The sequence below is a fragment of the Furipterus horrens genome, unplaced genomic scaffold, assembly GCF_987537825.1.
Source record: "Furipterus horrens unplaced genomic scaffold, mFurHor1.1.pri manual_scaffold_6, whole genome shotgun sequence".
In the NCBI taxonomy this organism is placed as follows: Eukaryota; Metazoa; Chordata; class Mammalia; order Chiroptera; family Furipteridae; genus Furipterus; species Furipterus horrens.
In genome coordinates, this window is record NW_028327176.1 from 87,177,767 (window position 1) to 87,249,435 (window position 71,669).

Below are 71,669 nucleotides of genomic sequence, written 5' to 3' on the forward strand. Positions count from 1 at the left end.
GGAAGCGATAGGCCAGATGGGATATGATAGGGGTTATGAAAACCAAGGATTCAAGGTACATACTTGGAAATGGATTTGGTGATAGATTGGACATATGGAAAAAAGAGTCAAGGGTGGTGTTTAGGTTTCTGACTAGAGTACTGTTTGGTTATTTACCGAGCTGGAGAAGACTGAGGAAGGAAGTGACACCTGTTGAACATTTTAAGTGTGAGCTCCTGTGTTGGTGAGGGTCCAAGCAAGAAGAGAGAACTCTGGCCAGGTAGTCAGTGGAGGAAATACAGTGTGCAGAAGCAGTTGCAGAAGTGCTGGAAGAGCTAAATCTTGAGATGGGGGAACAACCCAGAGATTGCCAAAGGCAGGAATCTGCCCCACCCTATGATGAAGATCCAATGAAAAGAGGTGCCAGTACCAGCCCAGGGTCTGGTGCTGCCCAGTGGGAACTGGGGTGTGGAGAAGGAACTGGAACTGGGGAGGAGACAAACTGGGGAAGCTGCAGATAAGCAGCCACTGCCAGAGACCCCACAAATCAGAGAGAGAGAAGAAATACTGTGGCTTCTGCTCCCTTCCCTCCCACCAGTCTCCAGCTAGTGGCATCTATTGGCCAAACCTGACAGGAAGCCAGAAAGCAAGGAGCCTGGGACATGTAGTTTTCTGGGGGCCTCCACTGCAACAGGGACGGAGCAGGAGGGCAGGCAACTCAGGCAGGGGTCAGCACAGATGTCTACTGGAAATCACTGTGATAGTTTAGTTTCCCACCAGAAATATTTGTATTTTTAACAGGCAAATATTACAAAGGAATAAATGTTGAATGAGGAGGTTCAGGCTCCAGGGACAGGTGAGTTAGAGGGGCTCATGAGGGTGTTTTTTAGTTTTTCTGCAGAAGGACTGGACACGACCTTTTTTCCAACTAGGACAGGCCCATCTTGGAAGTCAGAACTGGCCTTGTTCATATTCTAAAAAGCCACCCTGCTCCCTTGTCAGTTTCAGCCTCCTCTCCAACATCCCTCTGCCTTTTCCTTGGAAACAGCGGACACGTCAGAAGCCTGCCTCCAGGATAAAGAGAAGGAGGGGAATGTGATTAGGAGAGCCGTGAAGTGGTGATGACAGCGGCTGCTGAATGTGGAAAAAGGGATCCTAATTATTGCTCAGACGGGAGGGGGAGCAAAAAGTCAGTCAGAGCTGAGCCAAGGGAGAGGGCAGGCACACTGTCAGGACTGCCCCTGGTCCTGAACACCAGCTGGGAACTCCATCCCTTCCCAAGGCATAGGAGCCTCTGATTGAGAGAAAGGAGATAGTGACCAGAGGCAGAGGTGGATTAAGGTCAGCTGAGGCCCCAGGCGCAGAAGAAAATATTGGGCCCCTTAAAAAAAGAGAGAGACAGGGAAAATAAAAATACATGTTAACCATATTTTATGCAGCGTATTAATGAAACCAAACTTGGTGTCATTAGAAAAAAGTGTAAAGTTGGGGTTTTGCGGGGCCCTTCAGAAGTTGGGGCCCAGGGCACGCACCCGGTTTGCCCACCGTTAAATCCACCTCTGACCAGAGGGGAACCCAGGTTCCCGTGAGGACCAGGGAAGGCTGAGGCTGGAGAGCTGTGTTTTTGTTCCAGCTGGGAGCAGGGGGTTTGGGAAAGCTTGGGCAACTCCACCTCTCAAGGCCTCAGCTTTCCCCTCTGTGATAAACAGATGTCTCCTGGGACTGGGCTTCCTTCCAGGCTCAGGGCCCCTCCCCTCTCTGCAGGAAGCCCAGTCTTGCCCAGGTTCCCCTCTGAAGTAGTTCTGGGGATCCCTGAGGAATTCTTGCACAGTCCCCAAATCTGTGGTGGTGACTCCATCATCTTCTCAGACCACATGAAGGCTGGTTCTGGGCTCTGTCTGCCACCTCCTTGCTGTGGACATTTTCAGGCCAGTTTCTCCCTCCTCAAACCCCTTCCTTTCCAGCTGGGAGACAGGCCTAATTCTCATAATTCACAAACCCTGGCTGAGTCCTGGCTCTGGAGTTAAGCAAGCTTACTTGGGGCTTAGTCAGTGGTCAAGTAAAATGGGTTAGCAGGTGCCCTGATCTGGGGGGTCTGAAGGGCCCGTGCCTCCATGGCACCTCCCCAACCCCTCCCTGTCAGGGTGGCTCTCTTCTTAGCTTGGACCTCATGCCATGGCCTGCTCATACTCTCAACGACAGTGCCTTTGGCCATGGCCCTGTGACCCAGAGCCCCGGACCCCCACTCTGCTGGGCAGAGGTGGGGGGAACACACTGCCTCCAAAATCACGTGCTTCTCATCAGATGCATCCTCCCTAGTCAAGAAGAGGAGCTTGGCTGTGCTTTCATACACAGAAACCTAACAAACAAAACACAAAAAACCAAAACGTATTAAACTATTTTTCCGAGAACAAAAGAGCTCTCTCTACAACATGAGTCAGGGAATTACTGACAACTTTGATATAGAAGTTTGTTCCCACATCTGGCCCTTAAGGTTGCAGAAATATTGGGGCTCAGCTTGGTTAGAGCCACTTTTCATGTGAATAATGGGAATCATGTCTGCCTTGCTGGACATTTGAGCATTAAATAGATAATGAATTAAGAAGTATGTTGTGTGTGGCAGGTTCTCAGTAAATGCTGAGGCATTTTCCCCATCTTGGCTCAGTTGCTTCAATTGTAATATGAAGAGTTGGGGAAAAGAAGGCCATACTGGGGTGTCGGGGAGTTGGCACCTCTCTTGACTCTCTGAATAGAGACAGTTTGGAGGGAGACTTTTCCAGGTGGTGACATGGTGGCACGGGAGGGGCCAGACCAAGCATGGTGGGTGTGGGGCAGGTCTGGGCTCAGTGTGGTCCCTAGGCGTAGGAAGCTGGGTTTGTGTCCAGGCTCTCTCCCTGCCTGCCTTGCTGTGTGCCCTTCGGGCAAGGCAAAACCTCTCTGTATCACTTTCATCCCAGATAACTGGGCTTGTTAATCCCATCAGACCCTGCTCCACTCCTGGTTGACCTGAGATTTAATAACTATAGACGTCAAACTGTTTTCTCACTTGTGTCATCTCTGCCAGGGACAGGCCCAAGTGTGTGATTCAGGTTTGAGTTGGCAACACCTGATGTGGGACAGAGCCAGGCCTCGTGGGTTGTGTGAGCCAAGGGCTCATAGGGCCCAATCTGTGTGTGGAGGGTTTGCAGGAACTGCCTGCAGTCATGCCACAGATGCAGGACATGTGTCCTTGTCACACTACCCCCTGCTGACCTTACCATGGGTGCTGTGCCATTGCCTTCCCTCTCTGCTCCCTGAGTGCTTAGCCCTGCACCCGGCACACAGTGGTATTTAAAACTTTGTGAAATAAGTGGATTCGTGGGTAAGAAGCCCCAGTTTAAAAATGGAGAAAACAGACAAAGAGTGGAAGAATTCTTTGAAAAAAAGATTTTATTTATTTATTTTTAGAGAGGGGGAGGGAGGGAGAAAGAGGGGGAGAGAAACATTAATTGGCTGCCTCATGCATGCACCCCAACAGGGGACCAAACCCACAACCCAGACATATGCCCTGACCAGGAATTGAACTGATGACCCTTGGAGGCAAGATGTCCAACCACTGAGCCACACCAGTCAGGGCTGAAAGGAATGCCTAAGGGTGGGAGGGAAAAGGAATATCTCAGGGTGGAAGATGGTCTCTGTTTTTGTTCAGCTGTGAGCAGTTATTAAGAGCCTACAGTCCAGGATATGGAGGTGGACAGGCATGGTCCTTGCCCTCAGGAGCTCACAGCAAATGATCCACAGTGAAGGGTAGGCCAGGCAAAGTCTAGAGGACAGAGAGGACAAAGGTTGTGGGCTTTCTGTGGTAGCTGGGCTCCAGGAGGGCTCCCTGGAGGAGGGTCATTTAAAAAGAGTGGAGAGTACAGTGCTTAGGGATAGTTTCTCACAGGTCCTGATGGAGTTGGGGAGACATTAGGTGGTCAAGGCCCTTCAGGACAGTGGCTGGGAATTGGAACCCCCCAATTTCATACCCCCTAAACAGAGTCTGAACCTGGATCGTCTCCTGGTGGGTCTGCTCCTGCTGGGGCAGGGAGTGCCCACTGCTTTTAACTGCCCTCCAGGCTTTGAGGTCTTAGGTCTGTAACTGCAACTGGACAAATATTTATGGAGCACCCACCTTGGAGCCCTCAAGTATTGGCCCCAACCCTATTTCCTCCTGGGGACTAGGAGAGAGAGAAGGTCTGTGGCCTGAGATTGCTCCCATGTGCTGCATTGGAGGCAGACAGGGGTGGTGAACTAGAGGTGCACAGATACAATCACATGAGAGGCCGACAAGAGGACCAAAGGTTCCCTGCCTTATCAATAGAAGGATCCACGTTTGGCATAAAAAGTTCCAACAGCTTTGAACACTGAGTGAATATGAAAGAATTACAATGAAGTGTAATAGCGGAATTTTAGTTCTGTTTAAAAATGAAGTATCCTTATCTTTTAGAGATATATAATGAAATATTGATGGGTGAAATGATATTGTGTCTAAGGGTTGATGCTGAGTGATGGAGAGATGGGGCTTCGTTAGACTATTCTCTGTATTTTTGAAATTTTCCATCGTAAAAAGTTTATTTTTTTAAAGCATAAAAACCAACACCACTTTGTTTGAAAACAACAATTTCCATCTGTTGCTGTGTAGGAAATTCAAAATAACAAAAATCCACTATGGATTCAGGGACACTTTGGATGAATTTGTTTAGTTAATCACAATAGCATCTGTAGACATGTGGGAATGGCAGAGCAAGCGTATGGGACAGCGTGCCCTCTCGGGGACTGCGTTTGCCTGGCGTGCAGTGATGTGGGAAATCTGACATAGCTAGAGAGCTGCCTGGGACTGGGGTGTTCAGGTTGAAGAGAGCCCTTGGTGACTGACCTGATGTTTCCCAGGAGGGGACGGGTCCACAGGGGACTCAGAGCCCTCCCTGGAGAGGTGCAGAAGGGGCGTTGGGCCAGTCCTTGCAGAGGACTTGCCACATCTGGGTACTGTGTGTGGTGTGCTGTGGGAAATGGTCTTTTTTGCACCTTGTGATCTCATTTCACCTTTTGCATCATGGTAGGCAGGCAAGGAGATTCTTCCAGACCCCATGAGCCTGCGGTGGGTAGGGGGCCCTGGGCTCTTATGGGGTAGAAATTTGGGGTCGGGTGCTGACACTCTGATTCCCAGACTTCTCCTCTGTTGCTGCCATTCGCAAAGTAGGGTGTAAGGAGGCTACGTGGGGTGCTGCTGAGGGCGGGAAGGGGGTCTTCGCTGAACCACCCTTTGGAGTTCTGACTTTCCTCTGTTCAGGGCCGCCAGGACTAGGTCTGTCTGCTCTCAAGCGAGTGCTGATATTCCCTGAGAACTCCCCCAGGGGTGTTTAAAAAGAGGAGCCAGGAGGAGGAAGGAAGGGAGAGACAGGAGGGATGGGGAAAAAATGCAAAGATGGTAGGGGTGGGGGTGGGATTGGTGAGAGAAAGAAGGGCTGGGGCGAGAACAGTTTGGTACAGAGGGAGGCAGAAGACAAAGGAGCTGGCAGTGCTTCCTGCCACCACCCAGGCCTAGAACGGTCACAGGGTGAGGTTAATCCTGATTTGGGAGCTCTCCAGTGGTAGAAGCATTGCACCCTACTTCTGGTGCCTGTCCTTGTGGGTTGCAGGTCTGGGCAGCTGGTGCCTGTCACTGCTATCACTTCAATTGGATTCTTGCCACTGAGGAGAGGTCTCTGGGCACATGGTCTGGCACCAGCAGGACCTCTTTTCACTCTCTCCCCCTCACTCACTAGCATGGGGGGCAGGGAGGTATGGGGCTGAGGTTCCTGAAGTCACAGCAGATTAGCCTCCTGCGTCCCCACTCCTGGGCCCAGCTTCCTTTCCCCTCCTCAGGGGCCTTGAGGCTAGATGGAGAGTGTCTGGGTGGGCTTGCAGCAGCCTGAGTCTGCATTTCAGGGCCAGTCCTCGGTGTCCCTCACAGACTGGGAGATTTCATTCTGTGGAGGTCTGGCCAGCCCTGACAACCTCCCCAGAGGACAAAGGCCTGGATTTGGGTCCTACAGGGCCATTAACTGGCTGTTTGACCTCAGCTGAATTGCTGCTCTTTCTGAATTCATTTCCTCTGCTGCTGGGAGGCCACGCTCCTGCCAAAGCTGCTTTCAGAGACCCCAAGCAGAGGAGCAAAGCGGGCAGGGAAGTTGGAGCTCCTTCCAAGGCGAAGGGTTCCTACACTAAGAGGGTTGGAGAGGGAGAGATGACCTTTCAGGACCTGCCTGGTCCTGGTCCTATGCTCTTGCCTTGTCTTCTGCCCTTCCTTTTGTCCATTCAAATCCAACTCCTCTAGGAAGCCCTCCATGATTGCACAAGCTCTTTCTGCTTTCCTTTTCAATGAATACCAGCTCTGACTTACCCACCCCCTTTAGCCCAGTCCTGTGCTGCAGGAGTGTGGGAGGTATCAAGATTGAGCCCTTAATTGTACGTATTTTACAAAGGAATCCTCTAGAGCAGGTTTCCAGCAGAATCTCAACCCCATCCATTTGGATTGATGCCTGGATGTGGACCAGTCAGCTTTGGCTGGGGAGATAGGGCAGGGTCACATGATAAGTTGGTGACAACACAGCCTGTGGCCAAGCCAGGAACCTCTGAGCATATCCAGCAACCCCCACAAACCGCCCACTGCCCCCTCCCGCCTCCTGCCCCCACTTCTTCCTTTCCCTTCCTGAGGCCAGGCATCAACAAGGGGCGTTCTCTGTGCTCACTTCCCCACTGTCTCCCAACCCAGGACCCATCATCCCTCTCTGGGAGATCTGCCCCACCTCCTACCTGGGCTCCATCCTCTCTTCTCTGCCTGGTCTCATCCAGTCCACCTGTAGGGCCACCAAGGTATCCTTCTTAAACACACAGCAGAGCATCTCATTTTTCTCCTTCAGAATTTGGAGGGCTCTCTGTGAAGTCACAGGCACTTAGCTCCATAGACAGGGATTTTACCACCTGCTTTTTCTGGCCTGCCTCCAGTGCCTTCCATCCCTTCCATCCTCCCCTCCCAGAGGCCTCCTGGTGCCCTGGGCTTTTTTAGTCCTGTTCCTTAAAAATGCAGTCACTGCATTTCTTCAGGTTTTGCTCACGCTGTTCCCCTTGGCTGGGGTCCTTCAAGGCTGAGCAAAAATGCCACCTTCTCTCTGGCAGTTTTCCCCGACTCCTCAGGTAAAATTAATTGCCACCTGTGCTCCCATTGTACCTGTAAACACCTCGATGTGGTCCCTCCTCTTTTCTATTAGTGTTATTTTATCTAACTCACTCCCCATCACGACTCAGTGTCCAGACCATGGGGACTAGGTCTTATTCATTTAAGATTTTCCCTGCACACAGTAGGCACATAATAATACTTGTTAGTTTGAATAGATAATTGCCATTCACATCATGCATGAATTGCTGATTTCCCTTTAAAACTTTAAAAATTGTTACAAAAATGACCCTTATGAGATTTTAAACATTCATAACCATACCTAAGTGGATAAATAAAAAAGCAAAAGTCCCTACACTTCTCTCCCTCCCAACCTAGTTCCCCAACGTGAGCCTGTGAAAAGCAGAGAAAGTTCTCTCTCAGCCAGTGGTTCCTGAAGCTGGTGCCCCCCTCCCAGCAGCATCAGCCTTGGTCAGGAACATGGATTCTGATGCCACAGCAGACCTGCTGATCTGCACCCCAGAGTCCCAGCCTGAGAACTAGTGCTAGTGATGCTGAAGACCTGGGCCGAGGGCTGCCCCCAAAGCCGCTGGCCCAGCCAGGAGTGGAGATGCAGCAGGTGCAGCCTCCATCACAGGTCAGCTTGACTTCTTTGTCTTTTGCCTCCTTCAGCCTCGGTGGGTACAGGAGAGAGCCAGTGTGGGCTGGTGACCAGGGCCCTCCTCTGGGGTTCGGATGGGGTGGTGAGGTGGGCCTCTGGCTGGGCCACTAACTTCTGTGTGACATAATGCAAGTTGCTGTACTCAGAAGGGCGGTTGCTCTCTAGAGAGTCTCCAATGTGTCTAAGCAAAATACATAAACAAAGAAAAATCTGTGTTTTGAGCTCTCCAAGGGTCTGCAGTCCAGATTAAGAATTTTATGAGGTATATGCCTCCAGTTTCCAGATTTTTAAGAGGGGGCAAGATCCTGGAATGGTGTCAGAGGACTCACTTCTCTCCTGCACTTACTCAGTTTAGAAAACACCACTGCCATCAGCTGCCTGAGCTGTGGATCAAGGCAAAGAAAAACTCCACTGCTTAAATTCACTCTTTGTAACAAACATTTATTCAGAACCTACTATGGGCCAGACACTAGTCCAGATCTCAGAGTACAGCAGTGAAGAAAACAGGCAAAACTAGTCACCCTCATGAAATTTACATTCTAGTCAAGAGAATAAACAATAAACAAAGAAGTGTCAGATGGGGAGGAGGGCAATGCAGAGGAATAAAGAGGGGGGTGGGGGACGGGTAGGAGGGTTCCCAGAGCACAGAGACAGGAGGCCAGGGCCTGGAATCACCATTTGGTCGAGCCCCTCAACAGGAAGAGGGAATTTTCAAATATTCTTCACATGAATCAGGGCTGCTGCCAGACTGCCACTAAGGGGCTTCTGGTGTGTTTAGAAAAAGAGACAAGACTGGCTGCAGGCCCTGTGTGATTCTTCCACTGACAGAATTCCATTTATTAGCTGGTCTCAGGCAGGTCAGGGAAGACAGGAGTTGGTGGGCTGGAGGGCTTCGTAGAGGAGGTGGCACCCAGCTCAGCCTTGAAGGATATGTAACTCACAACTGCATAGGAAGGAGCGGGCACTCCAGGCCAGGGTACAGTGGGAGCCAAGATGTGGCAGCGACTGCCAACCCCAGTGCAGAGGGGATGGGCTACTCAAGGCCCTCATTCCACTCATAGGCCAGCCCTCACCTGAGCTTGGCAGGTGCTGCAAGCACAGAACCCTTGCTAATTATACCGCATACAAATGCTGAGCCCTCACTGCCCTGGCGCCTGGTAGAAGCCTGTGATGCCAACCTCTTCTCTGGGCAGTGCAGTAACGTCCTTCCTTTGATTCCTCCAAGGCCTCCTCTTCTCCTCCCCACTTTCGGTCTCACCCAACAAAGAACTCTTTCTGGCAAAAATCCAGAGAAAGTTTTTATTTATGGGGTAGGCTACAGGAAGGCACAGATCTCTCTCTCTCTTCCTTTAAGGAGGCCTCCAAAGTCTCATTCCACGAGCCCAGGGACAACTCTGGTCCTCTGCAGGCCCCTGAGTGGGCTGGGAAAGCCAGTGTAATACGTAGGCCTTCTGGTCCCGGAAGGGGCTGGGGACAGGCCTGGACTTCAGTCCCCCTGCTTGCACTTGTGCTATGGAACTGGGATGGCACAGCCCAGGCCTTGCGTATTCTGGACCCTGTGTCAGAAGGGCCTGGCTTACCAGTGAGGTGACCAATGGTGGGTAAGGGATTACGGGCGAGTCTGGCCTCAGCACCCTGAGCTGAAATGTGGCCCAGGGAACAGGAGGCTGTGGGTGGCCCAGACTGATCCGAAGGCAGCTAGGCCATTACTTCACCACCCTGATGGACTTTATGCTCCCAGTGGTGATATTTTTTGCTGCAATTGCTTTAAAAAAGTAGACACCTCCCCCGGTCATTCTTCTACTTTTTCCTTCTAAATGAAAAGGCAGATGTTTCCCAGAAGGGGTGCATCTCTCACTAGTGCCTGGGAGACTGGGATGGGGTGAGAGGTCGTGCCCCCCTCGAGCCCACCCTCCCCTGCCCACTGTCCTGCTCCCCTGCCCCACCCCTCCCAGGCCCTCAGCCCCTCCACATTCTGGCTTTCTCACTGCCACCTTCCAGCTATGACTTCTGCTCGGTTCATTTCCTACACTGCTCGGCAGTCCTCCAGCCTCCTCAGCCTGCAGCCTGTCCCTCAGCCTCGCTCACCCCTGCCCCTGTGCCTGGAATGGCTTCCCCTGGGCTCTGCTGCTGGATGAAATCGCCCTGGTGGCCGAGGTTCTGATCTCAATGTCATCCTCCTGGCAGGCCTCCCCCAGGAGTCCGCTCAGATGGGTATGTGGAAGCTCACCAAGGCTGTGGGGACCAGCAAGTGTGAGTGCCTGGGTGCAGAGTGGGGCTGGGCTCTGTCATACCCCACAGAGCCCTACTCCGCAGGGTCCTGGCCGGCTGTGGTCAGACAGGTCCAGGGGTACGGCTCCTTCACTCTGAGCTCAGCAGCCCCTCCCCATCTTTGCCTCTCCAGGCTCCAGTGAGCACCTTCTTAATTCCCAAGTGGCTTATGTCTGCCCCGCCCCCTTCCCACTCAGGGCTGGTCCTCTCAGCTGGAGACAGTGCCAGGCCCACTTAACACCTGGCAGGCCTCACTCGGGACTGCAGCCCAGCCTCTTCCCCAGCATCTCTGACATCCTACCTCTAACAGCTCCTTCCCCCCAGTTTTACTGAGAAGTAATTGACATACATCACTGATAAGTTGAAGGCATACAGCATGTGGTTTAATTTACATATATTGTAAACACATTGGGTTCAGCTGACATCCATCTTCTCATCTAGATACAATGAAAATAAAAGAAAGGAAAAGAAAAGAAGGAAAAAGAGACAGAATTTACTCCTTGCAATGACAAAGCTTAGGACTTACTCTCCTAACAGCTTTGCTACTTATCCTGCAGCGGTGTTGGCTACAGTCATCGTGTTGCACGTTACCTCCCTGGTGCTCTTCGTCTTGTACCTGGAAGTTTGTACCTCTGACCACCTTCCTCTAACTCCCCCTCCTCCCACCCTGCGCCTCTGGTAACCACAAGTCTGATCTCTTTTTCCATTAATTAAGTGAGATCCTACAGAATTTGTCTTTCTCTGACTTATTTCACTTCACAACAAGGTCCATCAATGTTGTTGCAAATGGTAGGACTTTCTCATTTTTCACGGCTGAATCATATCAGTTACTTTTAATATTTAGGCTTCAGAGGGAGGCATGCGGCTGCGGTAAATGAGGTCTGCAGGGCACTGGAAGCAAACCTCAGCCCTGAGTTTCTGGTTCTGTTTCATTTGCCTGCAGAGGCCTTGGGGGGACCTTGATTCTGAAGTTGAGCAGCAAAAACCTGCTGCAGGAGGTGCTGAAAGGTTGTCCAGCTTCAGTGCCCTGCATTCCCTGACCTCCAGCGGAGAGGGGGTGTCACTTCTCAGGTGGGTGCCAAGAGCTGACCTCATCCGACCTAAGATACCTTTCAAGAGTAATCATCATTTTAGGTTCCATGAAGGGCAAAAGTGCTGCTGATTAAATCGGGATAAACCATCAATTTTTAGACATACCCCAATTTTAGGGATGTTAAAATGTGCAGACAAATGTGCATCTCCGGTGAAGTGCAGCCGGGGTCTAGGTGGGGCAGTGCGCTCACCTAGGAGCCAGTGGCTCTCTGGCTGAGACCCTCCCTGGGAAGGAAGGAGAGGAGGTTTGCCTGGACCCCCAGGCTTTCTCACACTCTGCAGGGCTGTCTGTGGGAGGAGAGGAGACAGCGGTGCTAGCACCAGAGGACTGAGGGAAGTGGGGAAGGGGATTCTGTCGGTACAACATGGAAAGCAACTGCCTCCCACAGGGCGTGCAGATAATGAAGTCTCAAGCCCACGCCACTGCCTCGTCAGCCAGAGAAAATGGACGGGCTCAGCCTCTGTCCCACTGCTCTAGGTCACGGAGGACTAGCAAACCGTTCCGGAGGGGACTGTTCCAGCCCCTCCCCCAACACTCAGCGGCTCTGTGTTCGGAGGAACCAAGCTGGAGAGGGTGCTGGAGGGGGTCTTGTCCTCTGCTTCTTGAGAAGCAAACAGAAGCCTGATGCAGGGAGATGGGGTGACGTGAGAGGGACAGGCAAGGGAGCAGCCCCAACAAAGGACAAACTCGAGAGAGGAGCATCCACTGCCGCTGGAGGGACTCGGTGAGACCTGCGGGGTATGGGAGCTGGGCATCTGGTCCTGTGCAGACGGCAGGGGACAACATGGGCTGCCCAGCAGCGGGGAGTGCTGGCCGCTGGCAGCTCCAAGGTTAGCCCCTCTTCCTTGTGAGGCTCTTGGCTGGAGGAAGCCTTCTCTCTCAAGGTTACCCCATTTGGGGGGGACAGTCTGAGCCTGGTAAATGCACAGTGTGAAGGACAGTCCCTGTTGCCCCATGCAGGACCGCCTGCAGGGCCATCCCCAACGAGGCTACTGCCCAGCTCCTCACTCGCCCAGTCCTGCCTCTTTCATACTCCTGTGCGTGCTGTTCCCAGGAAACCTGCACACAAGTCCTGTCTCCAAGTCTGCTTCATGAGAACCTGATAGGACTCAGAGACCTGGGGTAAGCAACAGGGAGGCAGCTGGTGTCTGTCTCGGGGACCAGAGAGTCCTGCTCTGAGGCTGGCAGGTGGCCCTGACAACCCCTGGAGACTCCAGCTAGCCTGTGGGTCCTCTGGGCACGAGGGAGCTCCAGGAGGCTCTCCTGCGAGTGTCCTTCAGGTCAGAGTAGGAGGAGGCAGCAGATACATGGACCATGGCAGGGGCAGGGGATGCAGATGGAGCTCAGACAATGGGGCTCAGGGACATTTCATAGGTAATACAGCTACTGGGGGACCCCAAGTGTGACTAGGGGCAGTGCAGGCCCCCTCCCTATGTGCAGAGGAAAGCATATTTGAACTACATGAAAGGCTGAGTGGGCCACTGTGTAGGTCTTATATAATTGCATGTATATATACATGAATGCACATCCATGTGTATGCATGGAAATATAAGAAACTTATGTGTGCTTATACCTGGCACGTAGCATGTGGTTATGAGTGTGCATGGCTGAGTATGCTCATGTAGGTGTGTGTGTGCAAACAGGCCTGTATGTTTACCAGTGTGCCCGTGTGTGGGTACAGACAGCTCCTGGAGGCCACTCACCCTGTGTCCTCTCCTTCACCAACCCACCCTTTCTCCTGCCTCTGATCCTCTGCCCAGGCGGTGTTAAGACCAGCCCCTTCTGCTTTGTCTCAGCCAACTCCAGGAAGCCTTCCTCAGTGAAGCCAACACAAATTCCAAGCCATTCTTTCTTGCTGTGATGTGTTTTCACCAAAACAATTTACTTGTAGGCTTGACTGTGTTTGCCTGTGTTCTCATCAGACTGGGAGCTTCCCGAGGGTGGGGTTGTATCTCCATCGTTAGACTTGGGGGTTCCCAAGCATGGAAACTGCCTCTCCCATCAGGCCAAGATCTCCCCAAAGATGGGCTTGGACTCCTCCTAACTCTGTCTACCAGACTGAGCTCAATAAGCCCTGAGAAAAGGTGGGGAGCCAGGGACCACACTCCTTGCAACAATCCCCTTCCTGGATGACCTGCGTGGATGGTCCAACAGAAAGAGCTGTGGCCCAGGTGCCTCATGACTCAGTGTGACTTGGGAAAATTTTTGCTTTGTGGGCTCCAGGAGCCTCATCTGTGATGTGAGGGGTTAGATAGGGGGCTAGGGCACCTCACATCTCTCCCCTTTGCCCGCACAGCTCTGATGACATCCAGTCTCCAAGGCCCTGTGCAATCCCTTGTCATCCCCCTGACCTTGCTCATCTGCCCACCCCCGCTTTAAGCTTGTCAGTTGACCTGGCTGCCAGCAGTACCCTCCCCCTTAGCCATGCAGAGGGAATGAGGGGGTCAGTGGGCACCGTGTCCTGGGCTGTTACATTGAATAAGCTGACAAAAGTCATCAGAAGATAGATCATTTTACAGGAGATTAAAAACCAATGGTAACGGCTGGGGTTCTGACCCAGAGTCTGTGTGTTTTTAATTTAATTTCTTCTGCTTAAATCACAACATTCTAAAATGATAAAAGTAGCTGTGTTTGCTTGAGGGTTTTATTATTAATTGATTTGGCTGAAGTTTTCCTATAAGCTAAGTCTTTGGGAACGTGCTTCTCATTTTAAGCCTTTAGACTCGGTGAGCAGGGGAGATATGAGACAGTGGGGACAGGACGAGGGACGCCAAGGCAAGCAGCCCCCTCCACGGTGCAGAAGGCCGGGTGGGAACTTGTCAGCTTTGCTGCCCCAGCCCCAGGAGCAGGCTTCTCCACAGCTTCTGTTGAAAGGCCAGAGCCTGTGCCGTCTCCCCTGACCCTGGGCCTGCCAGAGCCTGGTAGGCGGCCTGCAGAAGCCTAGCACCCCTTGGCTAGAGGGGAGGTTTCTGGCCTTATCCCCCAGGTTTGAGCAATTCAGTGGAGTCCAGAGCTCTACTTGGGCCCCCTTCGCTTGCCCTGCCCTCCGACTTTCCATCTCCTTGGGGACCCTGTCCTGGGGAGGAGCACATCACTGACCTGTTTCCCACAACACTCCGTCCAGGCCTCAGCTCTGCCAGCAGCTGGGCAGGGTGATTAGAACAAGTCTTCATGGAAGAGAGGTGCTTGTATCTAACACTGAAAGATGAATAAGATTTAAATATATTAGCATGCCCCAGCTCAAAGGTCAACACCTCAGCCGGAGGTTAGCTGGCCCTTTCAGAAGAGGAATCTGAACGGGACACATATGGGACTATGACAACCAGCACCTTCAACAGGGAAGTTGGTGCAAAGCCACAAGAACAACTTACCCCCTGGATTGACAAAAACGAAACTGTGTTTCTGTCAAGGATACGGGCAACGGGAACTCTCCGCTCACTCGGTACCATGACATGGGAGCACGCTGCAGCAGCACCTGACAGTGAGCTGCCCTGTGACCCAGCACTGTACGGGTGTAACCCCTCAGAGGTGCCCTCTCTTGTGTGCACAAGGAAGCAGAAGAGCTGCGGCATTTTACGGGAAAAAAATATTGTCACTAATCTCAGCGTATTTTAACCAGGAGAAGGATCAATAAAGTCTGGGATACTTAGATTTAGAATTTGTGACAGCAGTTAAAATGAATGTTACATGTTATCAAGATGGATAAAGTGTACATATTGTTGGTTGAAAAAAATCAAGTTGCAGCAAGTCTCATACTATTAAAATGTGAAAATGTACAAATATAAATATGTTACTTATGCACATATATGTAGGTAAAAATATTTAAATTCATGTGTAGGAATGATATCAATTTAGAGTGGCTACCTTTGGAGAGGGGAGGGGCCACATGAGGAAGTGGGGAGAAGTACCAAAGGATTTAACAAGGACCTAAAGCAAGATTAAATAAAATGGGGATATCCTGTACACACACACACACACACACACACATATAATGTATGTATTCGTGTGTTTTTGTGTATGTGTATACATATTTTATTGAGGTATAACTGACATATAACATATTAGTTTTAGGTGTACAACGTATAATTCAATATTTTTATATATTATGAAATGATCACCACAATAAGTCTAGTTAACATCCATCACCACACGGAGTGACAATTTTTTCTTGTGATGAGGATTTTTAAGATCTACTCTCTTAACAACTTTCAAATATACAATACAGTAGTTAGTATTAACTGTAGTTACCATTCTGTACATTACATCCCTAGGACTTATTTATCTTATACCTGGAAGTTTGGACTTTTTGATGCCTTTCACCCATTTTTCCCCCAACCCCCAGCATTCACCTCTGACAACTACCAATCTGTTCTCTGTATCAATGAGCTTGGTTTTTTTGTTTTTGTTTATTTGTTTTAGATTCCATATATAAGTCAGATCATATGGTATTTGCCTTTCTTTGTCTGACTTATTTTACTTAGCATCATGTCTTCAAAGTGCATCCATGTTTTTACAAATGGCAAGATTTCATTCTTTCTTATGGCTGAATATACATATTTAGTGTTTTCTTTAGTCATTCATTGGTGGACATTTAGGTCATTTCCATCATATGTATATATTTTGAATGTCCTGCTGTTCACTTAACACTTGTTAATGAGCATGAAAATATGGTTTTTAATGGCTGCATAACAGTCCCCCATAAGGATGTACATAATTTATGAACCCAATGTCCAGTGATTACATATATAGGTTTCTATTTTTTTTTTTACATTGTACTGACTGTCCTCATACAAGTTATTTCCTTGGGGCAGAAAACTGGGGTTACCGGGTTAAAGATTGGAGCTATTTTTAAGGCTCTTGATAATTATTGAGTGAAAGTGTTAGTCAGAACTCTTTGGGCTGCAAGCAACAGAAAACCAGTTCAAACTGGCTTGAGTAAGAAGAGACATGTGTTGGCTTATGTTGCTGAAAAGGCCAAGGAAGGAAGGCTGCCTTCAGGGGTGACCTGATGTCCTCAGGGCTCTGCCCAGCCCTAAGGTCCCCTTCTCTCCATCCCTCACCTCTGCTTTCCTCCAAATCAGCTTCATCACAGGCAGGCCCTCTCCACATGGCACTGGGCGGCTACCTGGCAGCTCTAGGCTTCCGTTGTCTATATTATTTTCTAGGGCTGCTGTAGCAAACTTGGTGGCTTCAAACAACAGTGCATTCTTTCACAGTATGGGAGGTCAGAAGTCTGAAACCCAGCTGTTGACAGGCCATGCTCCCCCCCTCCTGAGGCTCTACAAAAAAATAAATTTCTTGTCTCTCAGCTTCTGGGGACTGTCAGCATTTCTTGGCTTGGGGTTGTATCTCTTTCTGCCTGGTTTTCACTTTGCCTCCCATGTGTGTCTAATCTCTCTTATAAGGACACTTGTGATGACATTTAGGGTCTACCCAGATTATCCAGGATAAGCTTGTCTTCTCAAGATTCTTAATTTAATCACATCTTTTTTGGCATAAAGAATAATATTCGCTATTTTTTTAAGAGTTTCAAATTCAATAGTCACACACTCTCCAGATTCAAAAAGCAATTATAATTAAACTCAACACAGAAGCTCATATGCAGAGTTATGAAAAACTGGGACATCGTATAAAAAGTTAGGTTAAAGATGTTTCTGTGGTTCTGTTTTTTTGTGTTTTGTCATGAGGGTGTGGCTCTTCTCTGGTTGCCTGAATTCAGCAAAGAAATGGTTATCCTGATGAAATATTAACAGCTGGCCCACAATAAAAATGGACAAATTCTAGAATAAAAAAAAAAACACCTAAAAACCACAATTACCAAAAAATATCTGTCATTGCTTCCTCCCTCCATATTTCATTTCTTAAACTTTTTTTTAATGTTTTTTATTTATTTATTTATTTTAATCCTAAAAGGTAGACAGTAAAACAGCTCCTGGAAGAATTTACAACCAAATGCATGAGGGTGGGGGAAGCTAAGGGACTGAAGCAGGGCTGGGACAGTGGGCAGGAAGGGGTCTCCCCTTAGCCACTGTATCGTCACTATATGACCAAGGAGATGGGGTCTTTAGTCAAGAAGGAGGGAGAGAAGAAGAGTAGAAAGAGGGAGGGGTGGGGGATGAAAGAGAAAATAAAAGGTCATTGCTGCCTGTCTGAAGCTAGAGAAAAATGCCCAGCCATGTGGGGGAAGAAGCCCCTGAGAGGGGAGGCAGTGGCCTGGAGGGAAGCAGCCCTGGGATGGCCCGTTCCCAGAGCCTCAGGGCCCCGTGGGGGCGGGTGAGGGCCAGGTGGGCGCTGCAGGAGGAAGCTGGCAGGGACCTCAGGGGCACCCTGGCTCCTGAGTGCTCATACCCGTGTGTTCCCGGTGTAGCTCCTCTAGTGGTACTTCCTGTGGTATGGTGGCCACTGGCCCTGGTCCAACAGTACTGGTTCCACTGCTGGGCATCCTGCTGATACTGGTTGCAGCCAGGCGGAGGGCAGGTCCGTGTGCTGGGGGCTGTGGTGGGATGTAGGGGCCAGGGTGCAGTCCCTGTAGCTGCCACAGCTGTGGGCAGGTGGTGGAGGCGGTGGTGGAGGGGCTGTACAGCCCTGGCTGTAACTTGGCTATGGCGGCCTGTAGTTGGCTGTAGCTGCCGAGGGTGAGGGTGCTGTTCTGGAAGTGCAGCCAGGGATGCTGCTGAGCTTGCTGTGACTGCTGGCCCCTGGTGGGTTCCTGGCAGGACCGTAGCTGGGTGGTGGTGGCTGTGGCGGTGGTGGCTGCTGCTGGGAAGCCCGGTTGTAGCTGCCTTGGTTGTCGAAGTTGTTATACCAGCTATTGTTACTCCAGGGGTTCTAGTCGTAGTCCCCCTCACGCTGTGGTTGAAACCTCCTCAGTAGTTGCCTCCTCTACCACTGCCTGCACCTCAGTTCCGGAAGCCTCCTGGGTCAGGGGGGCTCAGCTGTCTTAGCACTGGAAACCGTCAACACCCCACGTCCCTGAAGCCGCTGCCACCTCAGTTGTTAAAGCCCTTCTCCGGGGGTAGCCCAGCCTTGCAGCCTTCCTCGTTACACTGCCTCACCAGCTTGTCTGCCTCCTCCCACTGCAGCTCAGTGAACAGCGCCTCGTCCAGGAAGTCTCCAACATCTGCAACGTGAAGTTGCTCTCATTTCCAGGACCTTGATATCTGCGTGGGACATCCTTTCCTTCCTCGTCAGTTCACTTTATTGTTCAGTCTTTTTGTCCCTCATTGCTGGGACAAATGACAATAGCTTTGGCTGGAAGCCTTCCAAGGGTCTCATTTTTCATCTCTTGGCTGACAATATAGTTGCATTTCTTGTGGGTGGTGATCTGCAGGATGCGGTTGAGGCACTGGGTAGCCCGATGGATCAGGACATCCTGGTGCTGGTGCAGGCCTGGCACCTGCGTTTATTCATGGTGGCACAGGTACCCATGATGTTGAATTTCATGGAGAGGTTTCAGGCTGCATGTTTGATGGCCCACATGGTCAGAGTCTCACTCTACCTTGGTCTTTTGTCCATTGGTGCCTCAGAACTGCTCACTCAGAGGGAGGTGCTGGATGAAGGTAAAGCCAGGAAGGACAGACAGCAGGACTCTGCCCTCTGCCCTCTGCCCAAAGTTGAATGTCACTTGCACAGTTCTTCACCTGGACATGAGGGTAGAAGGCCTGGCCCCCCAAGGTTTCCTTTTGAGTTTGGAAAGCAATGCCCATTTACTTCCCATTCTTGGTGAAGGAAAGTTCCATGTCATTTCCACATTTGAAGTCCGCAAAGCAGCCAGTCACATCAACCAGCTATTGGGAGACTTCTTTCCGGTGCCTCTATAGCCTTAGAGAAAGGCTCTTGGCCTAGCTGGGTGCTATGGGGGTCAAGGAACCAGCTGACAAAGACAGCACGTGGGTCAGGCTCTGAGGGTGGAAGGTGCTGCATGGAGATTTTCTCATTACCTTCACTAAAAGCACACACCCCCCTCTGACCCCATAGCTGGCATGGACTCCAAAGCCCTCAATGGTAAGTGAGTGGCCACAACTCTGGCCTTAGGTCACTTTTGAAGTATATGTAGGTCGCAGTTATTTGTGGCAATGGCAACAAAGGGGTTGTCAAGTCATCTTCAGGTGGGAGGAAGCTGGTGGGTGCTTTTGTTCATCTCTGTTTTCACTCCCACTGGGTGATAGGCCTGCTGCTGCTGCATCTCCAGTGGTCTCCAGACTCGTTCCTTTGTTTAATGACCTGCATCCCATAGCATTGGTTCTGCATGGTAATATTGTCCATGACCTCTCCTTGCCGGGGTTCATCGTCATCCTCCAGTGCAGCTGCAGCCACTCAGCAAGCTCAGCCTTGAGGTCATGATTGTCCAGGCTGCAGCACTGCATCTGCCCCAAAGTCCCTGCACCTTCAGACAGTGCACATCCCTGGCCCGGCCTCCTGGGGCTCTGTACCCCTTAAGCCTTTTATACCTGGAGGCGAGGGGAAAGGGGGGATGTCCCCCATCCAATGGCACTGGTCATTCACTCTTTTTGTCTTTTACTTAAACATTAAAAACAAGGACATGCTTATTGATTTTAGAGAGAGGGGAAGGGAGAGAGAAAGAGAGGGAGAGAAACATGGACGTGAGAAAGAAACATTGATCAGTTGCCTCTCATATATGCACAAACAAGGGACTGAACCCTGACATGTGCCCTGACCAGGAATTGAACCTACAACCTTTTGGTTTATAGGATGAAGCTCCTACCAGCTGAGCCATATTGACCAGGTCTCTTTTTTTCTATCACCTTTTATCCCCCCTATCCCCCCTACTTCCTCTACCCACCCCCCTCCCACCCTGTAATCGCCACACTGTTGTCCTTGTCCATGACTTCATTCTTTTTTTCTTTTTTTACTTAATCCCTCCACCCCTGACCACTGACCCCTGACAGCTGTCAGCCTGCTCTCTATCAGTCGGTCTCTATTTTGCTTGTTAGTTCATTTTGTTCATTAGATTCCACATATGATTGAAATCATATGGTACTTGTCTTTCTCTGACTGGTTTATTGCACTTAACATAATGTTCTCCAGATCCAACCATTCGGTTGAAAAGGGTAAAATTTCCTTCTTTTTTATAGCTGCGTAGTATTCCATTGTGTAACTGTGCCACAGCTGTTATATCAGCTCATCTACTGATGGGCACTTGGGCTGCTTCCAAATCTTGGCTATATTGTAAATAACACTGCAGTGAACATAAGGGTGCATACAGTCTTTCAAATTAGTGTTTTGGGTTTCTGCAGATAAATTCCCAGAATTGGAATTAAAGTGGGATTCAGCTGCCTGTTGCTGAACACAGGCATAAGACAAAGGTTGGTGGGGAAGGAAATAGGTTTTTTCTTTATTAAAATGTTGCACAAACATTTCGGCAAACAGGGGACTCCCTGGCTCCAAGTACCTGCCTTCCACTAAACACAGAAAGAACCCGTTTGTTCCCCCAAAAGACTGAAACCCAAAACTATGCCCAGAAATCCTATTCCATCCTTACCTGTCCTTTGGAGCCCAAGGCTGCTAGGTGGATGGCTCTCTGTCTTCAGCCTCCCTGGAGTCCGAGTGCTTGGCCCGTGCTGCCATTTCCACACTGCAGCTTCCTGCACAAGGGGCCCAGTGCTTCTGCCAGTGACAGCTGTGCAGGGGCTGTGTCTGTGGCGCCCAGTGCCTGTCACCTGGCCATGTGGCTTCCAGGGCCTGCTGGGTCCTGTGAGCACTCTGGCCTGCATGTCTGTGCATGGATTCCAGAGGAAGAGAAGGGCAAGTCTCTGCCTTCCCTCTGTTTAAATCTCCTGGCCCAATCTTCCTTGTGCTCCAGAAGGGTTTGACTTCCCAGGCTAGACTGGGAAGTCAGCACCTCCCGCTTCCACCATATTAACCTCTGTGGTACACGTGCTGCTGTGACCTCTGGTTTTCCCTTCAATCAGGAACTGGAAGAAGTTAGGAGGGGTTTTTCTTTGGCCCATCACTCTCTAGCCTTGCACAGACTCTGTGCAAGGCCTCCCTCCGTGGAGTCTCTGCCCAAAGCAGGGAATCTGTTGTCATGCACCATGCTAGCTTGGTTACCTGGGGAACACAGCCTCTCCCTTGCTGCCTCGGGAATTTCCCGAGGCCCTGCTCTCACCCCAGACACCACACCGGTATCAGAATTGCTGGGTCATAAGGAGGTTACATTTTTAATTTTTTGAGGTAACTCTCTACTGCTTTCCACAGCGGCTGCACCAGTCTGCATTCCCACCAACAGTGCACTAGGGTTCCCTTTTCTCTACATCCTCGCCAGCAATTGTTGCTTGTTGATTTGTTGATGATGGCCATTCTGACAGGTGTGAGGTGATATCTCATTATGCTTTTAACTTGCATTTCTCTGATGATTAGTGATGTTGAGCATCTTTTCATATGTCTACTGGCCATCTGTATGTTCTTTTTGGAGAAGTGTCTGTTTGGGCCTTTTGCTTATATTTTAATTGGATTGTTTGTGTTTTAGGTTTTGAGTTTTATAAGTTCTTTTTAAAAAAGATTTTATTATTTATTATTAGAGAGAGGGGAAGGGAGGGTGAAAGAGAGGGAGAAAATCATCAATGTGAGAAAGAAACACTGCCCATTTGATGATCGAACCTACACCCCAGGCATGTGCCTTGACAGGGATTCGAACCAGTGACCTTTCGCTCTGTGGGATGACCAATTGAGCCACACTGGTCAGAGCTATAAGTTCTTTATAAATTTTGGATATTATGCTCTTATCACATGTATCAACAAATATGTTCTCCCATTCAGTGGATTGTTGGTAATTTCCTTTGCTGTGCAAAAACTTTTTAGTTTGATGTAGTCCCATTTACTTATTTTTTTCTTTTGTTTTCCTTGACCGAGGAGATATATAAGAAAAAATATTGCTACAAGAAATGTTTGAGATTTTACTCCCTATGGTTTATTGTAGGATTTTTATGGTTTCAAGTCTAACATTTAAGTTTTTAATCCATTTTGAGTTTATTCTTGTGTCTGGTGTAAAAATGTGGTCTAGTTTCATTTTTTGATATGTATCTGTTCATTTTCCCCAACAACATTTATTTGATAGACTAACTTTAGCCCATTGTTTGTTTTGCCCCCCCTTGTCAGATATTAATTGACTGTAAAGACGTGGATTTACTTCTGGGCTCTATTCTGTTCTGTTGATCTATATGTCTGCTTTCATGCCAGTATGATGATGTTTTGGTTACTATGGCCTTGTAGTATAGTTTGATATCATCAGCTAATATGATTCCTCCAACTTTGTTCTTCTTTCTCAAGATTGCTGAGGCTATTTGGGGTGTTTGTGATTTCATATAAATTTTTGGAATATTTGTTATAGTTCTGTGAAATACACCACTGGTATTTTGATATGAATTGCATTGAATTTATACATTGCTTGGGTAGTATGGACATTTTAATGATGTTAATTCTTCCTATCCATGAATGTAGTATATTCTTCCACTTATTTGTATTTTCTTCAGTTTCTTTCTTTAGTGTCTTTTGAAGTACAAGTCTTTTACAACCTTGGATAAGTTTATTACTAGGTATTTTATTCTTTCTGAAGCAATTGTAAAAGATGTTTTCTTAGTTTCCTTTTAATTTTTTTCCTCGTCCAATGACATGCTTATTGATTTTAGAGAGAGAAGAAAGGAAGGAGAGAAACATCCATGTGATAAAGAAGCATGGATTGGTTGCCTCTCAGACACACCCCAATCAGGAACCTCTTAGACACACCCCTACTGAGGACCAAACCTGCAACCTAGGCATGTGCTTTTCAGTTTACAGCAACCAAGTGAGCCACACCTGTCAGGGCAATTTCCCTTTCTAATAGTTCATTATTGGTGTTGGCCCATTTGTGCATTGTATCAACCCTCAGGCTGGCTGACTGTGAGGCTCAATCCCCACCACAGTATGCAAGCTGCTATGCAGGTGCTAATTACACAAAGCAGAATTTGCCTCAGTAGGGTTGGTGCCTGCTGAGACCTTCTTTTGCATACGCTATTTGTGAAGCTTATTGGCTTCTGCTTTGTTGTTGTCTGAACCTGGCCACTGGATGTGTTCTGGGCCTCTTGGGAGGGACTCTAGTGCAGGTCAATGTCAGATGCTGCCTCTGACTATCAGTGATCCACAGTCAGGGCACATCAGAGAAGGAAAACTCTGACTCCAAAAAACCTCCGCTGCCTTGCGGCATACCTCTTCAGGGGAAAGGCTAAGGGAGTAAACCCCGACAGAAAATCCGGAGCCGGAGTCCCTAAGGCGGTTTGACGTTGTAGTCAACACCGGCAACTCCTGCGGCGCACCTGAAACCAAGCTGTATTGACTCCGTCTTTCCCTTGGACCCTTCAGCTGTGAAGAGAGGGGGGGTCTGCTGCATGGGCAACAGCAGACCCTCCATATTACCCTGCCCAGGCTCTGTAGCTTCAGCTTCACTGGAGAGGACACTCCAGCGTCATCGCAAGATGTCGATTCAACACGGGAGGAGACAGATACCGTGTCACTCCCGAGTTGGACTACACAACCATTCTCGGCGGTGCAGATAGACTCTTAAGAAGCTACACCATCGTCTCTCGAGACGGACGGGCATGGGCAACAGCAGACCCTCCATATCACCCTGCCCAGGCTCTGTAGCTTCAGCTTCACTGGAGAGGACACTCCAGCGTCATCGCAAGATGTCGATTCAACACGGGAGGAGACAGATACCGTGTCACTCCCGAGTCGGACTGCACAGCCATTCTCGGCGGTGCAGATAGACTCTTAAGAAGCTACACCATTGTCTCTCGAGATGGAAGGCTGCCAACGACTAATCCCAGCAGGGCATAAATTCCACAGGGCGGGGCAAGAGGGATTCCAGAGGATGGGGCTATTGCTCTCCCCAAGGTTGATGCTTTAAGGAAAGGAGTGCTTTACCCAAGAAAGATGGCTTCTGTAGTTTGGAAGAATTACTCAGCACAGGGATCTAGGAAGCTTACTTTAGCTCTCTCCCCAGAGCTAGAAACCCCAGACTCCCCTCATGAAGTTCTAGTTCACTCTGCCCTCCCTCTACTAGAGCCCAGGATGAGTTGTTGCGAAGGAAATTTTATGTGTTGGCCCTTTAAGAGGGTGACTGTGTCTCTAGCAGTCTCTTCCTGGGAGACAGAAACCCCACTGCTTTTCACAGCCAGATGTTATGTGGGAGCCTCATCCCAGCTTTGATGCACTGGGCTGGGGAGCCCAGCTTGTGATTTAGGCCAGGCAACTGGGATACTCCTCCAGAACTTCAGCCACCACCCATGAGAGCAGGGCCAACTCTCTCGTGCGTGCCTCCTCACTGCCTACCAGTCTCAATGTGGCTTCTTCTGTAGGTTCTTGGTTATAAGGCTTCTCTTCTGCTAGTCTTCAGTTGGTTATTCAGGATGCTTCTATAATTTAGCTGTAATTCCAGTTTGGACACAGGAGGAGGTTAGTGCAGCTTCCACCTACTCTGCCATCAAATGGGATCTCTCCTAAACATTTTCTTATGTCAGCAAGACTCCCCATTCTCACTGAATCCTTGCACGTATGGGATGCTTGGCTCAGATCCTGCTTCCATTCACTCTTTTAAAAAAGAGTATAATTGGGGCAGCTATTTTATTTTAAAGTTTAATTATTTTTAATTATAATTGACATATGGTATTATATTGTGTTAGTTTCAGGTATACAGTATAATGATTCAACATATATACTTTACAAAGTGATCACTACAGTAAGTCTAATAATTATCTGTCACTGTACATAGATTTACAATGTTATTGACTCTATTCCCTATGTTGTACTTTATATCCCCATGACTTATTTAATTTATTTTTTTAATTTAACTTTTTTTTAAGAGACAGGGGAGGAGAAGAAGAAGGAGAGGGAGAGAAACAACAATGTGAGAGAGAAACATCAACTGGCTGCCTTCTGTAGGGACTGAACCAGCAACCCAGGCATGTACCCTGACTGGGAATTGAACCAGTGACCTTTCAGTTTGCAGGACGATGCTCAACCAACTGAGCTGCACTAGCTGGAGACCCATGACTTATTTTATAACTGAAAGTTTGTACTTAACCCCCTTCTTCTTTTCCATCCCTTCCCTACCTCTTCTTTCTGGAGACCATTAATTTGTTCTCTATATCTATAAGTTTGTTTCATTTCGTTTGTTTTGATTTTTAGATTTTATATATAAGTGCAATCATATGATATTTGCCTTTCTTTTTCTGATTTCTTTCACTTAATAATCTTCATCTGTTGTCTCAGTGGCAAGATTTAATTTTTTATGTATGAGTAATATTCCATTGTATATATGTATCATAGTTTCTTTGCCCACTCGTCTATTGATGGACACCTAAGTTGACTGCCTATATTGGCTACTGTAAATAATGTTGCAATGAACATGTTGATGTATATATCTTTTCAAATCAGTGTTTTCATTTTCTTTTTTTTTTTTTATCCTTATCCAAGGACATTTTTTTCATTTCTCTTAAAGAAAGGGGGAGGAAGAGAAACATCTATGCAAGAGAAAAGCATTGATTGGTTCACTCCCTTTGGGCCTGGATGGGGGATTGTACACACTGGACCAGGAATAGGATCTGCAACCCAGGTATGTGTCCTGACTGGGAATCGAACCTGCATCCTTTCAGTTATGAGATGATGATCTGACCAACTGAGCCATGCTGGCCAGGGCCAGTGTTTTCATTTTTTTGGATAAATACCCAGAAGTGAAATTGCTAGATCTTATGGTAGTTTCATTTTTAATTTTCTGAGGAATCCTCATACTGTTTTCCATAGTGGCTGCACCAATTTACATTCCCACCAACAGTGCACAAGGGTTCCCTTTTCTTATATTTTTTCATCCTCATGAAGACAATTCTTCATTGCTTTTAGAGAAAGAGGAAGGGAGACACACACACACACACACATTGAATGGTTGCCTTCTCATATGTGTCCTGACAGGGAATCAAACCCATGAACCCATGACCTTTTTTTTTTTTAGTATATTTTATTAATTATGCTGTTACAGTAGTCCCAATTTTTTTCCCTTCGCTCCCCTCCACCCAGTACTCCCCTTCCCTCCAGCAACCCCACCCCCCTTAGTACATGTCCGTGGGTTGTGCATATAAGTTCTTTGGCTTTACCCCTTACTGTATTATTCTCAACTTCCCCCTGTCTGTTTTGAACCAACCAATTATGCTTCTTAGTCCCTGCACCATTTCCCCATCTCTCCCTCTTCCCCTCCCAGCTGATAACCCTGCAAATGATCCCCATATTATGATTCTGTTTCTATTCTGGTTTGCTTAGTTGGATTTTGTTTTTATTTTTTAGATTCAGTTGTTGATAGTTGTGAGTTTGTTGTCATTTTAATGTTCATAATTTTGATCTTCTTTTTCTTAAGTAAGTCCCTTTGATATTTCATATAATAATAGCTTGGTGTTGATGAGCTCCTTTAGCTTTACCTTGTCTGGGAAGAACTTCATCTGCCCTTCCATTCTAAATGATAGTTTTTCTGGATAGACTAATCTTGGTTGTAGGGCCTTGCTTTTCATCACTTTGAATACTTCTTGCCAGTCCTTTCTTGCCTGCAAAGTTTCTTTTGAGACATCAGCTGATAGTCTTATAGGGACCTCTTTGTAGGTACCTCTCTGCTTTTCTCTTGCTGGTTTTAAGATTCTCTCTTTATCTTGAACCTTCGGCATTTTAATTATGATGTGTCTTGGTGTGCTCCTTTTTGGGTCTAGCTTTTTTGGAACTCTCTGTGCTTCCTGGATTTGTATGTCTATTACATTTGCCAAATTTGGGGAGTTTTCCTTCATTATTTTCTCACATAAGTTTTCAATTTCTTGCTCTTTCTCTTCTCCTTCTGGCACCCCTACGGTTTGGATGTTGACATGTTTAACGCTGTCCCAGAGGTTCCTAAGCCTCACCTCATTTTTTTCAATTCTTGTTTCCTCATTCTGTATTGGCTCACTGTTTTCTTCTTACTTATGTTCCAAATCATTGATTTGAACCTCAGTTTCCTTCCCCTCACCATTGGTTTTGTGTGGATTTTCCTTCATTTCATTTAGCATAGCCTTCACTTTTTCCCTTATGATTTGAATTACTTAAGCATATCTGTCAAGCCTGTGAGCATCTTTATCACCAATGTTTGGAACTCTGCATTTGTTAGGTTGGCTGTCTCCTCGTTGCTTAGTTCTCCCACAGGAACCTTGATCCGTTCCACCTTTTGGCCCATACTTCTCTGTCTCCTCATCTTGAGAGGCTCCTGTGTTTGTTTGCCTCTGTGTCTTAGATAGAGCTGTCGCTCCTGTTGCATTGTAAGGGGTGGAGCCTAAGAGATTTGTCAGTGTAGGATGACCTGTTTCACCACATTGTGGTGCTGTATGTGGGGGAGGTGTCTGAGAGGGAACAATGCCGCTTGCTCAGCAACCACCCCTGTTCCAGGCACTCCTCCCACTTTCGTATGGGACTGGCACCTCTCTAGCTGTTGCCCTGGCCATCGTTCCCAGAGTGGGTGGGTCTGCGGACATTCTAGGACTGTGGGGGACCTTTCAACAAGTGGACTCTGCTGAGAGACCAGCAGTTTTTTTCCTTCGCCCCACCCCCCACTGGTTTGCACAGTCAAAAGCAATGAGGCTTTATTTCTCTGGTGCTCGGACTGTGAGCTGCGTGGTCTGGTCTGATGCTGGGAGTGCTCCCCAGGTGTCCCTTTCCACTTTTTAAAACATGTGACTGCACTTCTTGCTTGTCTGCTGCTGCTGCCTATGCTGCTGCCACCACACCACGTACTCTGCACCCCGGCTCCACCTGTCCTACCTGTCTGGATGAGTATTTCTTCTTTATATCTTTGTTAGTTGGATTTCCATGCAGCTCCATTTTCTGGAACTTCTGGTTTTATCTAGTTTTGAGGTAGTCGTATTCCTTCTTAGTTGTGGAGAGAGATGCAGTGTGTCTGTTTAGGCCTCCATCTTGGCTGGAAGTCTAAACCCATGACCTTTTGATCTATGGGACAACACCCCAACCAACTGAGCCACACCAGCCAGGGTGAGGTTTCCTTTTCTCCACAACTTCTCCAATACTTGTTATTGCCTTTTGATAATACCCATTCTGACAGGTGTTGGGTGATATCTCATTGTGGCTTTGATTTGTATTTCCCTGGTGATAGTGATGTTGAGGATATTTTCATGTATCTATTGGTTATCTGTATACCTTCTTTGGAAAAATATTTACTCAGTTCCTCTGCCCATTTTTAAATTAAATCATTTTTTTTTAATAATTGTGAGTTGTATGAATTCTTTTTATATTTTGGATATTAACCCCTTAATGGAGGCTCATTGGGAAGTATATTTTCCCATTCAATAGCTTGCTTTTTCATCTTGTTGACTGTTTTCTTTGTTGTGCACAAGTTTTTAGTTTGATCAAGTCTTATCTTTTGTTGTTTTTGTTGTTGCTGCTGTTTTTGTTGCCTCTGCCCAAGGAGACATATCCAAAAAAACTATTGCTATGACTGATATAAAAGAATTTACTGCCTATGGTTTTTCCTAGGAATTTTTGTGGTGTCAGGTCTTACATTTAGGTCTTTAACTCATTTTGAGTTTATGTTTGTATATGGTGTAAGAAAGTGGTCTAGTTTCATTTTTTGCATGTATCTGTCCAGTTTTCTAAACACTACTTATTGAAGACAGAGAAGGAAAACTCTGACTCCAAAAAACCTCTGCTGCCTTGCGGCATACCTCTTCAGGGGAAAGGCTAAGGGAGTAAACCCCGACAGAAAATCCGGAGCCGGAGTCCCTAAGGCGGTTTGACGTTGTAGTCAACACCGGCAACTCCTGCGGCGCACCTGAAGCCAAGCTGTATTGACTCCGTCTTTCCCTTGGACCCTTCAGCTGCGAAGAGAGGGAGGGGTCTGCTGCATGGGCAACAGCAGACCCTCCATATCACCCTGCCCAGGCTCTGTAGCTTCAGCTTCACTGGAGAGGACACTCCAGCGTCATCACAAGATGTCGATTCAACACGGGAGGAGACAGATACCGTGTCACTCCCGAGTTGGACTGCACAGCCATTCTCGGCGGTACAGATAGACTCTTAAGAAGCTACACCATCGTCTCTCGAGACGGACGGCTGCCGACCGACCGACCGACTTATTGAAGAGACTGTATTTTCTACATTATATTTTCTTGCCTTCTTTTATGTAGATTAATTGACCTTATAAGTGTGGGTTTATTTCTTGGCTCGCTATTCTGTTCTATTGGTTTGTGTCTGTTTTTGTGCCAGGACCATATTGTTTTGATAAGTATAGTTTTGTAGTATAGTTTAAAATCAGGGCATAGGATACCTCCCACTTTGTTCACCTTTCTCAAGATTTCTTTGGCTATTTGGGATCTTTTGTGGTTCCAAAAAAATCTTAGGATTGTTTGTTCTGCTTCTACAAAAAATGCCATTGGTATTTTATTTAATACGGATTGCATTGAATCTGTATATTGCTTTGTATAGTAAGGACACTTTAATGGTGATTATTCTTCCTATTTATGAGCATGGTATATCCTGCCATTTACTTATGTTTCGTTCAATTTTTTTTTTTTTATCAATGTGTCATAGTTTTCTGAGTATAGGTCTTTTACTTCCTTTGTTAAGTTCATTCCTAGGTATTTTATTCTTTTTGATGCAGTTGTAGATAGGATTGTTTGCTTAATTTTTCTTTCTGATAGTTTGTTACTTGTGTAGAGCAACACAACAGATTTCTGAATATTTTTTGTATGTTTTTATTGATTATACTGTTATAGTTGTCGCAATTTCTTTTCCCTTCGCTCCCCTCCACCCAGCAACCCCCTTTCCTCCAGCAGCCCCCCCCCCCAACCGCCCTTAGTCCATGTCCATGGGTCATGCATAAAGCTCTTCTCAACATCTCCCTGTCCATGCCACATCCTTCTACATTGCTTCTTAATTCCTGCACCATTTTTCTCCCTCTCCTTCCTTCCCCCTCCCAGCTAACCTCTCCTCACATGCTCCCCATACCTATGATTCTGTTCGCACTCTAGTTGCCTGCTTAGTTTGCCTTTGTTTCCATTCCCTTGCTTCTGTTGTTGATAGTTTTCATTTTATGTTCATAGTTTTTATCTTCTTTTTCTTAAATAATTTCCTTTAACATTGCATATAATAATGGCTTGGTGATGATGAACTCCTTCAGCTTTACCTTGTCTGGGAAGCACTTTCTCTGCCTTTCCATTCTAAATGATAGCTTTGCTGGATAGAGTAATCTTGGTTGTAGGTCCTTGTTTTTCATCACATTGAATATTTCCTGCCAGTCCCTTCTTGCCTGAAAAGTTTCTTTTGAGAAATCAGCTGACAGTCTTATAAGTACCCCTTTGTAGGTAATTCTCTTTTCTCTTGCTACTTTTAAGATTCTCTCTTTATCTTGAACCTTTGGCATTTTGATTATGATGTATCTTGGTGTGGTCCTATTGGGGTCTATCTTGTTTGGGACTCTCTATGCTTCCTAGACCTGTATGTCCATTTCCTTCGCAAAATTAGGGAAGTTTTCCTTCATTATTTTTTCACATAATTTTTTCAGTTTCTTGCTCTCCCTCTTCACCTCTGGCAACCCTATGATTTAGATGTTGGCATGTTTATAGCTGTCCCAGAGATTTCTAAGCCTCTCACTTTTAAAAATTCTAATTTCCTCCTTCTGTACTGGTTGACTGTTTCTTCCTTATGTTCCAATTTGTTGATCTGAACCCTGGTTTTTTTTTCCTTCACCACTTATTTTGTATGGATTTTCCTTCATTTCAGGCAGGATAGCCTTCATTCTTTCCCTGTACTGTTTAATGTTTGCTGTCAAGTCTGTGAGCATTTTTATCACCAATGCTTTAAACTGTGCAGCTGTTAAGCTCTCTATCTCATTTGTTATGTATGCTATCTGCCCCTTGCTTAGTTGTGTCACTGGGACCTTGGTCTGCCCCCCTTCTGGGCCATACTTCTTTGTTTCCTCATCATAACAGCTTTCTGTGATTGCCTCTGTGATCTCGTGGGGCTGTCACGCCTTTTATAGGAGGTGGAGCTTTAGGTATTCAGTAGTACTGGAGACCATTTCACTACATTTTGGCACTGTATGTGGGGGAAGGGTCTGAGAGGGAAAAGTGCTGGTTGCTGCCGCTTTCCCAGGCACTTCTCCCACTTCCCATACTAAGCAAGCTTCCTCCTTTTTGAGACAAGTAGCTTCTTCCTCTGTCCCAGAACCCACTTACTTTCACAGTCAGAAAAAATACGGCTCTATTTCCCCCAGCATGGGAACCATGAGCTATGCGGTCTGGCTTGGGGCTGGGATCGCTTCTCGGGTTTAAACTGTATGATTGTGTTTTTCACCACAGCTACTGCTAGCCGCACCCGCCCGCCACACTCCCGCCAGCCTCTCTGCTTCTAGCCGTGCTGCCACCACGCACTGTTCCTGCAGCTGTTGCTCCGCTCTTCTTTCTCTCCATCCTGGCTCCACCCCTCCTACCTTTCTGGCTGATTATTTCTTCTTTATTTCTTTGCTGAACTTCCCTGTAGTTTTGATTTTCTGGATTTTCTGATTTTTTCTTTTTTAAGTTTTGAAGTGGTTGTAAATTTCTTCTTAGTAGTGAGGAGACACAGCATGTGTATTTATGCCTCCATCTTGGCCAGAAGTCCAGATTTCTGAATATTAATTTTGTATCTGAAACTTTACTAAACTCACTTATTAGTTCTAATAGTTTTCTTGTGGAGTATTTAGGATCTTCTTATATATAGTATTATGTCATCTGCAAAGAGTGACAATTTTACTTCTTTCTATCTTATTTGGATACCTCTTATTTCTTTTTCTTGTCTGATTACTGTGGCTAAGACTTCCAATACTATGTTAATAACAGTAGTGAGAGTGGGCATTCTTGTCTTATTACTGATTTTAGAGAAAAAGCTTTCAGATTTTCACCATTGAGTATGTTTTACCTGTGGGTTTTCCATATATGACCTTTATTAGGTTGAGGTATGTTCACTCTATGCCCACTTTGCTGAGAGTTATTATTTTTTTTTTAAATCAGCAATGGATGCTGGATTTTGCCAAATGCTTTTCCTACCTCTATTGATATGATCTTATGATTTTTATCCTTCATTTTGTTTATATGGTGTAGCATATTAATTGATTTGCAGATATTGAACTGAACTTGCATTCCAGGAATAAATCCCACCTGATCATGGTGTTTTTAATGTATTGCTGACTTTAGTTTGCTAGTATTTTGTTAAGGATTTTTGCATCTATGTTTACCTGGAATATGGGCCTGTAATTTCCTCCTTTGCTTTCTCCTTTTCCTTTCTCTTCCCCATCTCCCTCTCTTTCTCTTTCTTCTTCTCCTCCTTCTCTTTTCTTCTGATAATGTCTTTGTCTGGTTTTGATAATGCTGGACTCATAAGATGAGTTTAGCCCTGAATGGTATGGCTTAGTGGACTGAGTGCTGGTCTGTGAACCAAAGGGTAGCCAGTTTGATTACCAGTCAGGGCACATGCTTGGGTTGCAGGCCAGGTCCCCAATTGGGGGCATGTGAGAGGTAGCCACACATTGATGTTTCTCTCCCTCTCTTTCTCCCTCAATTCCCCTTTCTCTAAAAAATAAATAAAATCTTTAAAAAAAGAGTTTAAAAGCTTTCACTTGTCTTCAGTTTTTTGGAATAGCTTGAGAAGTATACGTACCAATTCTTCTTTGAATGCTTGGTAGAATTTACTTGTGAAGCCCTCTGGTCCTGGACATTTTTTTGTTGTTGTTGTGAGGTTTTTTTTTTTTTTTTTTTTTTCTGATTCAGTTTTGTTTATAGTAATCAGTCTGTTCAGATTTTCTGTTTCTCCATCATTCAGTCTTGGTATTATATGTTTCTAGGAACTTATCCATTTCTCCTGGTTGTCCAATTTATTGGCATATAATTGTTCATAATATTTTCTTATAATCTTTTATTTCTGAGGTGTTCTTTTTTATTTCTGATTTTATTTATCTGGGTCCTCTCTCTTTTCTTCTTAATGAGTCTGGTTAAAGTTTTATCTATTTTGCTCATCTTTTCAAAGAAAGAGATCTTAGTTTTATTGATTTTTTCTATCATATTTTTAGTTTCCATTTTATTTATTTCTGCTCTGATCTTTACAATTTCCTTCCTTCTGTTCACTTTGGCTTTGTTCTTCCTTTTCTAGTTACTTTAGCTGTAAGTTTAGATTATTTATTTGAGGTTTTTCTTGTTTCTTGAGGTAGGCTAATAGTGCTATGAATTTCCCTTTTAAAACTGCTTTTTCTGTGCCCCAAAGATTTTTGTATTGTTGTATTTTCATTTTTCTCAAAGATACTTTTTATTTACTCTTTGATTTTTATATTAACCCAATAATTGTTTAGTACCATGTTGCTTAGCCTCCATGTGTTTGTGTTTTTTCCCCCCAGTTTTCTTCTTTTTTTTTTTTCTTTTTTTTCAGTTTTCTTCTTTAATTGATTTCTACTTTCATACTGCTGTGATTGGCAAAGATGCTTGATATTATTTCAAACTTTTAAAATTTGCTGAGGGGAGATCCAAGATGGCGGAGGAGTAAGTGGAAGCTACACTAACCTCCTCCCAGGACCAGTCTGGATTTACAACTTAATTTTGGAGAAATCATCTGGAATAACCAACGGAACACTAGCTGGAAAGAAGTCTTATAACCACGGAGAGACAGAAAAGGCCGCTACATCACAACGTGACCGGTAGGGAGTGCGGAGACGCGGAAGGGCTGGCTGGGCTCACACGGGTGGCTGCTGAAGGGACTGAGAAACAGCTCAGCAGCCGGGGATTCCCCCTGAGAAGGGCAGGGTCTAAACCCCCAGCTGGGCTTCCCAGCCTACAGCAACAGAGTGGAAAGTAAAATAGTATCAGCTGTGAAAAGCGAAAAGCCACAGGCTTTCTTGCTAGCCGGAGAGAAACAGCAGGAGAAAAAGAGCTCTTAAGTGGATCACATACGAAAATATTTTGGCCACCACTTACCCTGGGCTCAAACAGAGGGAAGGCAGAGAGGACTGGAGACACTTGGGGAGAATTTGGCACGGTGGCTTTGAGGGGAGAACTGGAGGAGCAGCTGACTGGGTCCCAGTGCTGACTCATCCCCAGTACTGCGGGTAGACCATTCCCCTCCAAGTGGCGTCAGCCTGAGGGGAAGCAAAAGCCCTGCCTACAGGAATTAAGCTGCCACACCCACAGTTCTTAAGCCTGACAGCTAATCACAGATTGAATAGATTAACAATCAAAGAAGACAGACAACAGCAGTAGATCCCTGGAAGTCTCCAACAGGCTGCCTAGGGCCAGACTGGTACATGATCTGACGACACCAGAGGCAGATCCAGGAAGTGCAGATCATTCTAAGAAGCACCAACAAACAATAGGAGTCAAAAAAATGGGGAGACAGAGAAACAACCTCCCATCAAAAGGAAAGGTAGAATCCCCAGAAAGAGTGCTAAATGAAATAGAGGGGAGCAAACTATCAGATATGGAATTCAAAACATGGATTATGGAGAAGCTGAATGAGCTCAGCGGAAACTTCAAAGAACTCCAGAAAAACTACAAGGAACTCACAGAAAATTACGTGAGCATGAAAAAGGACATAGAAGCTATCAATAAGAGCCAGGAGGAAATGAAAAATACAATCTCTGAATTGAAGAACACAGTAGAAGGAATTAAAAGCAGGCTAGAGGAAGCAGAAGATCAGATCAGCGAGCTGGAGGACAACCTACACAAAAACTCCCAGACAATGCAACAAAATGAAAAAAGACTGAACAAGACTGAAGAGGTTCTAAGACAGCTGCAGGACAACATGAAACGTAATAATATCCGTATCATAGGAATTCCAGAAGGAGAAGAAGAAGAGCAAGGGATAGAAAACCTCTTTGAAAAACTAATGACAGAAAACTTTCCTAACATGACGAGAGAAAGAGTCACGCAAGTCCAGGAAGCACAGAGGGTCCCAATGAAGATGAACCCCAACAGGCCCACCTCAAGACACATCATAATTAAAATGGCAACATTCAAAGACAAAGAGAGGATCCTAAAAGCAGCAAGAGAAAAACAACTAATAACATACAAGGGTACTCCAATAAGGCTATCATCAGATTTCTCAGCAGAAACACTACAAGCCAGAAGGGAATGGCAAAAAGTATTCCAAGCAATGAAAAACAAAGGCCTACAACCTAGAATACTATACCCAGCAAAGCTCTCATTCAAAATGGAGGGTGAAATAAGGAGCTTCCAAGACAAAAGAAGGCTAAAAGAATACATCTCCACCAAACCAGCAATGCAAGAGATGCTAAAAGGTCTGCTCTAAGAAGATAAAGAAACAGAGAGAGACAGAGAAGAACACGAGTACAAAGGGGAAAAATGACAATGAATAAGTACTTATCGGTAATAACCTTAAATGTAAATGGATTAAATGCTCCAATTAAAAGACATAGGGTAGCTGAATGGATTAGAAAGAATGACCCACATATATGCTGTCTACAAGAGACCCACCTTAGAACAAAAGATCTACACAGACTGAAAGTAAAGGGATGGAAAAATGTATTCCAAGCAAATGGACATGAAAAAAAAGCCAGGGTAGCAATACTTATATCAGACAAAACAGATTTCACAGCAAAGTCCATAAAAAGAGACAAAGAAGGGCATTTCATAATACTTAAGGGAAAAATCCATCAAGAAGATATAACCAGTAACAAGGGGGGAGGGGGGAGGGAGAAAAGGGGGTAAGAAGGGGAAGTGTAAAATCAAAGAACATGTATAAATGACCCACAGACATGGGCAACTGAGTGGGGACTGAATGTGGGGGAAGGGAGGGGCAGGATACAGGGAAGCAAGAGGGGAAAAAAAAAAAAAAAGAGAGACAACTGTAATGGAAAAACAAACAAATTTTTTTTAGTGGGGGAAAATGAAAATATGAAGAATGGAAATGCCAGTTCAGTGAATATTAGGACAAAGATTTTCCTTCACGTTGTATATTTTTCTCCCTATTTGATCTCTCCAGAGTTTGGCATTCTAAACAAGTAAGTAATGACTTAAGTTTCTTTGCATAGACCTAATAAGACCAGTTGTTAATAGAGGTTCCTTTTTCTGAACAAGCCTTTGACTGGAATGTCAAGCCTAAAGGAGACATGCTTGGGCTCATGTTGTTACCAAAAAGCCCTAAGGAACTGGGAATGACTTTCAAAGGTAATAAAAGCCCGCGAAATAAAAGGCCTGCTGCCATGGTTGGTTGTGCGGTCCACAGCAATCTCTCCAGGGAAGGAACGAAGGTTGTTTTCCTGAAAGATGGCTAGAAGGGACCTTAAGGCACAATGGAAAACCAGAAAGACTTGGAAAGGACAGGTGTGTACAGGCAAGGATGAATGCCAGGTATGTGGCCCAGCTTCTGTGCACTGAAGAGCAGACTGAGGGCCACCCTAAATGTTCCTTGGGTAAGTTCCAACAAAACAGAACTAAAGATCATAAGTGATCATTTGCTGCTCTTGTTATGCTTATGCAAATGAACAGGATAAATTAAAAATGGACTTAATGTAGTCCCTTTAAAGACAAGGAGAGTAATCTTAGGGAGAAAAATCAGTATTCAAGGAAAATCACAATGATCAGTGGCAGACTGTAAAGTAGGGCAGCTAACCGTCTTAAAAGTTTCTTCTCATTTAAAAAATGGTTTCACTTGAAAATTAAACCATATCTGTGATATCACCAAAGAGATTCAAGTTGCAGGCAAGTAGAATGTCAAGTGCCTTGCAACTGTATGTCTTCCCAATAAGACAGTCTTACAGATTTAGAGACTTTTTTGTTGGTTATGTTACATAAATTAACATGTGTTTTCTGTTTTCAAAGGGCATAAGCCTATGACCGCATTACCTGAGTGATTGTCTGTACGCATAAGCCTCACTTAATCCTCTCTGCAGCGCTGCCTCCGGAGACTCAACAGTTTGGCTGAACTAAATGGCTGAGTTGGTGAAGAATGGGGTGGTCTGTGGGCTTCACTTTAAAACTGAATTCTCTTTTCTATCCTAATGGCTTGGACAGAAAGGGCCCAGAGGTCTGAGAGGGGGGAAACATAAACTATTTCCCTCAGCCCAAACTAAATAAAATGGGCAAAAGGGTTTTGGACAGGAGAGATGTGCCTAGCACACCTTCCTCCAAAGAAGCCCTTTTTTTTTTTTTTTTTTTTTCTCCTAATGTGGAACATTGAAAAATTAATCCCTGCCTTTTGCCACCTAGTAGTTATGGATTGAATGATGCTTTTTAACCCTTTTTGCCAAATCTGTTGCCCCCAGAACACAACAAGGATGCCAGCCTGCTAAACCAAGCACGCCGTTGTCCGGAGACAGCCAACTGACCTGGAGTCTGCATGATCCTTCCCCATGTGGGAAGGCCACCCTCCCCTCCACACCCCCACTCTTATTAGGGATTTCTGGACCCAAGGGTAGGTAGGACGACGACCATGTCCAGCTTGAAGCAGCTAGAGGAGCTTGAGACCTTCGCCCATTGTCCTTTACAAGATTACAAAGGGTCTTAATATCTGAGAGGGAGGGATAGTTATTTTTTACGAACCATGGGTATGGACTTGGGGGGGGATGCTGGGGGAGGGAGATACTGGGTGGAGGGGAGTAAAGGGGAAAAAATTGGAACTACTGTAACAGCATAATCAATAAAATATATTTAAAAAAAAAAATTTGCTGAGACTTGTTTTGTGTCCTAACATGTCCTAACATGTGGTCTATCATGGAAAATGTTCCATGAATACTTGAAAAGAATGTATATTCTGCTGATTCTGGGTATAATGCTCTCTCTGTAAGTGTCTGTTAAGTGCATCTATTCTAGTGTGTCATTTAAGACCATTGTTTCCTTCTTGATTTTCTGTCTGATTAATCTACTTATTGGTGTAAGTGGGATGTTAAAATCCCCTACTATTATTGTGCTATGGTCAACTCTACCTTTATGTCTATTAATATTTGCTTTAAATATTTAGTGCTCTTATCTTTGGTGCTTAGGTGTTTATAAATGTTATATCTTTTTGTCGGATCAATGCATTTATCATTATGTAGTGCCCTTACTTGTCCCTTGTTATAGTCTTGATTTTAAAGTCTATTTTGTCTGATACAATTATTGCTACTGCAGCTTTTTAAAATCTCCTTTTTCATGAAATATCTTTTTCCATCCCTTCACTTTTTGTCTATATGTGTGTTTTGAACTGAAGTGAGTCTCTTGTAGGCATTATATGCACAGGTCTTGTTTTTAAATCCATTCAGTCACCTATTTTTAAAAATTTATTTATTTTTATCCTCACCCAATGTCATGCTTATTGATTTTAGAGAGGGGGGTGGGATGGAGAAAAGCATCAATGTGAGAAACATTGATTGGTTGCCTTTCATATATTCCCTGACTGGGACCAAACCCACAATGTAGGCATGTGTCCAGACCAGGGATCAAACCTGTGACCTTTTGGTTTATGGGACAATGCTCCAACCGAGTCACACCAGCCAGGGAAGTCACCCTGTCTTTTGATTGGAGTATTTAGTGTATTTATACTTAAAGTAATTATTGATAGCTATGTACTTAGTGCCATTTTGTTGTTTTCTGGTTGTTTTTGTAGTTATTCTCTGTTCCTTTCTTCTCTTGTTCTCTGTCTCTTTTTTTTTGGTACATTGATGACTTTCTTAGTGTTTTGTTTTGGGTTCTTTTTCTTTTTTAAATGTATCTATTATCAGTTTTTGGTTAAGGGTTACCATAAGATTCATATATAACAAACTTTGTTTATAGAAATATATTTTAAGTTGATCATAGCTTAAATTCAAATGCATTCTAAAACTACTACATTTTTTACTCACCCCCAATTTATGTTTTTGACATATTTTACATCTATTGTGTGTACAGTATATCCCTTAATTTAGTACTGTAGTTACACATGGTTTTCCTACTCTTGTGTTTTAATCTTCATACTAGCTTTATAATTGGTTGGTCCACTACATTTACAAATGTTTGCCTTTATCAGTGAAATTTTTTCTTTCTAATATTTTCTTATTTTTAGTTTTGGTCTTTTCTTTTCCATTTAAAAAGTTTCTTTAACGTTTCTTTTAATGCTTGTTTAGTGGTGATAAACTCTTTTAGCTTTTGCTTGTCTGGGAAACTATTTCTCCTTTAATTCTGAATGCTATTTTTTTTAGGTATTCTTAGTTGTAAGCTTTTTGCCTTTCATTACTTTGAATATTTTGTGTCATTCCCTTCTAGGCTGAAAGTATCTGCTGAAAAATTAGTTGATAGTCTCATAAAGGATCCCTTATACATAACTAGCTGATTTTTTCTTGCTGTCATTAAGAATCTTTAACTTTTGGCATTTTAAATATGATATGTCTTGGTATGGGCTCTTTGGGTTAATCCTATTTGAAACCCTCTGTGTTTTTGCAATTTGAATGTCTATTTTCTTCACCAGGTTGGAGAAGTTTTCAGCCATTATTTCTTTAAGTGGGTTTTATGTCCCTCTCTCTCTCTCTCTCTCTCTCTTCTCCTTCTGGGATCCCTATTATTCAAATGTTGGTACACTTGATGTTCTCCCAGAGGTTTCTTAAACTATCCTCATTAAAAAATTTTTATTTTATTTTTGCTGTTCTGATTGAGGGATTTTCATTACCCTGTCTCCTAGCTTGCTGACTCATTCTTCTGCATCAACTAATCTGCTCTTGATTCTCTCTAGAGTATTTTTAAATTTCATTTCAATTATTGTATTCTTTAGTTCTGATTCATTCTTTTAAATATTTTTCTATCTCTTTGTTGACATTCTCACTGAGTTCATCTACTACTCTCCCTAGTTCTTTGAGCATACTTATAATCAGTGTTTATATTTAACTGTTTACCTGGTAAATTGGTTATCTCTGTTTCATTGAGTTCTTTTTCTTTTTATTCCTACTCATTTATTTGGAATATATTTCTATTATCTCCTCATTTTGGCTGTCCCTCTGTGTTTGTTTCTATGAATTAAGTGAAACAGCCACTGCTGTCAGTCTTTAAGGAGTAGACTTGTTTAGGATTTTCCCCTTTGTAGACTGTGTATGCCAGGTGTCTTTAGCAGGACAGCTGGAACTGGAGTGGGAGGGGGTGTGGCCTGTGGAGATTTCTGGGCACAAGCCCCAGAGCTGGTGTGGGCCTGGGGCCTGTTGGGCACTCTTGACAACCAAGGCTGGCTAAAGCACCTGAATATGTCCTGCCCATGAGGTCAAGAGGGAGAGTGAAGTGTCAACAAGTGACTGGCTCTTTCCAGTGCCTCTGACATGAGAGAGAGAGAGAGAGAGAGAGAGAGAGAGAGAGAGAGAGAGAGAGAGAGTGTTCCTGCAGTTCCCCTCCGACTTGGCAGATGCTCTAGAGTTCAGAAATGTATTTCCTGCCTGTATAACCTAGGTGTCCTTTAAACCACTGTTTTTCACTTTACTGCAGGGTTGGCGAATCTGCACATAAGCCCTTCAGTGATCCTGCCCCAGTACAAGTCAGTGCGCTGGGGATGGGGTTTCCATGGTACCATGTCTCTGTCTCTCCTGTTTTTATGTGATCTCTCTTCTATTTGCAGAAGCTGTTCTGTCAGTCCTCACTTCTTATTCATGGGTGAATTGCTCTGTCTGTAGGTGTAAATTTAATATGACATGGGAGGAAGTGAATTCAAGACTGGAAACCCTTGATTGATTTCCTTTTTTACTTGTTTTCCATCATATACTTCTTGTCAGTTTGTTTCCATTGTTACAGTTTGATTTTCATTTTTATGTATTGCCTTTTAAAACTTTTGATTTAAAAATTTTATTACATAATTTATTTAAATTTTCCTCGAGTTAAACTATTGCATTAGATATATAATCAGAAAAGTCCAGTTTCCTTCAATCTATTCCCTCATTTTGCCCTGTAGACAACAATTTTTAAAATTCTTCCATTGTTTGTATTTACAAATGTTAAGAAGAGAAATGATATAGATGACATATAGATGACAGGTAGATAAATAGGTAAATAAAATGAATGGGTTTGGCTATATATGCACATTCTCCCCCTCTATCCTAGTAAACAAAATTTGCATAAAACTCTCCTGTTCCTTGCTCCAAACACATTTTGGAGATTATTCCATAGCAGAGTATTCTCATTCTTTTCTTCCAACGCTGAGTATTTCATTGTTTGGATGTATATCAGTGGATTCATACATTCTCCCCCATTTCTCAGCATTGTCTCTGATTTATGCTAAGGTTAAGACCCACACAGCAGTTTCCTGTGACAGACACTAAGTTTGTCACACAACCTGGAGGGCCTTAGAAGTGCTTCTTTTCCATTAGAGTTGTGCTTTGCCTGATGCTTCTGAGACCTATTTATGGACGAGGGTGCATCTCAAGGCAGAGTCAGCACAGCACTGATTTTTTATCTGAGAGACAGAAAAAGACTGAAGTATTGAAGCCCACCATTAGTCTAATAAAAGGGGACTTCAAAAAGTGCCCAGGTTTAGGTTCTTCTAAAAAATCAGAGAAAAAGAGACAAAAGAACATAATTATAAAAACTGTGAAGGCATCACATCCTTACAAGCAACCTGCATTTCTTATACTTATTGTCCCCTTTCTGTGTCTCATGTTGCAAAGGGATTTGTGTGTTTGTCTTTAAGAAACAAAGGTAAGATCACCATGTATGGGTTCTTTGCAGGCTTTCTCCTAGCTCAGGAAAAGGTGCCTAATTGCAGAATGCAGAAACCCCATGAAAAAGCATGGAAGGGAAGAAGGAACTCTTCCAGATTCTCATGTGACTAAAATTCAGGACTATAAATGAAAATTATTATTGTAATGTGATAGAATCCTCTTTTTTCTTTCTACTTCTTGTCCTTGAAGCCATATGAAGCAGATGGTTTTCACTCCATATTTAATTGAGGAAAATTTTATAAAGAAATGTGGGCAGCATGTGAATTCAGGTGCACAGGCGACAGTAAGGGCTGAATACAAAGGAACAGGGAAGGAAGGGAGATAAGTAAGGCACAGCAGTCAATACTGGGACTTCTAGGTCAAGGGCAGGGGCTGAGGAAGCTGTCAGGGAGGACATGTTCTGCAGGGTCACTGACGCAGGACCAAACCAGATCCTGAGGAAGCATTCTCTTTGTGGAATAAGAATGAAGCAGGAAACCTTTTCACGCTGCAAAGAAGCTGGGACAGAAGGGTCTTTCATCACCATCCTCACTTCAGCTCAGGAGTCCTGCAGACAGAGGAGAGTGCTATTTCCAGACCTAGCCAACAAGCAGCTTCCTCCCCGCCCCACTCAGGGCCTCCTCTTACAGCTCTGAAGAAGAAAAGTTCTCAGGTCACCCTGAGCCAAAGCTACTTTAGAGCAGGCCTTTTACTAAGTGGTGAGAAGCTTTAGAGTAAACTGCCTGACCAGAAGTCAGATCCAAAGTCTTTCCCATTATTTCTGTCTTCTGTCTTGTCACCTCTACATCCTGTTCTAGGGAAACTGAATGTGACTCTAAAATATGATTAAAGAGCATTACCTGTTGGCTGAAGTCCAGAGTGTCCTGGGAAAGAGAAGAAATATACTTGAAAAATATACACTTTAAAGATATGGAGGTAAATCTGTCTCTAAACACAATGTCCCCAGCCCTGGACTGCCTGACATTTCTCTAACATCACAACCCACCTCACGTGATACCAGAATTGAGAGGGAAACAGAAACTGAGAGCAGTGACCCATGAGGCTTCTGCCACACAAATCCAGTGTAATTTTATTAGCCGTAGTGTCTATTCCTCCATTTATTCCAGGATCTTGACCCAAATCCCTGTGGACGTTAACCCTTCGCTTATCTCTACAGGCCATAATTCCTTATCGTCAACCATAAGTAACCATGAACTATTTATTTCTGTGTTCCAGGAAATCTGAGATTGACCAGGGAAGGAAAGGCTTATACGAGGCCACTGACATACAGAGAACTAACTTGAGCAAAGTCATATCTCTTCCCCATACAGTCTATGGGGAACTTCAGCTGCGAAATGGTTCCTTACCTTTCTGATTCCTGAAGTAGATGAACAGCCCCACCCCAAGGAAGAGCAGACCCAGAACGAAGCCCCCGACTCCACTCAGCATCTTGCTCTGTGCAGATTCAGACTGTGCCCCTGAGAGAAGAAGCTAGTTTTAGGGATTTTTATCCCAAATCCACTTTCTCTGATTGAGACTCTGGGACTGAGAGCTTTGAGAGTGGGGAAGAAGGCTGCCCTAGAAGAACCAGAACAATTGGCCATTTCTGGAGAAGAGACTTAAAATCACACTGAGGAGATGCAAGGTTCAGGCACGGAACTCATTTAAGCATCACAGCCCTGACGTAAGGCCACTCACTACTTCAATATCTGAGGATGCGGAGCCTGGGGCTCGACAAGGTGGAGTACTTGTCTAGGGTGAGAGCTAATGGCGGGCAGAGCAGAGACTGAGCCCTCCCCGTGTCAGGAAGGTCCCTACGTTGTAGAGGATGCACCTCTGCTGAGATCTCACTGGACAACTCAGGGCAACTGTGCGGAAGTACCAGCCTAGCCCAAGGCAGGGGACTGGTGCCCAGGACCAAGGAGGAACATGGCCTGTGACATCGTGGGAAAGTTCAAAACAGGGACAGCTCTCTTCTCACTACCAGGAACAGTGGCCTCCCCAAGGACTGTAAGTATTCACAGAAACTATCGCAGGGCTAACCCCAGTGACCTGTGCTGAAGGAGAGAACATGAGCAAATGAAAACATGGTGTGGGGAGAGGAGAAGCCTGCCACTCAGGGATAAGCAAAGTCCCCTGGGGTGGGTGAGGCATGAGTGAGGTCAGAACACTTCTCACTCCATTCCACGGTGAGGGGGCTCATGAGGCTTGGGTGCTGCACTTGGCAGGTGTAGACCTCTCCACTCCGGGGAATTGTTTCCAGCATCACCAGGATCTGGAAGGTCCAGTCTCCATTCCGGATCAGGCCTGTGGAGATGACCCCAGCCTCCTCTTCCCGGCCATTCCGCAGCCACCGGACTTCAATGTGGCCTGGATAGAAACCATTCACAGAGCAGACCAGGAGGTTGTGGTGCTGCAGGCGCTGGGTTTTTGCAGGATACACAGTCACTGTAGGCTCAGCTAGGAGAGAAAAGGTGAGGGAACATGAGGAAGACAGAGGAAGGCTCCTTGGTTGGCTGCCCCTCGGTCTCCACTCTCCAGTCTCCAGCTCCAGCGTTGGGCAGCCTCCCTCAGAGCTGGCCCCGTGGCCCAGCAGGAGTTCGTGCCATGAGCCTGGAACCCATCCCTACAGCACAGGCCTCCTAGATTTGAGAGATGTAGAGGAAATTAGTGAGTTTTTTTCATAACTTGAAACAATTATTCATTGTTGAATTGAAGTGTTTACAAATCTTTGTTAAGGCATATAGTGTATTAATTAAAAGTGTGATTTCTGGAGCAGGGCTGCCTGAGTTCAAATCCAGGTCTGTCTCCTATTGGTTGATCCTAGGAGAATTTTTACATTCCTCTGTGCTGAGCTTTCTCACTTACAAAGGGGATAATAATACTAACTTACCTCTTAAGGACATATGAAGACCAATGGACCTAATGGCTGGAACTTACCCATCAATATATGTTAACTATTTATCATCCTTGTTCACTTGGAGAGAAAATATAATTCAAAGCAGTGTGGATAAACTGGGGAACAGCTTGGGGAAGATGGGGATACAGGCTATGAAACCCTGGAGATGCGACACTCACACGTGAGAACATCACAGAATTGGTTCTACCTGGGAAGCAGGAAAGACACGGGTGATTCTGAGTCCCAGTATAATGTGAGTCTTGAAGGAGAGGGGAAGGAGCAAGGAAAGTCATTCACTTAAAAAATACTTAACATTACACTCAGTTGAGCAATCTCTCTCCTTCTAAAGAAGCATATCTATTGCTGGAATTGTTATCATTTTATAATTGTCTTTTTAAGCTGACACTTGAGCTCAGGGCAGGGTCTAGGACTCACTAATATGTGCGCTTCCTGCCTGAGACCAGCTCAATAAACACAGTGGGGGAGGGGAAGAGGGAGAAAGGAGAAGAAACCTAGGGAGAAACATTTTTACAATACCACGAAGTGGTAGATTTAAGATTGATAATAATTCATTGCTAACAACTTTCAGTACATTTCATTACATTAAAGGTGTTTAAATTCTTAACATGTAAAGTAATAAAACAGAAACAAAATACAAACCAGGAACTGGAGAAACTGCTGAATCAAATATTAGCAAAGTGTTCACCTTACTGCGTAGAGAACCCATAAAATCACTGAGAAAAACAACAGCCCCAGAGATGACAGACAATAGGCAATTCTTAGAGCAGGAACAACAATTGGCCAATAAACACGTGAAAAAATGTTCAAAAACCTTAGAAATCAAAGAAGTAAAAATAGAAATATACATTTTCAACTGAGTATTTGGTAACAGTTAAAAAAATTAGGACGTGAGGTAAATTGTTACAACTATAAAAAGAATATGTAACTGCTTAAATATGATTAGCATTATAAAAATAGTAACATCCATATATTAGGAAACAAAATCATAATTTAAAAAGCTGGTTTTACAATCATTTCAACTATGTAAAAACATACACGAAGGGAAAAAAAAGCCAGGAAGTTAGATATAAAAGAAGCCTCAGAAAGACCAGAGGTGCCTCGGAGGTCCCCCGCCCTCAGAAATGAGCCTGACCCTTCTTCTCAATGAAGTGTTTGTGCAACGAACACAGGACCCTATTCCAGGGGTTCAGGGTTAAGAAGGGTTTGGCCAAGAGGGGCTGTGACTCCCCTTCTCCCCAACCTTTCACCTCCCTCCCCTCCGCTTCCCGAAACCGTCACCCCAACTAGTCAGCGCCGCAAACGTCGCTTACAGAGGACAGAGTCACACGGCGCCCCGACAGCGGCGCTCCCAGGTCCCCGCACACGTGAGCTCGCTCAGCCCTGCAAACACACACGCAGGGTACACGCGCACACACGCGCACACACGCACGGTACACGCGCACACACGCGCACGCCCCCGCCCCCCGCCGCGCTCACTTTGCCGCTGCACCAGGAATCCATCAAACACCCCGTAGTTGTGTCTGCAGTACGCGTCCACCTGGGCCCGCTTCTGCTCCACGAGCTCCTTCCTCCGGTTCCAGGCCTCGGCGTCCGGCCGCCCCAGCTCCGTCACCGCGCGGTACTCCCCCACGTCGCTGTCGAAGCGCACGACCTCCTCCCCGTTGTGGAAGTATCTGTCCAGGTACCGCACCCGCTCCGTCCCGTTGGAGAAACGACACTCGTGCTTAACCTGCTCCACGAACTGCGCTGTGGGGACAGGGACGGTCCGGTCACTCTGGTGAGAGACGGACGGCGCCGCCCGGTGCGGGGCGCGCAGGCCGGCGGGGACACGAGGACACCGGCCCCCCGACTGCCAGCACCCGGGGCCCCGCTCATCTGGAGCAGGAGGGGGCGGAGGGCAGGGGAGGCCCCTCGCGGGGCTGCCGGACTCCACGCCCGAGGGGGGCGGTGCCGTCGCCGCCTCCGCCTGGAAGCCCCGCCCTCCCTCCGCCCGCCGGCCCCCCTTTCCTCAAACGCGCCCTCCTCGTGCCGTAACCCTCGGTCCGGGGACCTCGTACCCGGCCCCTGCTGCCCCCGGAATCCAAGGAAGGACAAGGGCACCTCCCCGCGACTCTGGAGCTTCACCCGTCAGGACCCAACCGGACGAGATTCACGCAGGAGTGAGGAACGTCAGAAAGCGGGGAGTTCTCCAACAGAAAATAGCAGCAGGATCTAATTACATTAGGGGACAAGCAGTGCCCTCTGAGAGACATTGAAGCTGTGACAAGAAGGTTGCGTGGGTGTGAGCGGGAGGAACCGAGGATCTTCCCCCGCAGCAACCAGAAGAGAGCAGGGCCCTGCGGCGCAGGCGGTGAGCGTGAGGGGGAGCGAGGAGCCTGGACACGCAGGCGCAGCCGGTGCCCGTGGGGAGTGGGGATGGGGCCTTGCACTAAACGTAGCGGGAAGCTGCTGACGAGCTTTAGGGAAGTAAACCGTAACCCAGAGGGCCACACCTCTCTTCTGCATTTCCAAATCTAGAAAGCTCAGAAAACCAGAAGAATAAAGCGGTGGTTAAAAGTGAGATGAATAGACGGAAGCCTCTGATATCATCAATAGTGTGGAAAGTACAATTACTGCAGAAATTTGAGACACTTTACTGAAAAATACTTGTGACTTGAAAAAACAAGTTGTTAAAAGTTAATAGAGATGTGACGATCAAGAACTCATGAAAGTTTGAAAAATACTGCATAAGGCAAAAAGTAAAAATGAAGGTTTTAAACTTCAGTTGATTGAATGGATTCGACAAGAAAGTGGTGAATTTGTGCAACTCTGGGTTTTTTGTTTTATTTTTTACTTCTTTTGGGGGTGGGTGTAATGAGCTAAAATAAACCATGAAGAACTGAACTGGAAGGTGAGTGTGTGTATAAAGCTTGAGTCTAGAATTTTTAGAAACAGCCAGTGTAGAGCAGTGTTCTCAACCTCAACACTATTGGCATTTTGGACAAGATAATTCTTTGTGGTTGGGCTGGGGGTGGGTGGGCTGTTCTGTGCACAGGAGGCTGTAAATAGCATCCCTGGCCTCTCTACCCACCAGTCCTCAGAAGAAACCCCCAGTGTGACAACCAAACTGGCTCCAGATACTGCCAGATGTTCCAGGGGTGGGCAGAGGGAGAGGAGGGGAACCTTCACAGGGTGAGCTCCACTGGTGTGAACCATCTAAAAAGTCTATGGTGAAAAAGCCTCTGTTAATTATGGAGCAGCTGAGAAGTACATAGAGAGTTCTACCAACATTATATCTGTTGAAAATTTTGGTCCTGTAGGAAATTTGTATTTTTTAGGAGTCCAGTACAGAGAAATTTTTTTAGCAAAGTTAATTTGTTCAGGACCAAGGTTTACCTATTTCATTGCCTTGCCAACCAATCACCAAGTCATATAATTTATCCTTCGCATCGTCTTCATTCTTAATTTCTCTGCCACTGGTCCACTACTTAGCCACAGTAGAAAACTATGGCCACAGCCATTTGATTCCTGTTCAGCGTCTCAACTAATTCATTTTCTAACTGTCCCCTGCTCCCAGTAATACCAGTAGGCATCAGATTACCAGCCTTGGCCAGATTGGAACTCTCATTTCTATAGTCAGGTCCCCAGAAGGGGAGAAACTAGGATGGTATCCTCATACAGACAGTTTACAAAAATGAGCAGGTCCCCAGACTCTGAGGAGAGACTTCCCTTAGAAATGATGGCAGATAGGAGGACACTCTGGTCAGACCACTTCTATTCACAAAATCTCTAGTACTTTCTTGACACATGAGAAAGTTGAAAAATAAAAACATGTGGAGTTGCTGTTCACTGCAGCCCGTATGGTTAGCACTGTTGGTCCATATTCACTGCCCAACTTGTTTCCAAATATAGTGAATAAAAATACAGGGTGCCCAGTTAACTTTGGATTTCAGATGAATAATTGTTGTTTCTCTGAAATTCAGATATAATTGGGTATCTGGTATTCTATTTGCCAACCCTAGCCCAGCTTGCTAATAAAATCTCAGAAAAGAGTGTGTATTTAATACTTCTTTGCGTTCTTCCTCACATGCCCATGATAGTCTATACACAGTGTGAGCCCATATGGAACTTTTCAAATTATAAGTACAAAATGAACACAAATTTCTCCTATACATTGGAACTAGCAGCCCTTGCAACTGCCCGCCCCTAACCCTTAGACACACACTGACACCTATAAATATCTGAAATTTCATCAGTAATTCAGACTCAACAAAGCCACTGTTCACTAGTGGTGGCTAGAAGCCCAAACTCTAGAATTAGAAAATCTAAATTTGAACATTAGCTCTTCCACTTGGGTCAGATCTTAACATCTATGGGCCTTTTCTTCTTTATCTATAAAATAGATTTAATGACCGTATATTCCTCACAGGATATTGTTAAGTGTGAAATTTAATAGTGATTCTTCCTAGTGCTGATCATATACTAAGTACTCAATAAATACATTCCTATTTTAATTCTTATAACCCCTATGAATGCAAGCTCACAAGATCTTTCTAGTCCTAAAGTAAATAATATATTTACATCATTTGACAATTATCTTTAATTAATTTTATCACTAAATATCATTTTGAACACTTAAGGACAGAAATTTGGTTTATGTATAATAACCAGATATGCATGAACCTAATAGCAGGCTGACGCAGAAGAGGGGGACTTTCTAGATGCTGAGAGTTAGACAATATAATCTGGGTTCTACAACTAACTATATGACTCTGAGTAAGTTACTTAAACTCTTTGAATTTTAGATTCCATAGATTATTACCTTTTTAATTATTCCAGATAAGACTGGATAGTTATGAAAATTACATACTTAAATTTACAGGTCTGGTACACAGTAACTGCAAAATGTTATGATGCTCCACGCTGATAGAGACCAGATTTGTGTTGTTGATGCCTCCATCCTCATTCAGGGTGATAACTGGTCTATTCTAGGTCACTAATAAATATTGGCTGTCTAATCAATGGCTTTTTGCATAACCAGACCACTCTCTAGTGGTTCTTTGCTGCTGACTGAACATCTCTGGTTCTCAAGTCCTCTCAGATTCTTTTCAGGCTCTTTTCTTCTTGTGCTTTAGGCCCAGCTGACACCCTGATCCTGACGCACAGTCTCTCCTTGAGGCCAGCTGCTCAAAAGAGTCACCTGTCATCCATTCATGTCTTCAGCTCCCATTTTCCCTTCAAACGGTCCAATCCAGTTTCCATGTTGTACACGCCACTGACTGCGCATGTCACGTCCACCAAACCCAGTGCTCATGTCTCTGCATGTTCTCACTTCCCCACCTCCTAGTGGCTCTCACCACACCTGGCCACTCCCTCCTCTGGGAAAACAGACTTCCTGTCACCTCCATGCATCGCACTCTCCCAGTTTTCCTCAACACCACTGGCACCCCGTCTCAGTCCCCTTGGCTGCCTCACTGGCCCTTGGTGCTCTGGGCTCAGCCCCTGCCATCTTCTTGTCTGTCACACACACTGTCTCACCCACTGTGTGACCTCCCCCACTTTCCTGGAATTGAACACAGTACATGTGTCATGACACCGACACACATACCTCCAGCCCTGGCCGGCCCCTGAACTCCAGGCTCCTGTATTCAACTGACCTCTTGACAGCTCCACATAAATGTCAAAACATCATTTCAAACTTAAACAAAATATTTATTCCTAACCACCCACTTCAAATTATTTTCTTCCACAGTCTTCCCTATCTCAATAAACAGCACCACCAAGTTTATTCAAATTACTTATGACAAAACCCTTGCAGATAAGCCTGATTTTATAGTCCTCCCCCATTTAATCCATTAAAAAGTCATGCAATTATCTATCCCAAATCTGTTCACCTTATCTTTACCACTGTCTTTGTCACTGCCACACGCAATGAAGCCCCAAGCATGTCTTCCCTGGAGAACTCGTCCACGCTCCTAAATGGCCTCCCTGACCCCACTTGTGAACCCCTACAGTCCCATCTCCACATGGTAGCTAGAATTACTTTTTAAAAATAAATATAAATGAACTCTCCTTGTAACCCTCCAGTAGTTCACCTGCCTCTTCAAAAAAATTAAGGTTTCCTACCACGGCCACAGGGCCCAATATGATTTGTCTTCTCTCTCCACTCTCTTCCTGTGTCAATGTCTCCCCCAGATTCCTTGCGGAGTCTCATCCACGTTAGTCTTCTTTCTGTCCCTTCAATATGGCAAACGTGTTCCCACACTTTGCCTTTTCCTGTTCCTTCCCTGGAACACTTGTCCCTTAGATCTTCATACAATGGCTTCTCTCATCATTCAGGTCTCAACAAAATGTCACTTGAACTGAAGTCAGGTAAGTTTGATTCTCTCTGTCCCCTAACCCTGGTGTATTATTTTCAGAGCAACTAATACTCCCTGAGTTTTTTTCTTTCTTAAATGTTATTGGGTCATTGTCTTTCTCCCCTGATGTTAGCTAAGTTCCATGATAGTAGGCGACTTTCTATTATATCCAGATAGGATTCTCTGAGCTTAGAACAAAACCCAGTAAATAAATATCTGTGGTCTAAGTGAACAGACCCAGGTTCTGGGACTTGATCATTGCGGGGATCCTGGAAAGCAGAGGGGCTCAAGCTTTTATTCAGATGACACATTATATCTCTTCTACTTTCTGTGAGAAATTCAAACAAACTTTTTTCTCTTTCTGTTGCTAGAAGAAACTTTTGCCAGTAAGAAAAAGGTGACTTTTTAAAAAAGGGAAATATCACTACATTTTATCTTGTCTGTGGATCTGTTCCAGTGCTGAGGGTCTGTGCGAACTTTGGGATCCCAGGAATGGTGATGACATAGTTGGGGAAAGAGTAGGGAGGGGCTGGAAGTAGAGGTAACCAAACATGGCTAATTAAGGAAAATAGAGGGAACGATGAATGGACCTGTGATATTTGGGGCCAAGACTCCTAGAGGCCAATGAACTCCCTTGACTTGATTATTGACTTTCAGCCCCATGAGATGTAAGCAGCCTTCACACTCTCTCTATACTCCTGCTCAAAGTGTATAATTTGAACCTATGAGATTGCTAATATTTGATTCTTTTTAACTTAAGAAACAAAATTTTGTACAATTTATCTCCACTAGTTTAATTCCTACTGTGGGCTCAGACCAGAGAAGGGGAGAGGTAGGAGGAAGTCGTGGTATAGAAAGGTTTAAGACATATTTGTAATGAACACTAACCTGGCCAGGTGTTCAGACGTGCCTTAAGTTCTTTAAAGCATCAAAGAATACCCCATAGATACTCCTTATCTGTAGGGTCATTCCAAGTGCCAAGAATCTGTGCTTCAGCTCCAGGGGGCTTTCCACAGGAGGACTAGAGAGCATTAACCCCAACTTGTGTCAAAGAAACTCCATTACAGGGACACAGGCCTTATGAACATTGGAGTTCAGGGAGAAAGAAAAGAAGACAGTGAGGGAGGCCCCTTGATGTATCCTCACATATTAGGGAGAGGCACCCACATCACAGATTCTGTTGAGGACGTAACACAGGATTATCTAGGAGAGACCCTTCTATTTCCTTTTGACTCCCCATAAAATTTCAGAGAAATTTTTCTCCTCTTGGGATAACTCAATATAATAAGTGAAACCACTAGTTGGGAATTAGTTTGAAATCATTGTTTCTAAATCCTCTCAAGACCCTGAGGGAATGGGACACAGGGCTGGAGAGGTTTTACTGGAGAAGAGTTGAGAAGAAATTAGTCATATATAATGAGCCCCTTACACAGCTCTTGTAGAGAGTGAGCACCCAGGCTCCTTTTGTTGTGGAAAGATCCATATGAGAAAGATGGGTGGTCACTGGAGAAAATGTCACAATTGTCTAAGGGACATGACCAGGACACAGTGACAAAGCTAATCACTTCCTTCTCTCACCCCACAATTTCTCACTCCCCCCCCTTCCCCGCATGAGATATGTACTCACGTGTTGTGTCCCTGGTCCAAGCCAGGAGAGGGCTCAGTACCATCAGCATCACCATCAGAGCTGCCATCCAGGAGCCATCCAGATGCACCATGATGGAGAACACAGAGGACAGGGTGCAGAGAGCAGGCAAGTCGCACTCAGTGAGGACAAAAACTCCGTTACCCCATCCCACATAACACCAACCAAGAAACTCATTTCTTTGTTCCTGGATTGGGTAATCTCAGTGTTGAGAACCAATGAGCATCATATATGAATAGTGTCATCAATTGCTGGTCAGAGACTTTGTCTGAAGGTCCTCTTCTGAAACTTAAAATTTCCTGCATTGAAAGGATTGTTTTGAAGGTCTGATTTGGTTGTATCTGAAACATTTTATTGGGCCCCTGTTGTGAGCGAACTGTGTGCTGGTCAGCGATGAGTGCACAAGTCTGAGCCTTTTAGGAACATTCGTCTCTCACCTGAAGACAGAGCTTGTTTGACAAATGTATGAGTGAGTGTGCTAGGAGCTGAGAGGGTGGCAAGAAGATGATTGCAGGTCAGACCTTCAACCCAGTCCTAACTGCACCATAACTTAGTGTTGCAGATTTGGGGAAAATTACTTAACCTCTCACAGTTGAAACGAAAGTACTACATTGTAAGTATTTCAGTTCTGGAAAATGTTGTGATTCTGTGGCTGTCTCAAGGAGCAGCCTCACCTGCTAACTGATGAGATGACAGAATTGTAGTTGTTGATTAGAGTATAGTCTGTACCTCCTTTCAGGGAAGGATGTCTGATAAACTAAAGGAAAGTGAGACTTGGTCAATAACTTGACCTGAGTGAAAAGGTTTTTCAGGTTTATTTCCCGATGCTGTTATTGAGTTTAGTGGCACCTTCAGAATACATATAGCGAAAGGGGCTTAGAGGAGGTGATCCATGTGGAATGGAGGATCTTGCAAGTACCTTTGAATAGCACTTTACATAACAATGTGATAAGGCCAACTGTCCAAAACAAAGTATCCAGGGGGCTGAGAGACAGATAAAGGACTCGAAATCAGCCTTTGGCACAACAGCTCTTCTTCAGAATAACTAATATTTCATGTGAAAAAACATTCAGTTCTTTACTCTTGGTCCCCATTATGATTTTTTCATTTTCTTAGGGGCATGTCCTCTTATTTAGTCAACTTCTCTTGCTTTATTCCAAGAAAAGATATAAGAAGATTTTGCTAATGAAATTATTAGAACCCTGGCTGGTGTGGCTCACTGGATTGCATGCTGGCCCAAGAACTGAAATTATTAGAGAGTGTTCTGGAAATGAAACATTATGGAAAAACCAGGAATTACATTCTTTGATTTAATCATATAATTTTAAACATAATTCAACATTATAAAATTATAAGATATAATTTTTAATAATGTAAATCTCAAATCCTGAGTGGACTCTAAAAGGCAACTCTGTCTAAAGTTTTGCATTAATTCTCATACCACCACCATTCTGGTACATAGTCTTCCTTCATGTGCCTTCATATTTCTTTTCTTTTTGTGTGTGTGTGTGTGTGTACATTTAGTTTTATTGTAACACTTTTAATGTTTAAAACTGAGCATCATTTTTTTGTGTGTGTAAACATTTAGTTTTATTTTAACACTTCTAATGTTTAAAACTGAGCATCATTTTTTTTGTGTGTGTGCCTTCATATTTCTAGTGACAGGATACTTACCATGGTGCAGTAAAGTGACTAAAATTCAACGGCTGAAATGGATGAAGGTGATCAAGGTAAAAACTTCCAACTATAAAATAAATCATGATAATCCAATGTACAGCTAAGAGTGTAGACCTTAACGGTTTTTATCACAAGAAAATATTTTTGTGACTGTGAGAAACAAGATGGCGGAGGAGTAAGTGAAAGCTACACTAACTTCCTCCTAGAACTAGTCTGGATTTACAGCGTAATTTTGGAGAAACCATCTGGAATAACCAACAGAACACAAGCTGGAGAGAAGTCTTATAACCACGGAGAGACAGAAAAGGCCGCTACATCACAACGTGACCGGTAGGGAATGCGGAGACGCGGAAGGGCTGGCTGGGCTCACACGGGTGGCAGCTGAAGGGACTGAGAAACAGCTCAGCAGCTGGGGATTCCCCCTGAGAAGGGCAGGGTCTAAACCCCCAGCTGAACTTCCCAGCCTAAAGCAACACAGTGGAAAGTAAAATAGTATCCAGCTGAGAAAAGCGAAAAGCCACAGGGTTTCTTGCTAGCCAGAGAGAAACAGCTGGAGAAAAAGAGCTCTTAAGCGGATCACATACAAAAATATTTTGGCCCCCACTTACCCTGGGCTCAAGCGGAGGAAAGGCAGAGAGGACTGGAGACGCTTGGGGAGAGTTTGGTATGGTGGCTTTGAGGGGAGAGCTGGGGAAGAGGCCAGCTGGGTCCCAGTGCTGACTCATACCCACACTGCAGGCAGACCATTCCCATCCAAGTGGCGTCAGCCTGAGGGGAAGCAAAGGCCCTGCCTACAGGAATTAAGCTGCCACACCCACAGTCCTTAAGCCTGACCGCTAATCACAGATTGAATAGATTATCAACTAAAGGAGACAGACAAAGGCAGTAGATCCCTGGAAGTCTCCAACAGGCTGCCTACACCCAGACGGGTACAGGATCTGACGCCACCAGGGGCAGATCCAGGAAGTGCAGATCATTCTAAGAAACACCAACAAACAATAGGAGTCACAAAAATGGGGAGACAGAGAAACAACACCCCATTGAAAGGAAAGGTAGAGTCCCCAGAAAGAATGCTAAATGAAAGAGAGGGGAGCCAACTATCAGATATGGAATTGAAAGCATGTATTATGGAGAAGCTCAATGAGCTCAGCGGAAACTACAAAGAACTCCAGAAGAACTATAAGGAACTTACTGAGAATTATACCAGCATCAAAAAGGACATGGAAGCTATCAATAAGAGCCAGGAGGAAATGAAGAATACGATCTCTGAATTGAAGAACACAGTAGAAGGAATTAAAAACAGGCTAGAGGAAGCAGAAAATCAGATCAGAGAGCTGGAGGACAACGTAGACAAAAACTCACAGACAGTGCAACAAAATGAAAAAAGGCTGAACAAGACTGAAGAGGCTCTAAGACAGTTGCAGGACAACATGAAATGTAATAATATCCGTATCATAGGAATTCCAGAAGGAGAAGAAGAAGAGCAAGGGATAAAAAACCTCTTTGAAAAACTAATGACAGAAAACTTCCCTAACATGAAGAGAGATAGAATCATGCAAGTCCAGGAAGCACAGAGGGTCCCAATGAAGATGAACCCCAACAGGCCCACTTCAAGACACATCATAATTAAAATGGCAACATTCAAAGACAAAGAGAGAATCTTAAAAGCAGAAAGAGAGAAACAACTAATAACATACAAGGGAGCTCCAATAAGGCTATCATCAGACTTCTCAGCAGAAACACTACAAGCCAGAAGGGAATGGCAAAATATATTCCAAGTAATGAAAAACAAAGGCCTACAACCAAGAATACTCTACCCAGCAAGGCTCTCACTCAAAATGGAAGGTGAAATAAGGAGTTTCCAAGACAAAAGAAGGTTAAAAGAATACATCTCCACCAAACCAGTATTGCAAGAGATGCTAAAGGGTCTGCTTTAAGAAGATGAAGAAACAGAGAGAGACAGAGAGGAACACGAGTACAAAGGGGGAAAATGACAATGAATAAGTACTGAAAGAAAGAAGGAACTTCTACCATTTGCAACAACATGATTGGAACTAGAGAGAATTATGCTTAGCGAAATAAGCCAGGCAACAAAAGAAAATTACCTTATGCTATCACCTGTTACAGGAAACTAATGAACAACACAAACAAATGAGCAAAATTGAACCAGAGGTATGTAAACAAGGAATAAACTAACAGTAACAAAGGGAGAGATGGGAGGGAGAGAAGTGGTAAGAAGGGGAAGGGTCTAGTCAAAGAGCATGTATAAATGACCCATGGACATGGACAACTGGGTGGGGACTGAATGTGGGAGAATGGAGGGACAGGGTGCAGAGAAGCAAGAGGGGGGAAAAAAGTGAGACAACTGTAATGGAAAAACAAACAAACAGAAAAATTTTTAGTGGGAGGAAAAATAAAAATATAAAGAATAGAAATGCAAGTTCAGTGAATATTAGAAGGACAAGGTTTTTCCTTCACACTGTATATATTTTCTCCCTATCTGATCCCTCCAGAATTTGGCATTCTAAAGAAGTAAGTAATGACCTAAGTTTCTTTGCATAAAACTAATAAGACCAGTTGTTAATAACGATTTTTTTGACTAAGACTTTGACTGGAATGTCATGCCTAAAGGAGACATGCTTGGGCTTTGGTTGTTACCAAAAAGCCCTGAGCAACTGGGACTGACTTTCAAAGGTAATAAAAGTCCACGAGATAAAAGGCCTGGTACCTTGGATGTATGAGCGGTCCATAGCAATCTTTCCAGGGAAGGAGCGAAGGTTGTTTTCCTGAAAGATGGCTAGAAGGGACCTTAAGGCACAATGGAAAACCAGGAGGACCTGGAAAAGACAGGTGTTTACAGGCAAGGCTGAATGCCAGGTATGTGGCTCAGCTTCTGTGCCCTGAAGGGCAGACTGAAGGTCACCCTAAATGTTCCTTGCGTAAGTTCCAGCAAAGCAGAAGTAAAGATCATAAGTGATCATTTGCTGCTCTTGTTGTGTTTATGCAAATGAACAGGATAAATTAAAAATGAACTTAATGCAGTCCCTTTAATGACAAGGAGGGTAATCTTAGGGAGAAAAATCAAGATTCAAGGAAGATCACAATGCCCAGTGGTAGACTATAAAGTAGTGCAGCTAACCATCTTTGAAGTTTCTTTTCATTTAAAATTTGTTTTCATTTGAAAGTTAAACTATGTCTGTGGTATCATCAAAGATGTTTAATTTACAGGCAAGAAGAATGTCAAATGCCTTGCAACTGGATGTCTTTCCGATAAGACAGTCCTACAGATCTATAAACTTGTGTGTGGGTTATGTTACATAAATTAACATGTGTTTTCTGTTTTCAAAGGGCATAAGCCTACGATCTCATTACCTGAGTGATTGTCTGTACGTATAGGCCTCACTTAATCCTGTCTGCATTGCTGCTTCCTGAGACTCAATGGTTTGGCTGAACTAAGTGGCTGGGTTGGTGAAGAACGAGGTGGTCTGTGGGCTTCGCTTTAAAACTGGTTTCTCTTTTCTATCCTAATGGCTTGGACAGAAAGAGCCCAGAGGCCTGAGAGGGGGGAAACCTAAAATATTTCCCTCAGTCCAAACTAAGTATAATGGGCAAAAGGGTTTTGGACAGGTGAGATGTACCTGGCATACCTTCCTCCAAAGAAGCCCTTCTTTTCCCTAATGTGGGACATTGAAAAATTAATCCCTGTCTTTTGTCATCTAGTGGTTACGGATTGAACGATGTCCTTTAACCCTGTTGCCCCCAGAGTACAACAAGGATGCCAGCCTGTTAAACCAAGCATGCCGTTGTCCAGAGACAGCCAACTGACCTGGAGTCTGCACGATCCTTCCCCATGTGGGAAGGCCACCCTCCCCTCCACATCCCCACTCTTATTAGGGATTTCTTGACCCAAGTGTAGGTAGGACGACGACCATGTCCAGCTTGAAGCAGCTAGAGGAGCTCGAGACCTTCGTCCATTGTCCTTTATAAGATTGTAAAGGGTCTTAAGTCTGAGAGGGAGGGATTGTTATTTTTTATTGTTAAAATATTTAACTAATTAATTAATTATTTTTTAAAAAAAGAAGAAGAATATATGAAAGGGTGAGCCATGGGCATGGACTTGGGGAGGGGATTGTCGGGGAAGGGGGTGCTGGGCGGAGGGGAGCAAAGGGGAAAAAATTGGAACTATTGTAACAATATAATCAATAAAATATACTTAAAAAAAAAAAAGAAAAAAAAGAAAATATTTTTGTAACTGTGTGTGATGATAGATGATATCTAGACTTATTGTGGTGGTCATTTCACAATATATACAAATATCAAATTGTTATGTTGTACACTTAAAACTAATATAATGTCATATCAATTATATCAATATAAAAAGTGAGTAAAAATTATTGAATAATTTTTGAACATTTTACTTTGTACCCAGGGTTATACAAGGTCCTTCTATACATCAAATTTTTATTTAATTCTCATTCTATCGCAGCAAGATAAGTACCATTTTCATCCCTACAGTTAGAATAAAATAATGAAGTGTAAACAATCTTTGAAAGTTACACAGGGCTAGTAAATTGTACCCTTCAGGCTGAGCCAAGCAGCTGGACTTCAGACTCCACAGGCTCAGCCATGGCATCATATCGCCTCACATGAAATAGTGTCCTTATATTAAAAGTACTCTTACCACATTAATTCACAGGTATGCATATCAATAAAACTGTTCCTTTTAACGAATGACAGCATTTTATATAAGTTGAGGCAACTACAGTATAGCAATTCTATTTCCTTGAAAAGATTTCCACATCACCAATTTTACCCTTCTCTGGAAATGACAAATTTTTCATTTATCTTATGCAAGGATGCCCAGAGCTCCTGCACAAGTCTCCTTATTAAAGATAACAGTGGCCTCAAAATTCCTAAATATAATCTATTGTTCTCAATCAGTATTTCAGAGATTTTAGCATATTAAGTGAAACTTTGACCATCTAAAAAGAGAACAGAAATTTTATCTCACTTACTTTGGAAAAGTGTTTTTCTATTAATGTGGAAAAGTAAAAATTTCTTGGTGATACTGGGAAGAAATCAATCACTCTTGTCCCTGGATTTGAGGAGAAATGATGTCCCTGGACCCCAGTGGTAGTTTAGTACCATAAGGAGTTGTACAATTGCAACCTGGAAAATGTCACTTTTAATTTGACAATCATAGTTTACTCAAAATTAACTAATTGTGGTGTGTGACAATCTGAGAATGCCAAGCAAAGGACCACCTTAGATTAGGATAAAAACAGTGGCAAACAAAAATAATTCTATATGAAAAACATATTGAAATATAGTCAAAGAGAACACTATCAAAAATTTATATAAATTTGACATAATTTACAAATCATACAAATTCATTTTTAAAAAGAATGGACCAACAACTATGAGTTAAAGTTTCTAGGTGGTACACATTTATGTGTGACAAAAAGTGCTGCTTTAAATATTATATATCTCACACTTTTCTTCAATGTTACTTCAATATAAGAAGAGTTCGGATAAAGCAATGTAACAACTGTCTCCACACCGCCAATCCTGCAGGAGTCTCCAGGCTGAACCTTTTCACGAGACACAGAAGGAGAGGCACTCCTGCTCACCTCTGATGTGTAGCAGAGCTGTCAGATTAGGGCTCATTCCTGAGGAAAAGGCAGTGAACTTGGTTTCTGGAAGAAAGTCATTATCAATTCAAAAGTTCTATGGTCTCTGATCTTGACGCATGGGGCCATGGGTTTGTGTTTAAGGAAGACAAATGACAACACTCTGGGGAAGAAACAAGTATAAGAAGGGATCCCCCCAAAACTGGAATTATCTTCTGGAGGGCTTACCCTGCTCGGTGAGCCTAGGAACCCATCTGTATCAGTGTACGAACTGGCATTATTGTGAGAGGCTGTGTTCAGCCTCAGTGAATTTTTCTTTGAAGACTCTTTCAACTTGTTTGCCCACTTCATGATGGGTGATTTATGAGCACACTTGCTTACACTGTGCTAAGTGTTCAGCAGTTTTTTACCAAAAATGGCATGATCTCCATGCTTCACCCTCCCTATTCACCCACTTTTACCCCAAGTGACATTTTTTTGTTCCCCTGGATAAAAAGTCCCCTGAACTTTTTTTTTGTTGTTGTTCCTCAAAGGGAAATGTTTTGCCCATATGAAAGAGGGGAAACAAAAAATGACAGAAAACTGAAAGGCATCAAAGCTGACGCATTAACTTCCGGCCAAGATGGAGGCCTAGACTGACATGCTCTGTCTCCCTCCACAACTAAGGAGGAATACAACTACTGCAAAACCATAAATAACCAGAAGTTCCAGAAAATAAAGCTACATGGAAGTCCAACATATGAAGTTATAAAGAAGTGGTGCTTGTCTGGACAGGTAGGAGGGGCAAAGCTGGGGTGGAGAGGTCAAGCTGTGCTGGTGGCGGCACCCCTGGCTACAGACCAGACCCATCAGCTCGCGATTCCAATGCCGGGGGATGCAGACCACCATTGCTTTGGACTGTGAGGGCCAGAGTGGGTGGGGATGGAGGAGGAGGCTCCCAGTCTCTCAGCGGAGAGTGAAAGGCAGAAATCCATTTTGGACCCCCGCCCCCACACAAAGCACAGTGTGGTGGAAAGGGTCACCCGGTAGTGATGAGTGCACGGAGCTCTACCCTCTATAGCTAGGGGGTGTGACAGCCACACCCAGGAAACAAGTAAACACAAACTGTCAGGATGGCAGGGATTATGATAGAGATCCCAATCACGCAGCTGACCAGACAGCAAATATATGATCTATCAGACCAGCAGATGGGAAATCTTTCTGAGGCTCAGTTCAGAGCTCTGGTTATAAGAAAGCTTACAGATCTAACAGCGGATCTTAAACAAGACAGGGAAGGAATGAAGAACTAAGTAGGCAACGAGAGTGGAAAAAGAATTATAGGTATGGGGAACATTTTGGGGGGAGGTCAGCTGGGAGGGGGAAGGGGGAAAGAGAGGGAGATGGTACAGGAATTAAGAAGCATAGTAGGAGGTAGTGGAGTAGATAGGAAGATGTTGAGAAGAACTATGTGCACAAGCAATGGGCATGGACTAAGGGTAGGGGACAACTGGAGGGAGGTCGGGGTCATTGGGTCAAGGGGAACAAAGGGAAAAGAAATTGGGACAACTGTAACAGCATAATCAATAAAGCATATTAGAAAAAAAAGCTGACATGTTCAAAAACTATTTTGAACAGTGAAAAAAATGTCTTGATAGATGTATTGCATCAAATGGAGAGTACTTTGAAGGTGACTGAAGTTTAAGTATGTAAGAATAAATACACTATTTTTTAATAAATAAATTCTGTTTTTGGGGGGAGTAACTTCTCATAAAATCAGAAGCACAGATTTTTGTTAAACAACAGGCAGGCTGCTATTTGTAGCATTACAGAATGTCTTGAGTCCTACCAGTTACCACACAATAAGACTCACCTGTAGTAAGCCTGAAAGGTTACAGTAATCTGGGGAAAATAAGCATTTTAGTTATCAGCAAGCCACAGGTAGCATAGAATGTTTTTCTCTTGTCCAAGTTGTTTCTGAATATTCTTCATAGTCTTCAGAAAGCTACCACCATTGATTTGGAACTTCCAGTGAGAAGCAGGTTACTTGTTCCTATAGTTAAGGGGAAAATATTAATAACAAGAAACGAATAAATGGAGCCAATTTTTACCATGGTAATGAGGACTTTTATTTCCATCTTGTTGGAAATAAAAGTCCTCATCATGAAAATCTTCGTGAATACATGGCATGGCTGATTCCTGCAGTCAATTCAAGTAAGTGGCACCAGTTACAGTACCTGCAAAGAAGAAAGGGCCAATGAATTCATGCGCGGAGGAGCCGCACCACACCGTCAGCCCTGGTAAATTCACATGATGTTCCTCCATACTGTGCAAACTTTCAGATGCCGAGTAAGTACAACTGTGGCCGTTAATTGTACCATTTAACTTGAATGTGGCCTCATTGCTCCAAACTAATCATCTTGGAAACTGCTGATCTTCTTCACTTTTTGCTAAGTACCACTCACAAAACTTCATTCTCCTACTTGGATTATCTTCATTAAGAACGTGTACTAACCTTGGTATGTAACTTTTCCACCGGAAGGGCTTCAGAATGCTATGGACACCATCCTTTGGTAATCCCAGTTCACGAGAAGCCTGCCGAACAGGTGTTCCTGAATTTTGAAGATACGTTTCCAACATCCTTTCTTCCATGACAGCGTTTGTTGACGTTCTTGGTTTTCCAGAACGTTGTTTATGGACATTCTGAACAGCTCCATTTGTTTCAAACTTATCTCTAATTTGTCTGATAGTAAGTTTAGTAGGTGGATCAATTTGAAATTGTCTCCTAAATTGTCTTTGCACTAATACCACATTTTCGTACTTCCAATAGCACTTCAAGATAAACTTTCTTTGTTCAAAACCTAATCTGGTTTCAGCCATTATTTCTTAATAGTTAAACCTAAAACAAACAAACAAAAAATTCAGCAAGTTACCATCTATTAAAGTGTGGATACTTTTTTTTTTTTTTCTTTTGTAACACCCTGTAGAATGTTTGTACTGAGTGGGTCACAGAGAGAATTCTCATAGGCCTGTCCATTCATATTGTCAGTAGGAAGAGTTTCAGTTTTCTTTCTCTTTGATGTAGACCTTGTGTTAATTGTGCCATGGCAAAGAATCCAAATCTTTATCCAATACAAATACCAGGCAGATTATTTTTCAAAATTCCACTTTGGTGTTCCACTAGCCACTGCCCAGTGATTCCAGGTCTGTGCCTGGAATGTTATTTCTTTTATTCAAAATCAATAATAAAATCTTTACCAGTTATTTTCTAATGGTTCTTTATAGCTGTAAATTTCTACTCAGAAAAAATGAACTTACTAATAATGATCTTCCCCCACAGGGAAAATGAGCTCCTCCCCTTGACTTGACATTTCTTCCTGCATGGTGTGCTGGTTGAAGCAACTCTCAATCTTGTAAAGTGATTTTTGAGAACATTCACTAATTATTGCAGGAATCCCCATTCTGGTCACATAGGTTACACAAGCCAGACAAAGGACCAAAACTTGGTGCTATTACATGTCCATCTAGAGATGCTAAAGATGCTCTGGATGCAAAAGATGCTCTTGTCAGTCTCTACAGTTCTGGATTTGGGACCTGACCTTAAAGAAAAAGCTTTCAGGGGCATCTGGTCAGTTGTTAAAATAACAAAGAGGACAGTTATTAAGAAATTATCTATACCACGGCTAGCTACATCATTAATCAGAGGAAAGGTGCTTTCTACTAACCACAGCAGAAGATAACATAAGGACTATTAGAAATTTTAAGCTTCTCCTGAGGTGAGGAATCCTATTGCTTTTTCAATTTCTAAGCTTTGAAAAACACAGAAGTATGACAAGGATCAGTCATATAGACAATTGGTCCTGCCACTAGGCAAATACATAGCAGTTTGTTTATTTTCCTTCTAGAACAGTAGTTAAATACTAAATTTTTAAAACTCTCAACATTCCCTTCAGTGCTATTGCTGATCTCATTGCAATATCATCCATCTTGACCATCATCTCTCCACCTATAGTTTTATAGCTGTGACTCAAGACCATCAGAAACAAACTCCAGGTTGTGCTCCCATAAGGACAATTCTCTGGAGTGATTACCTATATAGGCTTCTAAGGTGCCTCTGGCTGCTCTCTGTGTTAGTTAAAGAGAGTCACTACCATGATGAAGCTTTAAACTGTGAAATGAGTTGTAAAATTTTGGAGAGGTTCAAGAATGTTCAAATAGGGTATGAAATGTTGAGAGAAATTTGTGGCCTATGGGAATCTCTGGCATACCTCTGGAAGATATCTGTTATTATATCACCTGTGAAGTCTAAATATAAAGCTTCTTGGGAAAATAAAGAGATATACTCAGACTCTCTACAGTTTTCCAAACCAAGAGATACTGGAAATTGCAACTACAATATCAAATGCTATTTTAATAGCAATTTCAATGTCATTCAATCCACAATGGAATCAGGAAACATGGTACAATTCAGGCTCATCTCATGGGGAACAAACTGATAGTCCTCGCTGTATTGGACCTACAGCTTGGAAGTTTACACCCAGGTGAACATTCAGAAGCCTTCCAGAATGCAGTATGACATAGTCTCCAAAGAGTTCAGTGAAAATGTCCTTGAAACCCCAACTTCAACTATTGTAATGAACCTGTTACCTCCATGTAGAGATGTTGAGGCAGGACAGTAAGAAGCCAGGAAAATTTCTTGGAAAGTGGAACAGGGAAACTGAGACGGGAGGCTGAACAGAAAGGCCAGATACAGGTCACCCCCCCCTAGAGTTAACATCCTAGGCCTCAGCTGTATTTCAGCTCCAGGCCCAGAAAAGCAGCAAAACCAGGTGAGTGACACCAGGACCAGCTGCAATGACTAATGACCCCCTGCCTGGTGCTGGCCAATCAGTGCAGACCATGACCCTGACAGGGCACATCTGGAGAACTGGTGAATATTCTGCTGAAACCCTCCCCTGAGACCTCCCCTAAGATTCCCACCTGCAAGAGATAAGAATCTGCACTTTCCCTTCCTGGAGCACCCCTGTGCCTTCCCCTTATCCCTTTTCTTTTATAAAAGGCACACATTTTCTGAACTCTAAGGGTCCCCAGAGACTTGCATCCAGAGGATCAATGGGCAGTGACAGCTAGTCCCGGGCTAACCCCCTTTACTCTGACTTCCCTATGAGCTAAGTAAGGCAGCCCCGCCTTGGCTCATTTCTTTCCTATAACATTTCTACAGAACCAAAGCAGCCCAGCCTGGCTCTTCTGTTGCTTCTTCTATGCTAAGTCCTTCCAGCTTTGATAATCACCTGGAAACACATTGTGAAATCTTTCCTGCATGAAGGCAAGGACCCACACACTACCAGCTGACCCTCGGTAGACCCGCTCAGGGCCAGGCCCCTGTCCACTAACACACTGAGTTCCACTGGAAAGTAGGCTGCTGTCACTGAGTCCATAAGGTGCTTTCTAGTGATCTCTGCATGGTTTCAGCAGAAAGTACACATCAGCTTGCCATATATCCTGATCTGAAAATTAAAAAATATCCTTGATAAATATATTATTACCTCTAACTGTGTCCATATATTATCTCCAATCCCACCAAAAGATGTTCTCTAAGACTGACGGTAGGGTGGTGACTTAGGGTTCTCTAGGTTAAAAAGTCTCGTGTAAAAGGAAACCTTTTGTATAAGTACCTCCAGAAGCATCTCTGGATCCCAGCTCCCATGGAAGGTCTGAAGATAAGAGTTGTCTTTAAGTATCATCTTCAATTCATTTTCCCATCTCAAATATGGAATCCTACAGGTCAAACATTTGATAATATTTATGATATAAAACTGCCCAAAGGTAACAGGGTCACAATGTTCTGTCTGATCTTCACAGTAGCACCCAAGGCAAATGTGAAATGAAACGGCCATTAAGCTGAAAGGCAATTTGTTGTCATTAACTGTATAACAGCCCGCTCCCCCCACCCCCAGAAGCCAGGAGCCATCTCAGTGGCCTGAAAAATCTGCTACAAGATATCCTACAGCCACATACAATCACTATTTTCTAGAAGGTGCAGAATTCCACTGTAGTAACCACAGTAGCAATGAGCTGGTACTAGGTCATTGTCCCTCTAGTAAAAGTTGAACCTATGCCACAGCCAGCCAGCCAGATGCAGCGGCAGGTACCGAAGATGCTGAAGAATGCTTCGTGAGCACTGATGCTATTGCTTACCTCTTTGAAAATAGCTTCCAGAACGGATGAAACACCAATTCACATGCTCAAGAACCTCAGAATATTCCAAGCAGCGTAAGTAAAAAGGAAAACACTAGTATACCCTGGTGAAACAACAGAATATGTAAGATAAAGAGAATAGTTTAAAAGCAGTCAGAGGGGTTAAAATGCAGATTATTTTCAAAGTGTGAAAATGAGACTTACTGCTGACTTTCAGCAGCAATAATGGAAACCAGAAATAGTGCCAGTGAAAATAACCCAGTGCCTGGAATTTTTATACTCAGTACTAGATCTTTCAAGAATGAAGAAAACATTTTTAGATGAATAAAAATTGAAATTATTTACCACTAGCAGATTTTAATGAAGAAAATTCTCAAAGATGTATTTGAGGCAGAAGGAAAGTAGCCCCAGATAGAAAGTCTGAGATGAAATGAGAAATGAACAGAAAGTGGCAAATTCTCGGGCCCTTCTAAAACATATCAATTTATAAAACAATACTAAGATTATCCTGTGATATTTAAAAATAATATATAATTAAATACTCCAAAAGAATAATACCAATTTAAGAGAGTGTAAGGTATTAAATCATTCTAAGATCCATGTATTATCCAAGAGTTGGGCAAAGATAATGATTCACTTTTGATTTAAGTATGTATGTTGCCTTTTCTAGAATGAGCACCAAATAACAGAAATAGTAAGGAATTCCCAAACTTGCAGAAGTAAAAAAAAAGGAACAATAAATATTTACATCATCAGCTATAGTATTTCCTGTCCACATTTACATCTCTGTGGACCATTCCCTTAATGCTAGACATTGTCAGTGAAAAAGATCAAATGACTAACCAATCTGAATACCAGTTGTAAGACAGAAGCATCATCATCATCATCATCATCATTGGCAGCCGTCCGTCTCGAGAGACGATGGTGTAGCTTCTTGAGAGTCTATCTGCACCGCCGAGAATGGCTGTGCAGTCCGACTCGGGAGTGACAATCCCTGCCGCACTTGTTGCAGGTGAAGGCAGATGGCTGTTGTTGCTGCTGTTGACGCTGCTTCTGCCTCGATCTTTTCTGGGCCGCCTCCTCGTTGCGCGCAGCCTCTGCTCGTGACGTACCTTGCCTGACCGCGAGCCTCCAGGCTAGGCAGTCGTCTGCTTGAACTTCCCATGTGTTGAGATTGATGGAGCATTGTGTCATGTCCTTTTTGCAGATGTCTTTGAACCGCAGTTTTGGGCGCCCTGTCATCCTCTGGCCTTCTGCTAGCTCGCCGTAGAGGAGGTCTTTGGGGATACGGCCTGCATCCATTCTTTTGACATGGCCGAGCCACCTGAGGCGTCTCTCGCTAAGAACTGCATGCAAACTGCTCATGTTGGCTCGCTTCAGCACCTCGGTGTTGGGGACCTTATCCTGCCAGGCGACATGCAGGACGCGTCGCAGGCACCTCATGTGGAAGCTGTTGAGTTTCCTTTTGTGCCTTGCGTAGGTGGTCCACGTCTCGCTGCCATAGAGGAGAGTGTTGAGTACGCAGGCTTGGTAGATGCGCAGTCTGGTTTTCTCAGTGAGGCTGGAATTGTTCCACACTCGCCGGTTCAGTTTGGCCATAACTGTGGCTGCCCTGGCGATTCTCCGGTTGACCTCCAAGTCAACTGATAGAGAGCTCGAGATGGTAGACCCGAGGTAAGTGAAGTCGCTGACAACCTCCAGGGTGTATCTGTCGATGGTGATGCATGGGGGAGTCCCCATGCCTTGAGCCATAACGTTCGTCTTCGTCAGGCTGATGGCTAGTCCGAACTCCTTGCATGCGTGGGAAAGGCAAGTGACTAGCTGCTGGAGTCCCTCTTCGGAGTGTGATGTCAAGGCTGCGTCATCGGCGAAGAGCATCTCACGGATGAGCACCTCTTTGACTTTGGTCTTGGCTCGTAGACGGGCCAGGTTGTAGAGCTTGCCATCGGATCTGGTGTGAATGAAGACACCCTCGCTGCAGTCCTTAAAGGCGTATTGGAGGAGCATGGAGAAGAAGATTCCGAACAGCGTAGGCGCGAGGACGCAGCCCTGCTTTACTCCGCTGCTGACTGGGAAGGCCTCAGAGGTTGCGCCGTTGTAGGACACCGTGCTGTGCATGTTGTCGTGAAAGGACATGACCACAGCAAGCAGATGTGGTGGACAGCCAATCTTCCGTAGTAAGCTGAAGAGTCCGCTTCGACTGACCAGATCAAACGCCTTCGTGAGGTCGATAAAGGCGAGGTAGAGTGGTTTATGCTGCTCGTGACACTTCTCCTGCAGCTGGCGTAGGGAGAAGATCATGTCCACTGTTGATCGGCCAGCTCTGAAGCCACACTGGGACTCTGGGTAGACGCGGGAAGCAAGGGTCTGCAGGCGGGCAAGAGCGACCCGGGTGAATACTTTGCCGACGACGCTGAGGAGAGAGATGCCCCGGTAGTTGTTGCAGTCGCTGCGGTCTCCTTTGTTCTTGTACATGGTGATAATGTTGGCGTCTCTCATATCCTGGGGGATGTAACCCTCCTTCCAGCAGAGACAGAGTAGATGGTGGAGCGGCTGTAGCAGGACTGGTTTCCCGCTCTTTAGGATTTCTGGAGGGATTCCGTCGCTTCCTGGTGCTTTCCCGCAAGCGAGGCGGTCGATGGCTTTGCCGAGCTCTGCCGCAGTAGGTGGGGTGTCTAGCTCCTCCATGACTGGTAGGTCTGGGATGGCGTTAAGAGCAGTGTCTGTTACGGTGTTCCTCGTTGCGTACAGCTCGAGGTAGTGCTCGGTCCACCGCCGCATTTGCTGTTCCTGGTCAGTGATGACCTCACCTGTCTTGGACTTAAGGGGGGCGATCTTGGAGGGGATTGGGCCTGTTGCCTTCTTGATACCCTCATACATTCCTCGTGCGTTGCCTATATCGGCGGCTTCCTGGATGCTTCTGCACAGGTTTAGCCAATAGGTGTTGGCACAGTGGCGGGCGGTCTTCTGGACTTTGTTCCTGGCAGCCCGTAGAGCTTGAAGTATACTGGGAGTGGGCGTGGCCTTGTAAGCCAGTAGGGCCTTCCTCTTAGCCTCGATCACGGGTTCCATTTCTTCCCAGTGAGCCTCGTACCAGTCAGCGTTCTTCCGCTCTTTCTTCCCGTAAGCAATAATGGCGGAGTTGTATATGGCGTCGCGGAGACGTGACCAATTGGATTCGATAATGTCGTCTGCCGCCATTCCCTCGCCGAGTGCATCTTCCATCCTGTTGATGAATTGCTGGGTCTTAACTGGGTTGCTGGCACAACTGGTGTTGATGCGTGGGCGACCCTTCATCTTGGAGTGGTGCAACCTCTTCGGCATTATGCGCACCTTGCTTACCACGAGGGCATGGTCCGTGTCGCAGTCTGCACTGTGGTAGCTGCGGGTGAGGAGGGTGCTGCCAATATCCGTTCTTCTGGTGATGACGAGGTCAAGCTGGTGCCAGTGGCGGGAGCGGGGGTGCCTCCATGACACCTGGTGGATCTCTTTGCACTTGAAGAATGTGTTTGTCACGCACAGGCCGTGGTGACACAAAAGCTCAAGCAGTCGCTGACCATTCTCATTGATCTTTCCTCTCCCAAGGTTTCCGAGGCAGGTGGGCCAGGCCATGTGGTCGGCTCCTACTCTTGCGTTGAAGTCTCCAAGGAGATAAAGAGCGTTACTTCTGGGGATCTTGGATAACACTTCGTCCAGTGCATGGTAGAACTGTTCTTTCTCTTCAGTGGTGGCGCAGAGGGTTGGGGCATACGCGCTAAGAATGCTGACTGGGCCGAAAGTTGTTGACAATCGGAGGGTAAGTAATCTCTCTGCGCCTCCTGTGGGTGGCTCTATGGAGTTAACAAGCGTGTTCTTCACAGTGAACCCAACACCGTGCTGTCTTGGTTGGTCCGGAGACTTCCCTTGCCAGTAGAAGGTGTAGTTGGTTGCTCTGATAGTTCCGTTGTCGGCCAACCGGGTCTCCTGTAGAGCCGCAATGTCGATGTTTAGTCGTGCCAGTTCCCTGTCGATGACGGCGGTTTTCCTGGCATCATTGATCCACGGAAGGTCTGCAGTAAGTCCGGGACACATGGTCCTGATGTTCCAGCTAGCGAGGCGAAGAGCTGGAGGCTTCTTTCTTGTTGCTTGCTTGGAATTGCCTGGTGCGAGTGTTTTGTGGCCCACTTTTCAAGAGACGCCTCTCTGATCCCCACACACCCAGTGGGGCAGGTGAGCCATGGCGAGACGGCACCTAATTGGCTGGGGGCTGCCCAGCTTTAGGCGGGCAGTAGCTGTCCAGTGAGGTGCGATGACCTCTCCCACCGTCAGAGGAGACCCCTGGCGCTCGTTTCCTTCGCCAATCGGATGAGCTTATAACCGGTAACTGTCTCCTCCCGTGTTAAGTCGACATCTTGCGATGACGCTGGAGTGTCCTCTCCAGTGAAGCTACAAAGCCTGGGCAGGGTGATATGGAGGTCCAGCTGTTGCCCATGCAGCAGACCCCCCCCTCTTCGCAGCCGAAGGATCCAAGGGGAAAGACAGAGTCAATACAGCTTGGCTTCAGGTGCGCCGCAGGAGTTGCCGGTGTTGACTACAACGTCAAACCGCCTTAGGGACTCCGGCTCCGGATTTTCTGTCGGGGTTTACTCCCTTAGCCTTTCCCCTGAGGAGGTATGCCGCAAGGCAGCGGAGGTTTGGAGTCAGAGTTTCCCTTCTCCTTAGCCTTTCCCCTGAAGAGGTATGCCGCAAGGCAGCGGAGGTTTTTTGGAGTCAGAGTTTTCCTTCTCTGATGTGCCCTGACTGGAAGATCGAACCAGCGACACTTAGCTCGCAGGCCAACGCTCAATCCACTGAGCCAAACCAGCCAGGGGGGACAGAAGCATATATATATGTATATATAACATTTTCTTTATTTTTTCAGTCTTTTGCTTTTGCCAGTGGTCTCTACTCTCAATAAGTGATGAGTAAATATGTATCTTATAAGCTTAACACCCTATTATAGTTTATAATTTGCTCTTTGGATAATAAAGTGATAGTGTTAAGTTACAAAAATATAAAAGATGACTAAAATATTTATAGTTGTGACTGACCATTTCAATACAAAAAAAATGAAGTTAAAAACTCATTACCCTTTTTAAACTCTTGGAGGAATAAGGTAAGTTTCCCTTTGTGGTTCAATCTACTTCCTCAATAATCTGTCTTGTGAAACTATTTAGAAATCAGTTCACAAATAGACTTTCCCTCTTCTTTGCAAGTGATACTTTAAGGATCTCAGCTAACAAATAACTTGATTAGATTAACTCCTTTTCCTTAAGAAAGTAGATTTTTGTTTCAGGAACCATGTAATACTAATTAACATGACAAGTGGCACTGTAGAAACATGAAGTTGCTCGTCTAATTGAATGGAGCTGAATTTCACAGATGACAGGCAGGGCCTTGACCCCTGTAACTG

General features: G+C 44.9%; 1 protein-coding gene and 1 pseudogene across 1 annotated transcript; both read right to left on the bottom strand.

Annotated features, from left to right (window-relative positions):
• Positions 1-17,523: 17,523 nt before the first annotated feature.
• LOC150006846 (heterogeneous nuclear ribonucleoprotein U-like protein 1 pseudogene) lies at positions 17,524-19,446 on the bottom strand (annotated as a pseudogene).
• Positions 19,447-42,094: 22,648 nt separating this feature from the next.
• Positions 42,095-52,902, bottom strand: LOC150006847 (DLA class II histocompatibility antigen, DR-1 beta chain-like). Its single transcript, XM_090282229.1, has 6 exons — positions 52,740-52,902; positions 46,251-46,520; positions 44,033-44,314; positions 43,222-43,332; positions 42,715-42,738; positions 42,095-42,422 (listed from the first exon to the last, which is right to left on the bottom strand). The coding sequence occupies exons 1-6, from the start codon at positions 52,828-52,830 to the stop codon at positions 42,409-42,411; spliced, it is 792 nt and encodes a 263-aa protein (XP_090138355.1). The 5' UTR covers positions 52,831-52,902; the 3' UTR covers positions 42,095-42,408.
• Between the last annotated feature and the right edge of the window lie 18,767 nt (positions 52,903-71,669).

What these genes read in the sequence shown, in the direction of transcription:
- LOC150006847 (XM_090282229.1), bottom strand. Translation starts at nt 52,830, where the DNA reads ATGGTGCATCTGGATGGCTCCTGGATGGCAGCTCTGATGGTGATGCTG. An exon ending in ATTCCTGGTGCAGCGGCAAA is followed by an intron (nt 44,315 to 46,250) that starts GTGAGCGCGGCG and finishes TTTCTCTCCTAG; the next exon opens with CTGAGCCTACAGTGACTGTG. An exon ending in CCCCCTCACCGTGGAATGGA is followed by an intron (nt 43,333 to 44,032) that starts GTGAGAAGTGTT and finishes TTCTTCTCTCAG; the next exon opens with GGGCACAGTCTGAATCTGCA.